The following is a 72089-nucleotide window of genomic DNA, read 5'->3' as shown; positions in this document are numbered from 1 at the left end:
AGTTTCAATAGGTTCTTTTGATTTTTACTTGGGTTTCTTTTTGAAACCCTAACTCTCTTCTGAATCTCTCATATCTATGTTATTTTTATGCTTTAAGCCTATTTCCTTCTGTGATTTTCTTATTCTCGAGCTTTCTTCTGAAAGATCTTCTACTCTAAACCATTTTTACTCCCTTTGAAAAACTAGGGTTTTTGGAGTTCTTTCTATACTTGTTTCGACTGATTTCTTTATGATTAAACCCTTTTTCTTGTCCATCTCGACCGATTCTAAGTTCTTACTGCTTTTTAACTCAACTCTATTAAAAAGCTCTAATTTTTTAAAGATTTTCTTTACTTGTTTCTGTGTGTTAGCCTGATTTTCTTTACTTGTCTCTGTGTGAATTGATACCCAATTTTTCCCTATATATTTTTCTAATATGCAAAGTATTTTTAAAATATCATATGTGTGCATATATAAGTATGTCCAAATGCTTTATTATTTTTCCTTAATTTTTAAAGATTTTTTAACCAATTTATTTCTCTATTTTGTTAATAAAAAATCCAATAATAATTCCCAAAATTATCATTTTGGTGATTCATTTATTGGATTCTCATATTTATGCTAAAATATAGCTAATATAACTTTTTCATGTTTTTACAAATTTATTTAGTATTTTTGAAGCCAAATTGCATATAATTGCAATATTAGCCTCTTTTAAGGTTTAGTTACGTTTACATTTATAAGAATTAAGTCCATTATTTTTAATTTGATAATTATGTACTATAAATCATTTTAGTACCTTTAATTTATTTATAGAAATTATTTTACTAGTTTTTATAAATCAAAAAGAAACAATTGGCTATTTAAATGTTAGCCCCATTTTATTTCAATTATAGCCCGGTTTTGAACCCCAATTGAATTCAATTTGAAGCCCAATTACTCTAACCCAATTTCCATTCAAACCGACGCACAACCCATTTAAATGATCCACCCGGACTCCTATCTAATCCCAGTCGTTGATCGTTTAGATCAACGGTTCCCATTAATCCTTTCCTAATTAAAGCCAAGACCCCCCAAACCCTTTTCATTGTTCATAATTTGCCGCCTCTGAAACCCTTCCTCTCCCAAATCCTCTCTATAACCACATCAAACCCTAGCCGCCACCACCTTAATCCGCTCTAATCCATGGTCTTCCAAGGTCATCGGAGACTTGTATCAACCTCCCACGGCCCCTACGTGTTTGTTCCTGTGGTCTCATGACTAGATCCTAAAAGGGTTTTGTCCAGTCTTTGCTCGATGACTATTCTCTAGTTATCTCTGAGCTTTCTCCGGCCAGCCATGACTATTCGAGTCAGACTTTTGACTCTCCTGCTTAAATCGATGGTTTTCAAGGCCTTTCTCATCACTTGGGGTTCTTCTGAAACCCTAACCTCTAAGGTTCTTTTGATTTCTCTTAGATCTGCTTCAGATCTATGTTTTCTTTGGATTTCTAAGCATTTTTCTCGAAGTTTCTTTTTAAAACTCTGCTTTCAAAACCCTTTATCTTTTCCGATTAGGGTTCTTGTTAAGTTATTTCAAAACTTTCCTCGGATTTTTGACATGTTTTGCTATGTTTTCTCATATCGTTCTTCTGCCTAAGTTTGCATGTTAAAAGCCCTAATTTCTTTTGACTGTTTATTAGACGAATGCTTGTTTTCTTAAGTTTTGTTCGATTTGTTTGTTTATCCTCTTTTAAAACTATACTGTTGTTGAAAATCCTATGGCTTTGAGTCTGAGACTGTTCGTTTAAGTGCATGACCCTATTTGAAGTTCTCTATTTCAAACCTTTTATTATTTTGTGTGATTCTTCTGACTCTGGTTTTCTATCATCTCTAAAACTCTATTATGCTTGAAACCCTAATTTTTAAAAGGGGATTTTCCTCACCTGCTACTGTGAGATCTTCCCATGCCTTCGATATTCTATGTTTTCTTCACTACTGGTTCAATATGACTTGACCTACTAGACTATCATGCTTCGAATGATACTATCTACTGAATTTTGTGCTACTATTGTATGCTATTTCCTTTTGCCTACAGGCTTGGCCTCGCACGTATAGTGTTTATGCACCTTATTTATATGCTGAGTTTCCTTCTTTGACTAATCTTCAAACTTGTGACTGATTTCAAACTTTTCTTTTGCGAAATTCTAATTTCACTCGCTTGTTAAGGTTAACTGATTTCTTTTCCTATTTTGCCTTACTGAATCCTTTCCAAAATTAGAGTATTTCTGTACCTAGACTCGATTGCTTACTTAATGTTTTACTTCTTCTTTTATGGCAACTGTCAGCCTGCTGACAAATTGATTTTCTTCCTTATTTTGAACATGTCACTGTCCGTTAAGCATGTGATCCCTTAATTAAAGGCAATCACTTGTATAATTGATTATGAATCATGATTGTTTCCATATTTGTAGCTTATTACCTCTCTCTTACTCATTTTCAAAAAACTATAAATACCATGTACTTCTTTTCTTTCAAGGATACAAACACAAGGCATAAACAATTGAGTTGAAACACACACTCCACTAAATCTCTTTTTTTTTCTCTGTTACTACTATATTGCTGCCTTACCTAGCCGGCTGAAAGCCAAGGCTAGGCTGTGGGAAACTTGCTTACTGCATTTGCATTTCTTACTGGTATGTTCTAATTAAGCTTCTTCACCAACAACAACATGTTTATTTACTGTTTCTTACATACTTGCTTGTCTACTGTTTGTATTTAACCTAATACCATTTGTAAGCACGTGATTTTTGCCCTATATGATAAATACTCCCAGAAAATGCAAAATAAAATAATTTTCCTTGGTGTGCAATTTTGAGTATTTTTGTGATATTTTGGATAATTATTTGTATTTGTCTATGTTTGCTTATTTGTTAAATTAATAAAAAAATATAAAAATATGTCGCATTTTGCATGTAGGATTTCATTCTACAATTGTTAGTAATTAAATTAGTTTTACAAAAATTAAAAAAAATTACAAAAAAGGCATCTTTTGCATTTTTAGCATTTAATGTCCAAATGAACAATTTTATGCTTAATTATTACCTAATTGTGCGTTAATTGTTATTGGGAGTTAATTTGCGCTTTTATAATTTAATTTAGTTCTTAATAATAATTTAAGTATTTTTATAATTTAGTTTTAGAAAATAAAAGAAGAAAAGAAAACAAAAATACAAAGAAAAATCGGATTGGGCCACTTCTTCAAAATTCAACCCCAGGCCCAAACATTTGTCCAACCTTCTCCATGACCCAGTCCATCTCAACATGGGTCGACCCGGTCCGCCCCATTAACCCAATCTATAACCCAATACCCCTATCTTGCATTTCAAAGACACAAAAAAAAAAGAAAAAAAAAGAAAAGAACAAAAACCCTAAAAAAGGGACCTAAACCATCCGCCCCCATTTTGGCTTCTTCTTCTCCAAACTCCAAGAACACCCCATCCATGGCTGCCCAAACCAGCTCCCTTCTTCTGCGTCCACCACCCATCACCTTCCCACCGCGAACACCACCACCATGGACGCAGTCCGGACTCCCTCACGTCCAAACACCACCACCCGAGCTGCCTTCCTGCGATTGACGCTGCTTCAAGCTCGAGTTTTCTGCGTGCTGCGTCGACCACCTTCCTCCTCCTCGTCAACCAGCTGTTGCTTCATCTTCTCCGAGTTTCATCTGCTCCAAGCTGCTGCTCCGCTCCGTCGAGTTCGTCATCGTTTGGTCGAGCTTCATCTTCTCCAAACTGCTTCACCATGAACGACGAAAGCAGCTCACCATGACTGCTGTTGCTCGACGTCCAGTCCCCCCAGCTGCTGCTTCTTCACCTCCAAACAGACTTCGTCGACCGTTCGTTTCCATGGCCAAACGACCTCCGTTGCTGTTTCATTCTCTTCGAGCTTGGGCATCACCATGGCCAAGCTGTCTTCACGCTATTGTTGCTGCCCTCATCTTCTTCGCGTGAACAAACCAAGCACTTCCAGCTGCTGTATCTTCAGACGAGCTGCTGCCACCTTTTCGTTCGGTCGAGTTTTAATCTAGGTCGTCGAGCGTCGTTTTGAGTTCGTTCAAGTTTATGTTGGGTACAACGTATATGTGAGATGACGTTGAGTCCGGACATATTTATTCCCATGTTTGAGGTTCATCGAAACAGTCCATACGATCGAATTCATCGTTGCTCATCTCCGGTTAGTAGATTTTTGAGTTTTATTTTGTCCGTATTTTGTTTTGATATTTTCGGATCTAAAATCGGCAAATGTTTGTTTTGTTTATCGTTTGAATTAATTTTTAGTTCATGTTCATGTGTTGTTTGTTAAATTAATTTTTCAGATTCCAAATGAAAGATTAATTAATTGTTTTTCATGTTTATTTCATGTTCGTATTGTTGTTTTAAATGAATATTTGTTAGTTTAATGCTTGTTAGATTTAAATTGAAATTTAATTAATTATTTCTTCAATTTGTTTCATGTTGTTATAAATTTTCCAGAAAATGTTAATGTTGTTTGAATCGTTAGAATCCGTCATGTTTGTCGCTTAAAACAGATTTAATTCATGTTCATCTTTGTTTGAAGTTCATGTTTAAATCCAGTGATTTAATGTGAATTCATGTTTGTTTGTGATTTGCTTGATTTAATTTGAATCATGCATATTGTTGTTTGTATCATTGTCTCTTTGTTCATCCATTAATGGTCTAAATTAACCAGGATTGGTTCCCGATATGGTTGATTTATTTCCATTAATTTGGAGTTTGTGTTGTTCATCATGTTCATGTAAATTGTTGTTGAAGATTGTTGAGAAATTGGTCATCTTGACTATATTTTGGTTGAGTTATGATTAATTGATTGTTTAGAGCAGAGGGGTAATTTGGTAAATTGCATTGCATTCGGGGATAAATTTGTAATTGCAATAAGGTCGGAGGGGTAATTTGATAATTGAATATTATTTTGATTCTTTATGTTAAGCATGGGGGACAAATATAATGGGGTGGGGTTTTTGATGTACTTGTTTAATATAATGGGGGACAAGACAAAACATAATGGGGAAGAATCTTTCACTTGTTTAATGTAGGCATGGGGGACATATTGTAATGGGTTGGTAATGTGGCATTTATTTAATGTAGGCGTGGGGGACATATGGTAATGGGTTGGGAATGTGATATTTATTTAAAGAAGACATTTAATAGTGGGACACAACATGCCATTGGGGGAATAATTTGGGGTTGGGAATTGAAGACTTGTCTTGCTATATATAGAGTCATTCTTGACATTAAAAGGGGAGAAGACTTGAGAGTTTTAAGAGGGATTTTTGGGGGAGAGAAAAAGAGTTGAATATTATTGAGAGGATTTTTAGAGAGAGTTGACAGATTCTTTTTACACTTGAGAGTCGACATACTTTTATACTTGAGAGAGTTTGTGATAGTAAAAGAGAAAGACAATTTGAACTTTCACTCGAACAATTCTGTTTGCTTTTCTTCGAGTGTTATTCAAAAGTCAGAAACTACTGCATCTCGTATCTTTTCTCTCTTCTGCTTTGACTGCGATTGTACTTTTGCACTGCTGAGTTTTCAATCTGTTACTGGGTTATTCTACTGGTTGTTACTGGTTTTGCGGTGTTGCTGAACCTGCTGTTGCCGCGTTATTACTGTTGCTGACTCCTACTTCTTTTGTTCTTGTACTGCTGTTTCCAGGTACACATTTGTACACTCTTGGCTTGAAGCGAAAAAATGAAATATTAATCAGGCTCCTGTTCCTGTTGAATTCTTTTGTTTGGATCTGTGTTTGAATATTAATCTTCCTCTCTTTGTATAAAAATGTAGTCGATTAATTAATGAGTAATGAGGTTGCATATGTATGATTTCTTCATCTAATAATGCTAGTTTAAATTACTTGAAGAATAGTTAATCGGCTTTGATATTATTGTGTATCCCTCTTATGTTCCAGCATTAGTAAATAATAGAATATAAAAATGAAAGCAGTTTTTCTTTGTACAAACTCGATCGCAATTTTCCAATCGCATTAGCCGTAAACTAATAACTAATAGGTTACGTTTTAAGCATGTAAATAATTAAGAGATTTTCTTTTATTTTTAGAGACAAACTTAATTGAAAATATAGTCACTATAGGTTTATCCTTTAAAATAAAAATGAGACGAGCCTCGCCAAATGAATCACAAATCGCCGGGGCCCTCAATAATTGATCATAATAAATACTTAGAATTTGGGATGGACTGTTTAGTGAATTTCACTGCCTTCCCCAAAGATAATAACGCGTTAGACTCTTTAGGCGCGACTTAATTAAATTACATTCTTAAATTCGGGTGCGCATTTATGTGACCCAAATTCAAATCTCAACGGAGTCGAAATGTGTTAACAACTACGGGTGCATTGATTGTGACGTGGTTCGAGATGCATTTTCACGACGTTGCAATTCTATAAAAATAAATGATAATAATAAAAGCGGTTTAAACTTAATAAAAGCACATAAGTCACAACATGTATTTAAATCAGATATTTAGCCATTATAACAATTTAAGCGACCGTGCTAGAACCACGGGATTCGAGGGTGCCTAACACCTTCCCTCGGGTCAACAGAATTCCTTACTTAGAATTTCTGGTTCGCAGACTTCATTTGGAAAAGTCGAAAATTTCCTCGATTTGGGATTCAAGATAAACCGGTGACTTGGGACACCAAAAACCAAACCTTTCCCAAGTGGCGACTCTGAATTAAATAAATAATCCCATTTCGAATATTGTCACTTAAATTGGAAAAACTCCCCTCGCGCATTTAACCCTTCGGGGTGGGGCGCGCAAAAAGGAGGTGTGACAGCTCTGGCGACTCTGCTGGGGAATTCGAACCCAGAACCTCCGGTTCAGGGTTCAAGAATTCGAGCTTAGAATAATTGTTATATTTGGCTTTATTATCTGATCTTTATTACATGTTTTTGCATAACGTGCTAAATGTTGTCTTTTACCGCTTTGATATTATCTGAACTGTATATAAACTGTGCCGAAACCCTTCTCTTCTTACCTCCGGGGAGAAGCTCGCTGGTCGAGACTCCCTATTCTGTTAGTGTCGATACCTGAAATAAGAAAGAGGTCGGACAAGTTACAAAGCCGGACGATCTCGCGGGTCCCCGGTACGTAGCCCCCTCCTCGACTCGAGTTGTCCGCTCGGGTACACAGTCTAGAACAAATACCCAGGTTGTGAACCTAGTATAACGAAACTTCATGCCGGATCCCTAGTAGGAACGCTTATTTGCATCATGTTGCATTTGACTTAGGGGACTCAACACAGGGGTTGGGTCCGTCTAGGACTAGCAACCTGAAATGAAAAGACCATCATGTTGCATCCTATTTGTTTCCGTGCATTTATTTGTCTCGGACATGCATGCTGACTGACTTTGGAGTATTTGAAAAATATAAACAAAAAAAATATAGCAGTGTATAGGGTTAATTTTCTACTTTGGAAAAAATAACAATGCCCAATTACTGTCAAAACTCTGCTGAAATTTTGAGATAATAAAAAGGAAAAATGTTTTATTTTCAGTAATTTGCTTTATTAAGAAAAAGAAAAACAAAAAGATAGAAAAATAGTCTTTTATTTTTGGAAAGTTGTTTGTTGAAAAGGAAAGAATTTTGTTCTAAAATAATTCGGTTAATTTGACCGAACTATGCGGGTCTGATTCTCACCGGATGTGAGATACGTAGGCAAACCTCATCGGTTCCGCCCCCAATTTTTAAAAAATCCAAAAAAAAAATATATTTTTATTTAGTTCTTTCTTTATAAATGTTTCTTTAGAAAATACAAAAAAAAGAAATAAAAATAATATAGAAGTTTTCTTTAAACTCAAATAAAAAAAATAAAAATAAAAATAAATAGTCTCCTTCTTTCTGAAGTCTTTCATATGAAAAATGAAATAAGAATTAAAAGCAGCAACAAAATCCAAAAAAAAATACTCTTTGCTTTTTAGTCTCTTTTTTGTAAAATGTCCAAAAAAAATATTTGAAAAATTGAATTTCAAAATATTAGGATTTTTCTTTAGAAGTGCTTTTGTAAATAAATAAAACTCAGAATTCCACATCATTTTCTTAAAAGTCCCTCTTTCAAAATTTAAGAGGCAACATCATATACATTCTTTCTTCCGTAGAAAAGGTAAAACAAAAAAAAATCAACCAAACACATTTTCTTTTTGTTTAAAAAATAATAAAGAAAAAAAACATTTCCAAAGTTCAAGTCAGAAGCAAATAAATTATTAGAAGTCTTTCTTTAAAAAAATAAAACAAAAATCAAAATAAACAAAATTTTCTTTCTTCTTTTAAAGCATTTCTTTCAAAAATTCCAAAAAAAAGGGTTAGTCTAGTTACTCCATTTTCGATGCCGAACTACGCCGGTTTGATTCTCACCAGATGTGAGATACGTAGGCAACCCTCGTCGGGTTCAACCCCACCTTTTGCTAAAATAGCCAAAAATCAATAAATAAATAAAAACGTGTCAAATTTTAAATTTTTCCATAAATAAGTTGGGTGGTGTCCAACCTTCCCTTTTGCTAAAAATAGCCAAAATATATGTCAAATTTTAAATCTGTCATAAATAAGTCGGGTGATGTTGTTTTGTCATAAATAGCCGAATGTTCCCGAAAGGGACGCCGGAAGGCTGACTTTGCATAAACAGCCACCTTTGGGTCATTTTTTAAGGTTTGGTCCAGTTGACTCACACAGCCTTAAAATCTTCGTCATCGAGGCGTTGAAAGGCCGTGTTGGCAATATTGAGTTTTCTAATTTGAAACACTATAAAAAGAGTCATAAATAAGTCAGGTGATGTTGTTTTGTCATAAATAGCCGAATGTTCCCGAAAGGGACGCCGGAAGGCTGACTTTGCATAAACAACCACCTTTGGGTCATTTTTTAAGGTTTGGTCCAGTTGACCCACACAACCTTAAAATCTTCGTCACCGAGGCGTTGAAAGGTCGTGTTGGCAATATTGAGTTTTCTAATTTGAAAAAAAAATGATAAAAAGAGTCATAAATAAGTCAGGTGATGCTGTTTTGTCATAAATAGCCGAATGTTCCCGAAAGGGACGCCGGAAGGCTGACTTTGCATAAACAGCCACCTTTGGGTCTTGTTTAGTATTTTTTATCCAGTTGACCCACACAGCCTTAAAAACCTTCGCCCCGAGGCACTGAAGGGTCGTGTTTGCAACACCAGGTTTTTATTGTAATTTGAAAAAAAAAACAAAAAAAAAACAAAGAGTCAGCGGTCGGGTGAATACCGTTTGAATTCTGTCATAATAAGCCGAGCCAGCTTCGGTCGCGTCTTAAACCGTTCTTGCCGAAGTAGCCTTAGAGTATCTTTCAGTTGTCGAAAGGTTATTTTCGTAAAAGAACGGACAAGTTTGTAAAATGATCCTCCCCGGCCTCAAAATTCATGTGAAATTTGGAAGGGGCCACGTTTGCAAAAATAACCGTTCGGTTGCATTTTGTGAGTGTTGAAACCCAATTTTTTATTATGAAGAAAAAAAATGTTTCATTGCTTTTACCTTTCATTCGGCCCGAACTACGCAAGATCTAATTCATGCGGGGTCATGATACGTAGGCAATCTCCATCGGATTCGATCATAGCTATAAAATAAATTGAAAAAAAACAAACTGAAATAAAAGGAAAAAGAAAATCGAGTGAAAAAGAAAATAGAAAGAAAAGGAAAAAAGAAAAAAAAAGAGTGCAAAAAATAAAAGAGCAGCAAAAACAAGATCAAGAGTGACTAAAGAGAGGCAAGAATAAAAGAAAAGAGGTACATAGTGAAGAGGGCAAGTTTAAGGTCGGGATGAAACATGCAACCCGTTCAAACACATGGTAAAAGCGTTTAACTGTTTAGGTGCATTGCATCCCCATCTTGCGATTTCCTATATGTTATATGCTTCAAAACTAACAAGGTTGTGTGTGTGAGTAAATTAGCCAGGTTCTGTTCAGGTGATTGGTTTTGTTGGTATGCAGTGATGAGCAGCCTTGCACGCGGCCACAACATTATACACAAAACTGAGCTCCACCTCCCAGAAACGCCCATCCTTACCAAGCTCCATATAATCCCCCAATCAAATGTTCATCAGTACAATCCTCACCCAAGAGAGTCTTTCAAAAGGAATCAGTTCACCTCTATTGGTGAATCATACTCAGGCTTGTTCCAAAAGCTAGTCAGGCGAAGTCTGCTGCAGCCAGTGGCCCCAAATCGGCCAAACACCGAGTCCCCCCTCCCCGCATCGAGCTGATACTAGATGTGAATGCCACTCTGGAGCAGTGGGGCACGGTACAAAGGACTGTTGGTCATTGGACCCTAAAAATAGCAGTTGAGGACTTGATTGAAGATGAAAGAATCGTTCACCGGGACGAAAAGGTTCCTAACATAATGAACATTCCCCTACCTACTCTCACAAATGGGCCAATAGATGGAATGATCTGTGAAGTTGAGGAATTTGATCCGGCACTGAAGGCTATTGCAGCCATTGCCGAGACAGAAGAAAAGCCAAAAAAAAAACGATTGCCATGCCTGAAAGTTCCCCATCAGACGGGAGTCTCGGTAGCCAGTCTTGCTATCCTTTCTGCATATGGATTGTCTCAGGGTGTGATCCAGATGTTTTACTTTATTGTCTTACTTTCCAATGTAAACCCTTCTATCTTCAAAAAAAAAAAAAAAAAAAAAAAAATCAAAAAAAAAAAATCAAATGAAATCGATATTTCATTTTCCCGGAATGTCTCTTTTCTTAAAATCTTTTCAGTTTTCTCATTCTCTTTTAGTTCTGTTAAATGCAGATTTCAATAATATGACATGCTTGCGGACTTCATGCCCAGATCTTAAAACTCTATCAGACCTCGAAATATGAATCAAGAATTGGGTCGCAATGAAGAATAGCTTAAGGAAACAACACAAAGAGTTAGAACAACTGAATGAAAATTGATTCCCGAAATTGGAAAGGTCCATACATTACAACAAAAGTACTGCCAAAAAGAGTGCATTGTACTTGGGACACATCGAAGGAAATGTCCTTGAAATAGCTGTCAATGCAAATGCAGTCAAAAGGTACTATGTTGGATCCTTTATATAATAAAATCTTTTCCGGTTGAGATGACGAAGGCTTTCATTCTGGCTACCCAAACACTATCAACCCTTTGCAAAACCCATTTGAGCTGGTTACTCTTCTTTGATTACCCTCTTTGGAACCTAAAAATATTATTGAAAATAAAATGAAAAAAAATTGAAATGAAAAAGAAAAATGAAAAAAGAAGAAGAAAGAATTGGAAAAATAAGAAAATATATATACAAAAAAGCAAATAAAAAAAAATCCAAAAACAAAAGTTGCCTGAACTACGTTTGACTTGATTCCGAAAGGATACGTAGGCAACCTCTCCTTGGGGTTCAGTCACACCAAAACAAAAATCCAAGAAGTCCCCCAAAAGTGAGACTGGGGCAGGAGTTATAATGGTTCGGCAATGATCCCGACCAATAGGTTCCAAAGTTGTAGTTCAATCCAAATTCCTTTTACCCCAAACCTTGTTTAAGTCATTCTGATCAATCGGCAAAGCGGTTCAAAATGGGAGGATGGAGTTATTTGGACCTGATACAACAAAATGAGAATAATAAAATGAGAGAGTCTTATTGGTGAAAACCCACACGGGCACCGTAAGACGACGGTAAGCAGAGAAAATCAAATGAGAAGTCTTGTTAGTGAACACCCACACGGGCACTATAAGGAGATGGTAAGAAACGAAATGAAAATGCCAGCTCGTGAAAACCCACAAAGGGCGCCCATGACCGAAAATGAGATCCTCACAACCACCGTCATCAACAGAGTCCTAGCAAGGTTCCTCGGTATTCAAGGCAAAGTTGTGATAAATTTTTGGGAGTCAGACGGTTTACACAGATCAGGCATCCAGTCCAAAAGGCATGTCATGTTCATTGAAGTCCGCATGTACTCCAGATAAGTCCTTCTCTCCTTTCCCCGAAAGGGACACTTCTAGTTTTAAACTCATTCTCCATTCAATTATTTGTTTCTCTTTGAATCCCTTTTGGTCTAACACTGTTCCAAAACCAAGACAAAGAAAGGATGGCAAGACTGATTTACAGGGCTTTCGTTGGATACACGCTAATGTGCAAAGGGCACCCAGCCTCAGCAGGGGGCATCAAGACGACCTCGACTGGTCATGGCAGCCTATAAAGGCAATTGAAGTTGAAAGGTTTGGGTTTCACAGAGTTAATCGCCTCCACGAAGTTAAAAAAAAAAGAAAAAAAATAAAAAAGAAATCCCCACAAAGCCTCCCCTTGTAAAAATTCCCCAGCAAGCTTGCCCCAACAAATCCCCAGCAAGTCCGTTCTGTACAAATCCCCACAGAGTCTCCCCTTGTACAATCCCCCACAGAGTCTCCCCAATATAAAAAAAAAATCCCTGTTGGAATATATATATATATATATATATATAATATAAAAAAAATCCCCCTTGGAATTTCCCCAGCACATCCCCAGCGAGTCCCTTTGTAAAAATTCCCCAACAAGCTTACCCCAACAAATCCTAGAAAGCCCGCTTTGAAACAAATCCCCAGCATGCCCCGTTGTACAAAAATCACACAAAGAATCCACTTTGTAAATATTCCCCCCACAGAGCTTCCTTTTGTACAAATCCCCACAGAGTATCCCCAATAAAATCCCTGTTGAGAATCTCCAAGCAAGATGGGACACAAAAAAAAAAAGAAAAAAAAAGAGAGCCTTACGAGGCAAATCATCACAGAATTTGGAAATACAAAGCCTGAGAAGTCAAAAGAGTTTCGCCATTTGAATTAAATCAATGGAAGGATTTCGCAACATGAATGAGGATGCAACAAAGCAACTGGGAACGATCAAGGTCACCGAACCGACCGTCATTTCCAAACTAACAATTGTTCTTTGTCTGAAAAGTTGAAACAGGTATAATCCAAGACAACCGTGCAAGAAGCAGGTGTCGCCCGAAGAAGGAGGTACATGGGTACAAGAAATATCTTGGCAATAAGGAACTCACTCGAAAGGTAAGTTTCCACGAGACTCCCTTTCATCTTCTACTAAAACAAGAAAATCCAAAAAAAGGGTAGCTAGCATTCTCGAAATTTACCCCCAACCAGTCAGCATTAGGGTTTTAAACCCTAAACTGAACTTTTTTCAGCCAGCATTAGGGTTTTAAACCCTAAACTGAGCTTTCCCATACAGTCAGCATTAGGGTTTTAAACCCTAAACTGAACTTTTCTAATTCAGTCAGCATTAGGGTTTTAAACCCTAAACTGAACTTTTTCCTTTAATCAGCATTAGGGTTTTAAACCCTAAACTGAACTTTTCCTTTTAGTCAGCATTAGGGTTTTAAACCCTAAACTGAACTTTTTCCATTCAGCCAGCATTAGGGTTTTAAACCCTAAACTGAGCTTTTCCATGCAATCAGCATTAAGGTTTTAAACCCTAAACTGAATTTTTCCTTTAGTCAGCATTAGGGTTTTAAACCCTAAACTGAACTTTTTTCCATTCAGCCAGCATTAGGGTTTTAAACCCTAAACTGAGCTTTTCCATGCAATCAGCATTAGGGTTTTAAACCCTAAACTGAATTTTTCCTTTAGTCAGCATTAGGGTTTTAAACCCTAAACTGAATTTTTTTCCATTCAGCCAGCATTAGGGTTTTAAACCCTAAACTGAGCTTTTCCATGCAATCAGCATTAGGGTTTTAAACCCTAAACTGAATTTTTCCTTTAGTTAGCATTAGGGTTTTAAACCCTAAACTGAACTTTTTTCCATTCAGCCAGCATTAGGGTTTTAAACCCTAAACTGAGCTTTTCCATGCAATCAGCATTAGGGTTTTAAACCCTAAACTGAATTTTTCCTTTAGTCAGCATTAGGGTTTTAAACCCTAAACTGAGCTTTTCCATGCAATCAGCATTAGGGTTTTAAACCCTAAACTGAATTTTTCCTTTAGTCAGCATTAGGGTTTTAAACCCTAAACTGAACTTTTTTCCATTCAGCCAGCATTAGGGTTTTAAACCCTAAACTGAGCTTTTCCATGCAATCAGCATTAGGGTTTTAAACCCTAAACTGAATTTTTCCTTTAGTCAGCATTAGGGTTTTAAACCCTAAACTGAACTTTTTTCCATTCAGCCAGCATTAGGGTTTTAAACCCTAAATTAGGGTTTTAAACCCTAAACTGAGCTTTTCCATGCAATCAGCATTAGGGTTTTAAACCCTAAACTGAATTTTTCCTTTAGTCAGCATTAGGGTTTTAAACCCTAAACTAAACTTTTTTCCATTCAGCCAGCATTAGGGTTTTAAACCCTAAACTGAGCTTTTCCATGCAATCAGCATTAGGGTTTTAAACCCTAAACTGAATTTTTCCTTCAGTCAGCATTAGGGTTTTAAACCCTAAACTGAACTTTTTTCCATTCAGCCAGCATTAGGGTTTTAAACCCTAAACTGAGCTTTTCCGTGCAATCAGCATTAGGGTTTTAAACCCTGAACTGAACTTTTTCCTTTAATCAACCTTAGGGTTTTAAACGCTAAACTGAACTTTTTCCATGCATGTCAGCATTAGGGTTTTAAACCCTAAACTGAACTCTTTCCTTTAGTCAGCATTAGGGTTTTAAACCCTAAACTGAATTTTTTCCATTCAGCCAGCATTAGGGTTTTAAACCCTAAACTGAACTCTTTCCTTTAGTCAGCATTAGCGTTTTAAACCCTGAACTGAAATTTTTCCTTTAATCAGCCTTAGGGTTTTAAACCCTAAACTGAACTTTTTCCATTCAGCTAGCATTAGGGTTTTAAACCTTAAACTGAGCTTTTCCTTCCAGTCAGCATTAGGGTTTTAAACCCTAAACTGAACTTTTCCTTTCAGTCAGCATTAGGGTCTTAAACCCTAAACTGAACTTTTCCCTTTCAGTCAGTATTAGGGTTTTAAACCCTAAACCGAACCTTTCCCTTTCACTCAGCATTAGGGTTTTAAACCCTAAACTGAACTTTTTCCTTTAATCAGCATTAGGGTTTTAAACCCTAGACTGAACTTTTTCCTTTAATCAACATTACGGTTTTAAACCCTAAACTGAATTTTTCCTTTAGTCAGCATTAGGGTTTTAAACCCTAAACTGAATTTTTCCTTTGGTCAGCATTAGGGTTTTAAACCCTAAACTGAACTTTTCCTTTAGTCAGCATTAGGGTTTTAAACCCTAAACTGAATTTTTCCTTTGGTCAGCATTAGGGTTTTAAACCCTAAACTGAACTTTTCCCAATTGGTCAGTATAAGAGTTTCAACTCTAAACTGAACCTTTCCCCAGCTAGTCGATATTAGGGCTCCAACCCTGAACTGAGCATGCATATCCTCTTTCATCAATTTTATGAACTTCCTGGCGAATAATTCACGAAATTTTCCTAGTGAAACTGGGGCACAAAATTTCGTTCATTTGTTTTTCCCGCAGGTCTAACCTCGAGACACACGGATCAAAACGACCCACAAGATGAGTCTCAACTCAGAATCTAAGAAGAAAAAGAAAAAAGATGTCCCGAGACACCGGAGAAAATGGAAGGCGGATCGCTCCAAGATTTGATCAAGGTCCCGAGTTCTACCAACCCCGTCCTATTCAGTATCGCAGAAATAAATAGGCGCCTACAACTTGCAAGCATCAAGATTCAGATCGGAGTCTACAAGCAGAATCAGCTAAGACCCAAGATCAAGTCGCAAAAGAATCATAGATAGGAATCTTGTAACTAGCAGTTGACATGCATATAAGTGTTTAGTTCAGTTTCAATTTTTCTTTGGTTGTAATAAGGCGGTCAGTAAAGCAGCGGTGACAACAGTAACAGCAGTAACAGCAAGCATTGCAATCCCATGGTAGTCCCAGCTACCAAAACTTCCCGAACTACATTAACCTGATTCCCCTTTAGCCAGGGATATGTAGGAAACCTTTGAAGCAGAGGTTCGGTTAAATCTTTTTCAAAAAAATGCTTCACACGGAGTACTCGGATAGGCAAAAATCGCTCACTTTATCTTTGCGCGAAAACCCTTCGTGTCTTCGGGCAAAGAAGGGCAGCTGTAAGCACATGATTTTTGCCCTATATGAGAAATACTCCCAGGAAATGCAAAATAAAATAATTTTCCTTGGTGTGCAATTTTGAGTATTTTTGTGATATTTTTGGATAATTATTTGTATTTGTCTGTGTTTTCTTATTTGTTAAATTAATAAAAAATATAAAAATATGTCGCATTTTGCATGTAGGATTTCATTCTACAATTGTTAGTAATTAAATTAGTTAAATTAGTTTTGCATGTAGCCTTGCACGCGGCCACAACATTATACACAAAACTGAGCTCCACCTCCCAGAAACGCCCATCCTTACCAAGCTCCATATAATCCCCCAATCAAATTTTCATCAATACAATCCTCACCCAAGAGAGTCTTTCAAAAGGAATCAGTTCACCTCTATTGGTGAATCATACTCAGGCTTGTTCCAAAAGCTAGTCAGGCGAAGTCTGCTGCAGCCAGTGGCCCCAAATCGGCCAAACACCGAGTCCCCCCCTCCCCGCATCGAGCTGATACTAGATGTGAATGTCGCTCTGGAGCAGTGGGGCACGGTACAAAGGACTGTTGGTCATTGGACCCTCAAAATAGCAGTTGAGGACTTGATTGAAGCTGAAAGAATCGTTCACCGGGACGAAAAGGTTCCTAACATAATGAACATTCCCCTGCCTACTCTCACAAATGGGCCAATGATGGAATGATCTGTGAAGATGAGGAATTTGATCCGGCACTGAAGGCTATTGCAGCCATTGCCGAAACAGAAGAAAAGCCAAAAAAAAAAGATTGCCATGCCTGAAAGTTCCCCATCAGACGGGAGTCTCGGTAGCCAGTCTTGCTATCCTTTCTGCATCTGGATTGTCTCAGGGTGTGATCCAGATGTTTTACTTTATTGTCTTACTTTCCAATGTAAACACTGCTATCTTCAAAAAATAAAAACAAAAAAAAATCAAATGAAATCGATATTTCATTTTCCCGGAATGTCTCTTTTCTTAAAATCTTGTCAGTTTTCTCATTCTCTTTTAGTTCTGTTAAATGCAGATTTCAATAATATGACATGCTTGCGGACTTCATGCCCGGATCTTAAAACTCTGTCAGACCTCGAAATATGAATCAAGAATTGGGTCGCAATGAAGAATAGCTTAAGGAAACAACACAAAGAGTTAGAACAACTGAAGGAAAATTGATTCCCGAAATTGGAAAGGTCCATACATTACAACAAAAGTACTGCCAAAAAGAGTGCGTTGTACTTGGGACACATCGAAGGAAATGTCCTTGAAATAACTGTCAATGCAAATGCAGTCAAAAGGTACTATGTTGGATCCTTTATATAATAAAATCTTTTCCGGTTGAGATGACGAAGGCTTTCATTCTCGGCTACCCAAACACTATCAACCCTTTGCAAAACCCATTTGAGCTGGTTACTCTTCTTTGATTACCCTCTTTGGAACCTAAAAATATTATTGAAAATAAAATGAAAAAAAAATTGAAATGAAAAAGAAAAATGAAAAAAGAAGAAGAAAGAATTGGAAAAATAAGAAAATATATATACAAAAAAGCAAATCAAAAAAAAAATCCAAAAACAAAAGTTGCCTGAACTACGTTTGACTTGATTCCGAAAGGATACGTAGGCAACCTCTCCTTGGGGTTCAGTCACACCAAAACAAAAATCCAAGAAGTCCCCCAAAAGTGAGACTGGGGCAGGAGTTATAATGGTTCGGCAATGATCCCGACCAAAAGGTTCCAAAGTTGTAGTTCAATCCAAATTCCTTTTACCCCAAACCTTGTTTAAGTCCTTCTGATCAATCGGCAAAGCGGTTCAAAATGGGAGGATGGAGTTATTTGGACCTGATACAACAAAATGAGAATAATAAAATGAGAGAGTCTTATTGGTGAAAACCCACACGGGCACCGTAAGACGACGGTAAGCAGAGAAAATCAAATGAGAAGTCTTGTTAGTGAACACCCACACGGGCACTATAAGGAGATGGTAAGAAACGAAATGAAAATGCCAGCTCGTGAAAACCCACAAAGGGCGCCCATGACCGAAAATGAGATCCTTACAACCACCGTCATCAACAGAGTCCTAGCAAGGTTCCTCGGTATTCAAGGCAAAGTTGTGATAAATTTTTGGGAGTCAGACGGTTTACACAGATCAGGCATCCAGTCCAAAAGGCATGTCATGTTCATTGAAGTCCGCATGTACTCCAGATAAGTCCTTCTCTCCTTTCCCCGAAAGGGACACTTCTAGTTTTAAAACTCATTCTCCATTCAATTATTTGTTTCTCTTTGAATCCCTTTTGGTCTAACACTGTTCCAAAACCAAGACAAAGAAAGGATGGCAAGACTGATTTACAGGGCTTTCGTTGGATACACGCTAATGTGCAAAGGGCACCCAGCCTCAGCAGGGGGCATCAAGACGACCTCGACTGGTCATGGCAGCCTATAAAGGCAATTGAAGTTGAAAGGTTTGGGTTTCACATAGTTAATCGCCTCCACGAAGTTAAAAAAAAAAGGAAATCCCCACAAAGCCTCCCCTTGTAAAAATTCCCCAGCAAGCTTGCCCCAACAAATCCCCAGCAAGTCCGTTCTGTACAAATCCCCACAGAGTCTCCCCTTGTACAATCCCCCACAAAGTCTCCCCAATATAAAATATATATATATATATATATAAATAAAAAATCCCCGTTGGAATTTCCCTAGCACATCCCCAGCGAGTCCCTTTGTAAAAATTCCCCAACAAGCTTACCCCAACAAATCCTAGAAAGCCCACTTTGAAACAAATCCCCAGCATGCCCCGTTGTACAAAAATCACACAAAGAATCCACTTTGTAAATATTCCCCCCACAGAGCTTCCTTTTGTACAAATCCCCACAGAGTATCCCCAATAAAATCCCTGTTGAGAATCTCCAAGCAAGATGGGACACAAAAAAATAAAAAAGAAAAAAAAGAGAGCCTTACGAGGCAAATCATCACAGAATCTGGAAATACAAAGCCTGAGAAGTCAAAAGAGTTTCGCCATTTGAATCAAATCAATGGCAGGATTTCGCAACAGGAATGAGGACGCAACAAAGCAACTGGGAACGATCAAGGTCACCGAACAGACCGTCATTTCCAAACTAACAATTGTTCTTTGTCTGAAAAGTTGAAACATGTATAATCCAAGACAACCGTGCAAGAAGCAGGTGTCTCCCGAAGAAGGAGGTACATGGGTACAAGAAATATCTTGGCAATAAAGAACTCACTCGAAAGGTAAGTTTCCACGAGACTCCCTTTCATCTTCTACTAAAACAAGAAAATCCAAAAAAAAGGGTAGCTAGCATTCTCGAACTTTACCCCCAACCAGTCAGCATTAGGGTTTTAAACCCTAAACTGAACTTTTTTCAGCCAGCATTAGGGTTTTAAACCCTAAACTGAGCTTTCCCATACAGTCAGCATTAGGGTTTTAAACCCTAAACTGAACTTTTCCAATCAGTCAACATTAGGGTTTTAAACCCTAAACTGAACTTTTATCTTTAATCAGCATTAGGGTTTTAAACCCTAAACTGAACTTTTCCTTTTAGTCAGCATTAGGGTTTTAAACCCTAAACTGAACTTTTTCCATTCAGCCAGCATTAGGGTTTTAAACCCTAAACTGAATTTTTCCTTTAGTCAGCATTAGGGTTTTAAATCCTAAACTGAACTTTTTTCCATTCAGCCAGCATTAGGGTTTTAAACCCTAAACTAAGCTTTTCCATGCAATCAGCATTAGGGTTTTAAACCCTAAACTGAATTTTTCCTTTAGTCAGCATTAGGGTTTTAAACCCTAAACTGAATTTTTTTCCATTCAGCCAGCATTAGGGTTTTAAACCCTAAACTGAGCTTTTCCATGCAATCAGCATTAGGGTTTTAAACCCTAAACTGAATTTTTCCTTTAGTCAGCATTAGGGTTTTAAACCCTAAACTGAACTTTTTTCCATTCAGCCAGCATTAGGGTTTTAAACCCTAAACTAAGCTTTTCCATGCAATCAGCATTAGGGTTTTAAACCCTAAACTGAATTTTTCCTTTAGTCAGCATTAGGGTTTTAAACCCTAAACTGAACTTTTTTCCATTCAGCCAGCATTAGGGTTTTAAACCCTAAACTGAGCTTTTCCATGCAATCAGCATTAGGGTTTTAAACCCTAAACTGAACTTTTTTCCATTCAGCCAGCATTAGGGTTTTAAACCCTAAACTGAGCTTTTCCATGCAATCAGCATTAGGGTTTTAAACCCTAAACTGAACTTTTTTCCATTCAGCCAGCATTAGGGTTTTAAACCCTAAACTGAGCTTTTCCATGCAATCAGCATTAGGGTTTTAAACCCTAAACTGAATTTTTCCTTTAGTCAACATTAGGGTTTTAAACCCTAAACTGAGCTTTTCCATGCAATCAGCATTAGGGTTTTAAACCCTAAACTGAACTTTTTTCCATTCAGCCAGCATTAGGGTTTTAAACCCTAAACTGAGCTTTTCCATGCAATCAGCATTAGGGTTTTAAACTCTAAACTGAATTTTTCCTTTAGTCAGCATTAGGGTTTTAAACCCTAAACTGAACTTTTTTCCATTCAGCCAGCATTAGGGTTTTAAACCCTAAACTGAGCTTTTCCATGCAATCAGCATTAGGGTTTTAAACCCTAAACTGAATTTTTCCTTTAGTCAGCATTAGGGTTTTAAACCCCAAACTGAACTTTTTTCCATTCAGCCAGCAATTAGCATTAGGGTTTTAAACCCTAAACTGAATTTTTCCTTTAGTCAGCATTAGGGTTTTAAACCCTAAACTGAACTTTTATCCATTCAGCCAGCATTAGGGTTTTAAACCCTAAACTGAGCTTTTCCATGCAATCAGCATTAGGGTTTTAAACCCTAAACTGAATTTTTCCTTCAGTCAGCATTAGGGTTTTAAATCCTAAACTGAACTTTTTTCCATTCAGCCAGCATTAGGGTTTTAAACCCTAAACTGAGCTTTTCCATGCAATCAGCATTAGGGTTTTAAACCCTGAACTGAACTTTTTCCTTTGATCAGCATCAGGGTTTTAAACCCTGAACTAAACTTTTCCATTTAGTCAGCATTAGGGTTTTAAACCCTAAATTGAACTCTTTCCATTCAGCCAGCATTAGTGTTTTAAACCCTAAACTGAGCTTTTTTCCATGCATGTCAGCATTAGGGTTTTAAACCCTAAACTGAACTTTTTCCTTTAATCAACATTACGGTTTTAAACTCTAAACTGAATTTTTCCTTTAATCAGCATTAGGGTTTTAAACCCTAAACTGAATTTTTCCTTTGGTCAGCATTAGGGTTTTAAACCCTAAACTGAACTTTTCCTTTAGTCAGCATTAGAGTTTTAAACCCTAAACTGAATTTTTCCTTTGGTCAGCATTAGGGTTTTAAACCCTAAACTGAACTTTTCCCCAGTTGGTCAGTATTAGAGTTTCAACTCTAAACTGAACCTTTCCCCAGCTAGTCGATATTAGGGCTCCAACCCTGAACTGAGCATGCATATCCTCTTTCATCAATTTTATGAACTTCCTGGCGAATAATTCACGAAATTTTCCTAGTGAAACTGGGGGAGAAAATTTCGTTCATTTGTTTTTCCCGTAGGTCTAACCTCGAGACACACGGATCGAAACGACCCACAAGATGAGTCTCAACTCAGAATCTAAGAAGAAAAAGAAAAAAGATGTCCCGAGACACCGGAGAAAATGGAAGGCGGATCGCTCCAAGATTTGATCAAGGTCCCGAGTTCTACCAACCCCGTCCTATTCAGTATCGCAGAAATAAATAGGCGCCTACAACTTGCAAGCATCAAGATTCAGATCGGAGTCTACAAGCAGAATCAGCTAAGACCCAAGATCAAGTCGCAAAAGAATCATAGATAGGAATCTTGTAACTAGCAGTTGACATGCATATAAGTGTTTAGTTCAGTTTCAATTTTTCTTTGGTTGTAATAAGGCGGTCAGTAAAGCAGCGGTGACAACAGCAACAGCAGTAACAACAAGCATTGCAATCCCATGGTAGTCCCAGCTACCCAAAACTTCCCGAACTACATTAACCTGATTCCCCTTTAGCCAGGGATATGTAGGAAACCTTTGAAGCAGAGGTTCGGTTAAATCTTTTTCAAAAAAATGCTTCACACGGAGTACTCGGATAGGCAAAAATCGCTCACTTTATCTTTGCGCGAAAACCCTTCGTGTCTTCGGGCAAAGAGGGGCAGCTGTAAGCACGTGATTTTTGCCCTATATGAGAAATACTCCCAGAAAATGCAAAATAAAATAATTTTCCTTGGTGTGCAATTTTGAGTATTTTTGTGATATTTTTGGATAATTATTTGTATTTGTCTGTGTTTGCTTATTTGTTAAATTAATAAAAAATATAAAAATATGTCGCATTTTGCATGTAGGATTTCATTCTACAATTGTTAGTAATTAAATTAGTTTTACAAAAATTAAAAAAATTACAAAAAAAGGCATCTTTTGCATTTTTAGCATTTAATGTCCAAATGAACAATTTTATGCTTAATTATTACTTAATTGTGCGTTAATTGTTATTGGGAGTTAATTTGCGCTTTTATAATTTAATTTAGTTCTTAATAATAATTTAAGTATTTTTATAATTTAGTTTTAGAAAATAAAAGAAGAAAAGAGAACAAAAATACAAAGAAAAATCGGATTGGGCCACTTCTTCAAAATTCAACCCCAGGCCCAAACATTTGTCCAACCTTCTCCATGACCCAGTCCATCTCAACATGGGTCGACCCGGTCCGCCCCATTAACCCAATCTATAACCCAATACCCCTATCTTGCATTTCAAAGACACAAAAAAAAAGAAAAAAAAAAGAACAAAAACCCTAAAAAAGGGACCTAAACCATCCGCCCCCATTTTGGCTTCTTCTTCTCCAAACTCCAAGAACACCCCATCCATGGCTGCCCAAACCAGCTCCCTTCTTCTGCGTCCACCACCCATCACCTTCCCACCGCGAACACCACCACCATGGACGCAGTCCGGACTCCCTCACGTCCAAACACCACCACCCGAGCTGCCTTCCCGCCATTGACGCTGCTTCAAGCTCGAGTTTTCTGCGTGCTGCGTCGACCACCTTCCTCCTCCTCGTCAACCAGCTGTTGCTTCATCTTCTCCGAGCTTCATCTGCTCCGAGCTGCTGCTCCGCTCCGTCGAGTTCGTCGTCGTTTGGTCGAGCTTCATCTTCTCCAAGCTGCTTCACCATGAACGACGAAAGCAGCTCACCATGACTGCTGTTGCTCGACGTCCAGTCCCCCCAGCTGCTGCTTCTTCACCTCCAAACAGAATTCGTCGACCGTTCGTTTCTATGGCCAAACGACCTCCGTTGCTGTTTCGTTCTCTTCGAGCTTGGGCATCACCATGGCCAAGCTGTCTTCACGCTATTGTTGCTGCCCTCATCTTCTTCGCGTGAACAAACCAAGCACTTCCAGCTACTGTATCTTCAGACGAGCTGCTGCCACCTTTTCGTTCGGTCAAGTTTTAGTCGAGGTCGTCGAGCGTCGTTTTGAGTTCGTTCAAGTTTATAAGAAAGGTGAGTTCGTCGTTGAGTTCGCCGTTGAGTCCGGACAGATTTATTCCCATGTTTGAGGTTCATCGAAACAGTCCATACGGTCGAATTCATCGTTACTCATCTCCGGTTAGTAGATTTTTGAGTTTTATTTTGTCCGTATTTTGTTTTGATATTTTCGGATCTAAAATCGGCAAATGTTTGTTTTGTTTATCGTTTGAATTAATTTTTAGTTCATATTCATGTGTTGTTTGTTAAATTAATTTTTCAGATTCCAAATGAAAGATTAATTAATTGTTTTTCATGTTTATTTCATGTTCGTATTGTTGTTTTAAATGAATATTTGTTAGTTTAATGCTTGTTAGATTCAAATTGAAATTTAATTAATTATTTCTTCAATTTGTTTCATGTTGTTATAAATTTTCCAGAAAATGTTAATGTTGTTTGAATCGTTAGAATCCGTCATGTTTGTTGCTTAAAAACAGATTTAATTCATGTTCATCTTTGTTTGAAGTTCATGTTTAAATCCAGTGATTTAATGTGAATTCATGTTTGTTTGTGATTTGCTTGATTTAATTTGAATCATGCATATTGTTGTTTGTATCATTGTCTCTTTGTTCATCCATTAATGGTCTAAATTAACCAGGATTGGTTCCCGATATGGTTGATTTATTTCCATTAATTTGGAGTTTGTGTTGTTCATCATGTTCATGTAAATTGTTGTTGAAGATTGTTGAGAAATTGGTCATCTTGACTATATTTTGGTTGAGTTATGATTAATTGATTGTTTAGAGCAGAGGGGTAATTTGGTAAATTGCATTGCATTCGGGGATAGATTTGTAATTGCAATAAGGTCGGAGGGGTAATTTGGTAATTGAACATTATTTTGATTCTTTATGTTAAGCATGGGGGACAAATATAATGGGGTGGGTTTTTTGATGTACTTGTTTAATATAATGGGGGACAAGACAAAACATAATGGGGAGGAATCTTGCACTTGTTTAATGTAGGCATGGGGGACATATTGTAATGGGTTGGTAATGTGACATTTATTTAATGTAGGCATGGGGGACATATGGTAATGTGTTGGGAATGTGATATTTATTTAAAAAAGACATTTAATAGTGGGACACAACATGCCATTGGGGGAATAATTTGGGGTTGGGAATTGAAGACTTGTCTTGCTATATATAGAGTCATTCTTGACATTAAAATGGGAGAAGACTTGAGAGTTTTAAGAGGGATTTTTGGGGGAGAGAAAAAGAGTTGAATATTATTGAGAGGATTTTTAGAGAGAGTTGACAGATTCTTTTTACACTTGAGAGTCGACATACTTTTATACTTGAGAGAGTTTGTGATAGTAAAAGAGAAAGACAATTTGAACTTTCACTCGAACAATTCTGTTTGCTTTTCTTCGAGTGTTATTCAAAAGTCAGAAACTACTGCATCTCGTATCTTTTCTCTCTTCTGCTTTGACTGCGATTGTACTTTTGCACTGCTGAGTTTTCAATCTGTTACTGGGTTATTCTACTGGTTGTTACTGGTTTTGCGGTGTTGCTGAACCTGCTGTTGCCGCGTTATTACTGTTGCTGACTCCTACTTCTTTTGTTCTTGTACTGCTGTTTCCAGGTACACATTTGTACACTCTTGGCTTGAAGCGAAAAAATGAAATATTAATCAGGCTCCTGTTCCTGTTGAATTCTTTTGTTTGGATCTGTGTTTGAATATTAATTTTCCTCTCTTTGTATAAAAATGTAGTCGATTAATTAATGAGTAATGAGGCTGCATATGTATGATTTCTTCATCTAATAATGCTAGTTTAAATTACTTGAAGAATAGTTAATCGGCTTTGATATTATTGTGTATCCCTCTCATGTTCCAGCATTAGTAAATAATAGAATATAAAAATGAAAGCAGTTTTTCTTTGTACAAACTCGATCGCAATTTTCCAATCGCATTAGCCGTAAACTAATAACTAATAGGTTACGTTTTCAGCATGTAAATAATTAAGAGATTTTCTTTTATTTTTAGAGACGAACTTAATAGAAAATATAGTCACTATAGGTTTATCCTTTAAAATAAAAATGAGACGAGCCTCGCCAAATGAATCACAAATCGCCGGGGCCCTGAATAATTGATCATAATAAATACTTAGAATTTGGGATGGAATGTTTAGTGAATTTCACTGCCTTCCCCAAAGATAATAACGCGTTAGACTCTTTAGGCGCGACTTAATTAAATTACATTCTTAAATTCGGGTGCGCATTTATGTGACCCAAATTCAAATCTCAACGGAGTCGAAATGTGTTAACAACTACGGGTGCATTGATTGTGACGTGGTTCGAGATGCATTTTCACGACGTTGCAATTCTATAAAAATAAATGATAATAATAAAAGCGGTTTAAACTTAATAAAAGCACATAAGTCACAACATGTATTTAAATCAGATATTTAGCCATTATAACAATTTAAGCGACCGTGCTAGAACCACGGGATTCGAGGGTGCCTAACACCTTCCCTCGGGTCAACAGAATTCCTTACTTAGAATTTCTGGTTCGCAGACTTCATTTGGAAAAGTCGAAAATTTCCTCGATTTGGGATTCAAGATAAACCGGTGACTTGGGACACCAAAAACCAAACCTTTCCCAAGTGGCGACTCTGAATTAAATAAATAATCCCATTTCGAATATTGTCACTTAAATTGGAAAAACTCCCCTCGCGCATTTAACCCTTCGGGGCGGGGCGCGCAAAAAGGAGGTGTGACACCATTATTTAAGCATGATGTAGCTTCCCTTCTTTCCTGTTCTGAATTAATGTATCATGACTTGTGAATCCTAAATCCCTACCCCAATGTGTTTAATACTTGTGGTTGGTTTGGGGCATGACAATATTGGACATTGCTGTGCATGACCCAAACCTAATTCCCATGGGATCATAACCTCCATGTTTATCTGATATGTTGTGATTGGGTTACAAGCATGTCAGAACTTCCCATTGTTGTGCATGCCCCCAATGCTAACCCATACCTAAATGTATAGGCTCATTGCAATGGACTCCCAATCCCCTGACCCCTTTGTATGAAATTGTTAACTCTATAAAATGCTAATGGCTATCTCCCTATCATCCGTTCCCCTCCTCTATTCCCTCAGTTATTGAAACTCTGTTTCTGCACTTTCACCATCTTCTTAGACTTAAGTTCTGCCCCCCCCCCCACCTTATGTGAGCCCTGCCTTGGGACCCATGAGCTCCCTCTGAACTTGGACACATAAGGGCTGGCATTTCCACACTGCACTCATACCTATTCTCATTATGTAACTTGGGTGTGAGCACTGCCCAGGGTCCTATTGAGACCCTTAAGGAACTCTGACACACTCAAGTTCGAGAAAGGCTTTGGATCAATGGCATATTTGAGGTGCTTTATTCCATAACTCAGAGAGGAAGTCAAGAATCAGGCTTCCTTTGGTTGTAACTTTTCTTTGTACTTTTCTGATATAATTCATTATTTCTGGTTTGTAATAATTTTTAATAAACATTTGGGGTCTAGCTAGTGAAAAAGGTTGGGTAACTATGTATGCTCAAGGGTAGAAAGCATGCTTATAGGACTGTTTTAAATTCTTTGTGTTTGATTCTGCATTTTTTAGACACCATGTCTGTAGGGTTTATCTCAATTTCTTCATGGTCAATGTCACACCTAGATAACCTGCCTATAGGACTTATTTACATATTGCATGCCACTTAGATATCATGCTTTAGGTCCTAAATGTCTATAAATAAGTGTTATGTTCATAATATCGAAATCAATAACATATAAAAATCATGCCTATAGGGATTCCCAAGTAAATTTGGTTTGTTTCCATTCACATTCAATATTAGATATCATATCCATAGGGTTTAAAATCAGCAATAGTAGATACCATCGCCTGCAGAATCTGAAACTAGTTCACTTTAAGATCAGTCTATTCTAAATCAGTTTTAAATAATCTAATTCCCTTCTTTAACGAGGTTTAGCAAGCATGCCTATAGGATTTCAAACAATTCATTTTGAGCTATTACCTTTTTGCCACATTCTAAATCAATTAGATATCATGCCTATAGGATCCCATCTAAACACTTAGGCAAGCCTTAGAGTAATAACCATAAAAAAACTAAATCCGCCTTTGTTAATTACTACAACCAGCAGGCTGGCCTGATTCGGACTTCTTATCTGAGTTATGTAATAAACAGATCTGCTTCAATAATCAAACTCCCGTCGTCTTTGGTATTTTAATCAGACCTAAAAAGTATGTGCAAGTCATGCTAGTTATGTGCTTTTCTGTTTAAGGAGGTGTATATGGGCCTTTATCTGTTTATATGCTTTCTACAACATACAGTATGTGTTTTGTATGTCGCCTTAGATTTTTACCCTTTCAAACAAATCAACCTAATATCCCTCCCCTTTAGGAATAATAGTCTTAAGCTCCTCCGGGACTGATAAAATGGGACAGGTAATAGTATGCAATAGTAATCGATACCAATCCGCGCTTTAATACCTTAATGGGGGGGGAGGGTAGATATGGATATGATGACCAGTGCGCTAATACCACGTGTATCCCTTCTTTTGAGGAGTGTCATACCGGGTATCGCATTGATGTGATCCATATTTAATATAAACCTAGGACCCCCTTTCCCTTTATTTGCAAATTCCTTTTTTAAAACTCTTCTTTTAATCGTTCTTTCTTTTTATGCGTTTAAATCCCCTAATATTTGAGTCCATACTTGCCTATTTGCTAAATTCACAATAAACTCTCTGGTCGGGAACCACACTAGTGGAACCCGAGGGGTGCCTAACACCTTCTCCTTGGGATAATTTCAAGCCCTTACCCTATCTCTGGTTATTCAAATGAAACTTAGAATTGAACCCCATTGGTTTCCTAATGCACCTTAAATCATTAGGTGGCGAATCTTCCAAATTGCAAAAACTCAGCTCCCAAAAGGAACGAGGTGTCCCATACCAAATGTCATAAACCCGATTTGGCAATAAAAAAGGGGGCGCGACAGCATGGCAACTCTACTGGGGACTTTAGGCTTTTACCATTTCAGACTATTATTGTGAATTTATACCTCTTTATGAGGCAATTACTTGTTTAATTTCTTTAAGCATTCAATTCTCTTTTCAATTGCAAAACTGACTTGTCTTCTTTGTTTCTTTCCTTTACTACCGCTTTAAATTATGAAACTAGTGTATTTACTGCTTTCTTAACGTACAAATACGTGCCAACATGCTTTTAATTATTACATAATCATGCTCAACATCATATTCCACTCGTGCCCAAACAAATACCATAGTAACGCTTATAATGAATGGTTGCGCTCTTCATATATTATTACCCCCTAACTCCGGAAAAGGCATATTTGCAGTAAAGCCAGTCGATTAATGGTGTAGTCGACGGTTCTGTGCCTTTTCCCCTTGAGTCGTCCGCTCAAGGGTACTAGTCTAAAACCCCATAAAAACCTTACTCTGTTTAAACTGTGCATGCATCATGGTCAAACTTAGCCGGATCAGTTATGTTGTCCACATAATGATCCTTTAAGATAACCTTGTCCAAAGTCCACTAGGTTTACCTAAACCGAAACGGACATCCCCACGTTCTGTGCATTTATTTAGAGAACTAAATGCTTCATGTTAATTGCTGGTATTAAATAGTCGAGTCTAATGCGGGTAAGGGCCTAACCTTATTTGTCTTGCAAAAATGAGGCACGAAGTCCCTAGATTCGGCACGGTCACTAACTTCCACCCATGACTGATAAGCTAGTGGAATGATCTTCACTCCAGTGATCAAACTCTTGTTCAAAAATATTTGGGAAATTTGCCTTCTCTCCTAGAGATCCAACCCAACAACAAGATCATAGAAGCTCCTACTTTGTTCTGGGATTGTGAGAGGGTTGTATTCCACTTCGGGGACATTGAGATGACATCCTTGCTAGAGGAGATAGGAGGATTGGCCGGTATAGCATGGGAAACTCTGGGTTTGTTAATGCCTGAGAACCGCAAGGGCAGGGGCTTCCTTAAAATGATGGGTTTGAAGAAGAACCCAGAATTGACATGTTTGAAACAATGCTACATCCCTTTTGACTATTTGTATGAGAGGTACGGGCACAACAAATCCTACCGTACCTATCCTGACGAGTTTGCCATCACATCATTAGGGCATATTCACCGAAAAATCTTTGTATTCATGTTTTGTTTCCTGGGGTTGATCGTGTTTCCAATGAAGAAAGCAAGAATCCATACTAGGCTGGCTATGGTAACTAAGACTCTAATGGAAGGAATTGGTGGGAAACCCTTCAGCATTGTGCCCATGATCATTGCAGAAATATACCGAGCCTTGGAGAAGTGTCAATGAGGAGCCAAACACTTCGAAGGCTGCAATTTGCTACTTCAACTCTGGCTCATGGAGCATCTCCAAAGGGGTGAATACCGACAAGAGATTCAGCTAAGAGACTGGGATGATCATATCGCTTTCCATCATCCGAGGAGAACGAATTACATGCCCAATATGTTCGCTTATCCAGAAGATGCCAAAGGATGGGTAGAGTTATTTGACAATCTAACTGAGGACAAGGTACAATGGATGCTCGAGAGGTTTCCTACCGAGGAATTCATCGCCCGATCTAGAGATGCACCTTTCCTGATATTGATCGGCCTAGGAGGAATTTACCCTTACGTCCCTCTCCGGGTTATGAGAAAAAGCTGGTAGGAAGCAGGTTATACCCAGGGTCGACAAGATGAGTCATTTTCGGACTGACTTCTAGAATGAGGATAGTCCTTATAAGTGCCAAGCTCAGCATATGTGGCACTGCAAGATCGTCATGGGGAGAAATACCATCGAGCCAGACAGATACCACGCTGGCTACGCTCCCTACTATTTAGGCTGGTTGGAAGATAATCATGATGGTCTAGGCCAGTCAGAGTTTGCTAGGGGCCACAGGATCATAGATGAAAGGGCCGAGGCACAGGTCAAGCACAACCAACTGCACAAGACGATCCGGGAGTGCGAAAGCGAGCACCGTGATATACAAGAAGCCAACCAGAAACTGATTGAGGAATGGAAGGATATGGCTGTCAGTGCCAACAAGCGACTGGGATACCTGGAGTGAGGCATAGTGAAATTAGAAAGAAAGTTTCTCAAGAGGGTCGAAGACTGCCAAAATGCTGAAAGAAACGAAGGCGGACATCTAGCCAGAGCCTACCTATTGTTGGGACTTCGTGAGCTGGGAAAGTTGTTCAACGGAGCTAAGGATGCCGAATCTGGGAAGGTCCTTCTGGGACAAAATAGATAGGAGTTTGTCTTTTCGCTTTATAAAATGTAATAAGGCCAATGGTCATTAGTGACATTTATTTCCTGTTTTTAGTGTCGATTTGGGATTTGTCTTATTTTTTATCAATAAAATGAGGCATTTGTCATTATAAATTCTCCAAATTAATTTATCGCTAGGCCTACCTCGGGTACAAAGAGGTTCCCAAATTAGGACACGTTTTACATTCCGCACTATATGTTTAAATATAGCAACATTTTTATGATACTCACTAACTTGTTACCTTTTTGTTTTTACTTTTGTTTTATTATTTCCCCTCCCCAAAGGTTAGTTCGTGCACTCTGGCAACATCATCTTATTCCACAAGATCCAGAGGCCCACCACCCACTCCTCCTCTTAGTCCTGTCAAAAATAGGAACAAAGGGAAGATGGAATTTGAACAATGTCAGAAAGGAGAACTCAGTTGAACGGGTAGAGGTCACTCATGGTCATGGTACTCAGGTTTCCAAAGAAAATGCATCCCAACTCGAACAAAAGCTGCTGAAATTCCAAGAAGAACTTGATTAGGTTCGGAATCTGGAAAATCTGTCATTTTCCCTCCCCACTCCAGACATCAATTTCCCAAATGCTCAGAACCCCACACCTCCACAGAATATCCCAAAGCAACAAAACCATCCCGTGCCTCACCATCACTGCAACACCTGGCATACCTCAAACAACACCCCGTTACTCATCCCAAAACTCCAAAACCCCACAAATAACCACTTTCACACCCACCATAACACCCTTATCTACGTGGAGACTATGCCACAGTCTACCCAACCCTTCTCAAGCACACCCGAGTCTGATAACAAGGATTTTCTCATCAGGAATTTGGCTGAAGAACTTAAGAAATTGACTAGCCGAATTCAAGGCGTTGAAGGAAGTAAGGGGATTGAAGGGCTGAACTACGAGTATTTTTGCATACATCCTGATGTCGAACTGCCCGAGGGGTACAAACCTCCGAAGTTCAAAATGTTTGATGGTACAGGGGATCCAAGGATCCATTTGAGAACGAACTGTGACAAGCTGGTTGGAGTAGGGAAAGACGAGAGAATCCGCATGATGCTTTTCATGAGGAGCTTGAAGGGAGATGCTTTGTCTTGGTATATTAGCCAGGATCCAAAGAAATGGTCAAACTGGGTAAGCATGGCATCCGACTTTATGGACAGGTTTAGGTTTAACATAGAAAATGCGTCGGATGTGTTCTATATTCATAATATAAAGAAGAATCCTACAGAAACATTTCGCGAGTATGCTACTCACTAGAGGTCCGAAGCTACTAAGGTCAGACCCGCCTTAGAGGAGGAACAGATGAACAAATTCTTTGTCTAGGCTCAGGACCCGCAGTATTATGAACGACTAATGATGATCGAAATTTTCTGACATTATCAGGTTGGGTGAAAGGATTGAAGAGGGCATCAAAAGCGGTATGGTTACAAACTTCGAGGCCTTGCAAGATACAAATAAGGCATTGCAGTTAGGTGGTGTGTTCAAGAAAAGGGACGTAGGAGCCGTAATGGTTGCACAGAGAACCAAATCTCCTATCAAATACCAAATTTACCCAACACCTCCACTCATATATCAACCAACTCTGAACTACCAAGCACCCTCACCCTCCTACGAAACTCCACCACCCACTTATCAATCACCTCCACCTCCCGCATATCAGCCTACTTCACCCAGATATTCCCAACCCGCACATGTTTACCAAACCTACAATGCTCAACCTACCCACTATCAATCACCTCCTACATGCCAAAACTTCCCAAGACCTCGACCAAATTTTGATCGCAGACCTCCAAAACAATATACAACCATTGTTGAACCTATTGACCAATTGTACGAGAGATCAAAGCTACTAGTTATGTCACCCCCATCCCTGTTGCAACTCCTGAGAACCCTTCTCAGTGGGTTAATCCGAACAAATCCTATGCATACCATTCCGGCATAAAGGGACACAGTGGTGATGTCGACCATGACACCATTCCATACAAAGGCTATACCATAGGACTATACAGCTGAGGCAAGGAAGAAAGGCAAGGTTAGGTTTGAAGAAACTATTGCGGTACAGAGTATGACAAGAACTGGCAGAGTTTATACCCCTGAACACTTAGCTGAGTCAAGCTAGCATGCCTCCAATCGGCCACCCATCATTGAGATAGGGCAAGGAATACTCGGTTGTCGACTAGTTGAACAAAACACCGACACAAATCTCCATCCTTACTCTGCTACAAAATTCTGAGGCACACAAGAATGCTCTGTTGAGGGTGCTGAGTGAAGCATACGTGCCAAGCAACATTATTGGCGGGGAAATGGCTAACATGGTAGGACAAGTATTGGAAAGTCATAAAATTACTTTTCATGAGGATGAGCTGCCACCTGAAGGGTTGGGTCACAACAAGGTGTGAGCATGTGATTTTTGCCCCACATATGAATTACTCCCAAAAAATTTAAAATAAAATAATTTTTAATTTGTTTGCAATTGTTGTGAATTTTCTGTTATTTCCTTTTATTATTTGCATTTTTTGTATGTCATGTTTATTTGTTAAAGTAATAAAAAATACAAAAAATATGTCGCATTTGCATTTAGGATTTAATTCTACAATTAGGAGTAATCAAGTTTGTTATACAAAAATGGAAAATCACAAAAATATGTATTTTTTGCATTTTTTTAGCATTTAATGTCCAAATTGTGTGATTTTATTTTAATTGATGTTTAATTTTGTGTTATAATTATTATTAGGAGTTAATTAGTATTTTAAGATAATTTTGGTTTTTATAATTTAATTTTAGCATTTTAGTTTTATTAATTAGTAAAAGAAAAGAGAACAAAAAATAGAAGAAAATCGGAATTGGGCCTCTTCTTCAATTCTAAATTTAGGCCCAAAACACCTCTACCCAACCCAAAACCCCTTGACCCGTCCCATTTCCACCCCATCCCTTTTGATTTTTCAGATTTTTTTCATTTTTTTCACTCAACCAAACAACCCAAACCCTAAACACACCCTAAACTCTCTAGCCGTCACACCTCACACCCCCCCCACTTCTCTTCTTCTTCTCCCTAACCACCCAACCCTAAAACCACCCAAACCTTACTGCCATGCCCGCTTACCACCCACTGCCCTCCCCTGATAGTTCTTCGTCATCGTCCCCATTCGAGCAACCGGCGACCACCCAAGCCGCCAGCTTCGTCTTCTTCTCTGTCGTGAACCAGCGGCAACCACGAACAGCCTTCGTCGACCACCACCATCGTCCATCTTCCATGCAACCAACGAACAGCCCAAACGACCTCCCCATCGCTGCTGCCTCTTCTTCATCTGCTGCCCAAGCTCTTCATCTTCTTCGTCCAAACGAACCAGTCCAAAAAACCAGTCGACCCCCGCCCCTGTCCGCCATTGACGAGCTTCGTCGAACTACCATGGCCGCTGCTTCATCTGTTTTGTCTTCATGGCTGCCTGTGTCGTCCAAACAAACCCCCATCACTGTTGCCTCTTCTTTGTCGTCTCCCTCAACTCACATCCAAACGAACCCCGTCGATGACCATAACACCATGGTTGTTGCCTTCATCGACCTCCAGCAAGGAACTCCCAAGAACCCCCCGATGCTGCTTCCACGACCACACGCACACACACGGAGGAAAAGCGAGGCAGTCCGGTTAAAGTCCGACGAAGTTCTGTCAAGGTTTCGTTTGGTTTTGTTTGAGTCCGTTGTTGTTCGTCGTTCGGTGAGGTCCAGTCTAAGTTCGTCAAGGTTAAAAAAGAAGGTGGGTTTTCATTGAAGTCGAGATCCATTAGGTCGTTGGCAGTCTTGGTTCGAGTTTGCCATTTCCGTTCGAGTTCGTCGTTGTTCATTTTCCGGTTAGTTGGTTTAAGTTTCATTTCTGTCCGTATTTTGTTTGATATTCTCGGATTTAAAATCAGTATATGTTTGATTCTTTTCTTGTTCGTTGTTATCATTTCTTGATTATTTCTTCAGTTTGTTTTATGTTCTTGTTTAGTTTTAATATAGAAGTGTTTAATTTAATCATGTTGTTAGATTTAATTTAAAGTTCAATTGATTATTGAGTTTAGTGATTTGAATCTACTTGTTTGTGATATTCAATTTGTTACTGTTATTGAATCTGAAAGTATGTTTGTTGTTAAAAATATTGTTCAGTCAAAAATATTGAGTTTCTAGCCTAAATTTGTTCATGAAATTTGATTAGGAATTGGTTATAGATGTTGTATGTTGGTTAGAATTGATTAGGTGAATTGGTTATAGCTGATGGGGGTAGAATGGTAAATTGCAGTATTTTCAGGGGTAAAATGGTAATTTCAATAATTTCAGAGGGGCATTTTTGGAATTAAAAATTTGAACAATTATTTAATCCGAGTGTTTTGTCCACTAAGCGCTAATATATTAAAATAATGCATAAAATAATACGTAGTGGGGGACAAGACATAATGTGAGGGACAAGACATGTGATAGTGGGGAATAATGCATTTGTTTAATCAATAATGGGAAACAAGACATAGTGGGATTACGGGGCTCAAGAAAAGTTGATTAAATAAAATAACAATTGCATTTTTTATGTAGTAGTGGGTTTGGTAAGAGAAAGTGGATGATTTTATTATTTGTTAAGGGGTCTGTTATGAGGCATAAATAGAGCAGACTTGGACATAATTAAGGGGGAATTTGATCATCATAAATTCAGAGCTTAAGTTGAAAAGAAAAATGATTTGTCAGAACATAAAAAATTCAGTCTTTGAGAATTAAAAATGAAAGAAAAGCCTTTCTTTACTACTGAGAATCAGAATATTGTTACTGCTTATGTGGTTTGCATTTGGTACTATTGATTATCAGATTGGTCTTCTTGGGTTTTCTTTTGGTTCTGGAGTGCTGCTTCATTGAATTCTTGGGTTTCAGCTTGGGTTTCTGGTATTGTTTGCTGTTGGGTTATTCTTGAATCTGTTACTGGTTGTGGAATCATCTCTGTTGGTTTTAAGATCTGTCCCTGGGTGTTCAATTTGCTACTGTTGTTGCTGTTGTGGCATGCTACTGCATTTCTGCTGATCTTCCTCTTCTTTTACTTCCAATATCAGGTACACAACTGACACGTTGGTTACTGTAAGCTGAAACATGAAGCATGAATATGAAATGAAGAGTTGAAGTTCTGAATTTATCTTAGTTATATTCTGAATTTTAGTTGTGTATATACATTATTTATTTTCCTCTAATCAGAATCATGTAGTAACTATGTTCAGATAGTTCGTTATTGTTTGATGATTATCATATCTCAAAAAGCATGTTAGCCGATTTAGACTATTCTTAAACATTCAACAGTTAGCTCATTAAACGAATAGACCGCTTCGGAACTTGTAGGAATATTGTTTAGCTAGATACTATTGGTTAATTTCAGCATGTAAATGGTTTAGGATTAAAATTAGATTGCCAAGTTTTTTTTTATTTGACAAACTGTGAGCATGCCTAGTATAATGTAACTAGGTAGTAACATGTGAATGAGATGGCCCAGGTCCAGTTTTGTGCCATACACGTTGGGCCTGGGTCCACGTTGGCCAACGGGTTGTCCATATTGTGCTTACATTCTGATTTAACAAATTGCGTTCGGAACCCGACTATAACAACTCGTAAGCATGTAAATAAATTAGGACCTTTTCTATTTAATTTTTTAAAGACAAATATAATAGAAAAAATGTAGGCACTTTAGGATTATCCTTTTAAAATAAATGAGATGAGCCTCACCCAATAAAACGCACAAGTTGCGGGGCCCTCAATAAATGGTTAATAATTGTATAGACTTCGGGCGAAAAAGGAGGTGTGACAGCTCTGGCGACTCCGCTGGGGATTTTTTCCAGAATCACTGGTTCAGGGTTAGAAATTCAAGCTTAGAATAATTGTTATATTTGGCTTTATTATCCGATATATATTGCATGTTTTGACATAACATACTAAATGTTGTCTTTTACCGCTTTGATATTATCTGAATTGTATATAAACTGTGCCGAAACCCTTCTCTTCTTACCTCCGGGGATGTGCTTACTGGTTGAGACTCCCTATTCTGTTAGTGTCATACCCTGAAATAAAAGAGGCTAGGAAAGTTTCGAAGCCGGCTGGCCTTTTGGTTCCCGGAAAGGAGCTCCTTCTTCAACTCGAGTTGTCCGCTCGGGTACACTGTCTAGAACATATACCCAGGTTGAATCTAGAATAACTTGACTTCATGCCGGATCCCTAGTAGGAACATTTATTTGCATCATGTTGCATTTGACTTAGGGGACTGAATATCTACTAGGGAGGTAACCCAGAATCTCTGGTTCAGGGTTCAAAAATTCGAGCTTAGAATAATTGTTATTATTTGGCTTCATTTATTATCTGATTTTATTATATGTTTTAGCCTAAATGTGCAAAATGTTACTCTTACCGCTTTGATATTATCTAAATTGTATATATAAACTGCTACAAAATCCCTCTCTTCTCTGTCTTGAGGAGTGCACGTTGGTCGTGACTTCTTTCTGTTAGTGTCATATTCCAAAATAGAACGAGGATTCGGAGGAGTTGCAAAATCGGATGATCTTTTGGTTACCGGTAAGCAGTTCCCATCCTCGGCTCGAGTTGTCCGCTCGGGTAAGCCAGATCTAGAACAAACACCCAGGATAAACCTAGTATAACAAAACCTCATGACCGGATCCCTAGTAGGAACACTTATTTGCATCATGTTGCATTTGACTTAGGGGACTCAACACAGGGGTTGGGTCCGTCTAGGACAAGCAACCTGAAATGAAAAAGATCATCCTGCTGCATCCTGTTTGTTTTGCGCATTTATTTGTCGTAGACTTGCATGCTGACCGGCTTCTAAAAAAAATAGCAGTGTAGAGAGATAATTCTGAGTTACCGGGAAACTCCGCTAAAATTTTGTGAAAAAAAATGTTTTTTAGGGTAATTTATTTAAACAAGTCTTGTTGTCAGAATTAGTTTATTGGTCGTGGCGAACTACGCCGGTTTGATTCTCACAGGATGTGAGATACGTAGGCAGTCCTCATCGGGTCCAACCTCCCCTTTTGCAAAAATAGCAACAAAAAAAAAACACATGTCAAAATTTTAATTTTTGTCAAAAATAAGTCGGGTGATGTCCAACCTCTCCTTTGCAAAAATAGCCATAAATGTCAAAAATTTTAATCTTTCATCGTAAATAAGTCGGGTGATTTCATTCTTGTAAAAAATAGCTGAATGTCCCTAAAAAGATGTCGGATGGCTGTTTTTGCGAAAATAGCCACTTTTGGTCATTTTTAATGTTTTGTCCGGTTGGTAAAACACAGCCTTTAAATCTTCTTCGAAATGCTGAAAGGCCGTATTGACAAAACCGGAGTTTTATTTTAATGTGTGTCAATTTTAGTTTATTCTTTCTTTGAGTCCAATGAGTGTTAATCACCCCAAACAAACATACAGAATGAGCCCGGGTCCAAGTTTGCCGGTAACAGTTAGGAGCAAGATCCCTTTGGAGTTGCGCTTGTGGTGGGAGGATTTGGAGAAGTCAGAGCGAGATAAGATCAAACTACATCTGGGAGGTCTCACCAGTTTGTTGAACGTCAGACCCAGATGTGACATCATAAAGGCCTTGATTACATTTTGGGACCCGGCCCACAACGTATTCCACTTCTCGGATTTTGAACTCACCCCAACCTTAGAAGAAGTAGCAGGATATATGGACATTACTGAGGGGCTAAGGCACAAATATCTGATTGCACCAAGAGCCGTCAATTCGTACAAGTTCATGGATCTGCTGAAGATAGGCAAGGAATCTCGTACTCTGAATTGGATAAGGGTTTTTCTACTTTGCAGTTCATATACCAGAGGTATGGGCATATAGGAGGGTTCGACGATCTGGAAAGCGGGGTTTGTAGCAGAGGGAATCGGACAAAATGGAATGAACATAGGCGGTTCGCCTTCATGGTAGCATTCTTGGGCATTATGGTGTTTCCTCAGAAAGACAGAAATATAGATTTAAAGGTGGCTGGAGTCGTCAAGGTCCTAATTACCAACAACAAAAGTACTTTGGCCCCTATGATAGTGTCCGAGATATATCGAGCTCTCACAGCCTGTAAAGTCGGGGCAGACTTTTTCAAAGGGTGCAACTTGTTATTGCAAATGTGGATGATCGAGCACTTGTGTCATCATCCTCAGTATATGAGTTGTAGATCTACAAATGAAGGTTGCATTGAAGGATATAACACGAGGGTTTCAGGTCTCAAATTGCCAGAAGGGTCTGAAGACTGGGTATCTTGCCTTCGCACCATCACAGCAACACAAATAGGGTGGACATTGGGTTGGCTTCCTGTTGAAGAAATTGTATACATGCCCGTCACGGGTCCTTACTTCCTCCTAATGGGACTCCGATGCATTCAGCCTTATGCGCCTTACCGGGTGATGAGACAGTTAGGGAAGTGCCAGGTGGTACACCCAGATAAAGATCTCAGTATTTATACAATCGAGGTTGGTATCAACGACCAATTTCATGAAGAAGCCGTTCGTTCTATATGGAATGAATGCCAATATTTAACGGTAAACACTTGAGTGCACGACCTATCCTGAGGTGAAGTCTCACCGGCTTATATCGCCTGGTACAGGAAGAGAGATGTTGTAAGAGATGAGCCAGAATGACTAGCCAAAAAAGCCCACATTCAAGAGTTCATTGAGGCGTCGCAAGAACCGTGGGACTGGTTGGCTAAAGAGCGGGAATACCGGGCCGAAATAGGCAAGCTGAAACAACAGATTAAGGATCTGAAATTTGAGAACAAGGTGCAGGTTGCTGCCGATGAAGGAGAAAAGAACAAATTAGCCCGAGAAAGCGAGATCCTCGAAGCTCAAATTCGGAAAATGAAAATGGATGCCGACAACCAACGGAGAAGCCAGTCCGATAAAAGGCTGATAGAAGGGTTAAGGAATCAGGTCATTGAAAGCCGAAAAGACTTGGAAAGATCCGAGGCTAGCATAGTAAGAATGCGGGCCAGATGGGCAAAAGGTGCAGCAGCATAGAAAAAGCACTTATGGCAAGTGAGAAGGGATTATGAAGGGAGCATTGCAATATTGAGAGAAACAAATTCCACTCTCAGGGATCGGGTCTTTAAACAATCCCGAGATGTTAAGACGGACAGGGAGCGCTGCTATGATTCAATAGCCCGAATGGAAGAACAAATAGAGAGGTTCCAAGATCAGCTCGTTGACAACACTCAAGTATTGGTACTAAAGAATCAACGAATAGAACAGCTGTGTATGGAAAGGGATAGAATCAGGGGTAGGATCGATGAGATTGGGCACTACATCACCACGAAGTGCTTAACATGTGAGGAAATGCCCCGCGACACCCTTTTTGCCTCAGTCATGGGTTATGTCCATCGGATTATGGAGGAATTAAAAATCTTGCAAAGAGGTTTGGCCCCAAAGCCCGCGGAAAGGCCGAACGTTGCCTCGCGGGCACCAAAATTCAAGGCTTTAATGTATCCCTAGTTCAAGTCTGCACTTGTTTGTTTTTAAGAGTCTGTTGTCTACCCCTCTGTTCTCTTTTCATATCAAACAATGTTAATAGTGTGGAGTCTATTTTTTATATAGCTTGTAATAGCATATTTTGGTAATAAAATGCAAAATTGTGTCTTTATTTTTACTATGGCAGAACTACGCCCGGTCTGATTCATGCGGGGACATGATACGTAGGCAATCCACATAAGATTCGACCACCACTAAAAGATAAAAAGGAAAGGCAAAGTGAATAAAGAAAGGACATAAGTCGGAATGATGCATGCAGTCAAAGCAAAAACATGTTAGAAATGGTTAACTGCCTAGGAACATTGCATTCCCCAATGTGAAATTGCAATATGTGTTAAACTCTAACGCTAACAAGTTTGTTGTTATTATCAGAGAAAGAGATTTCAAAATAGTTAGCTCGTTAGAACGTTCTGGCAGATTACCATTACCACACAAGATCAAAAGGGCCCATTCTGGAAAGTATGTCTGGTTCGGACAAAAGTGTTGAGGAGGAAAAAACGGAGAAGCAAATGATGAAGGAGGAAGTAGACAGGTTGAGACAAGAGATAGCTGGGATGCACCTAGCCTGGGCTAAGGGACAAATACCACCAATACTTCCCCCTACTCCTACCCTTTCACCAGCTCGGACTCCGGAACACCCTTCCACTGGTCCATCAACGAGCTTCCCCATTGCCCAATACTATCAAGGGGAAACTTCCTATAATCCCCAAGCTTCACCACCCAAACAAAACCCTCCTCCACCAGTTGTTCCTGTTTTCGTGGCACCTCCACATTGCAAAAATCATCCGATGAACCAGTGTTTCAGGTTCATGACAATCAATACTATCCCCCTTAACTCACCTTCAAAGCACCCGAGCCATACACTTACACCCCTTACCTTCAACTCCCAACAGAAACTGAGAGGCCAGTTAAGAATCCGGAGCAGGACGAAGTGCTTCGTAAAGTGAAAAGCCTGGAGCAATCCTTCAGGAATATACATGGATTGGGCAGCCAAGTCAGTGTGTCTTACAAAGACCTGTGTCCCTTCCCCGATGTTCAATTGCTGGCAGGTTTTAAGATGCCAAAATTTGATCTATATGAGGGACATGGTGATCCCATGGCGCATCTACGAGGTTTCTGTAGTAAGATGAGAGGGGGAGGTGGAAAGTATGAGCTATTGATAGCCTATTTCGGTCAAAGTTTGAGCGGGCCCGCATTGGAGTGGTACACGAGGTAGGATCCTAGCAGGTGGTACACCTGGGACGATCTAGCACAAGCATTTGCAGGTCATTTCCAGTATAACTTTGAGATCGTCCCTGAACGTCTCACACTGTTAAAACTGGAGAAAAAGCCTGGAGAAAGCTTCAAGGAATTTGGATTCTGTTGGAGAGAACAAGCAGCAAGAGTCGATCCACCAATGAGGGAAGGTGAAATGGTGGACTACTTCTTACAAACTTTGGAGCCAACTTACTTTGGTCACCTGGTGACGTCAGTTGGTAAATCTTTCAATGAAGTAGTAAAAATGGGCGGCATGGTTGAAGAGGGACTCAGGTCCAACAAGATAATGAGTTATTCGGCGATCAAGGCCACAACTCAGGCTATCCAAAGCGGCACGGGAGGTGCGCTCGGGAAAAAGAAGAGAGAGGAGGTCGTAACAGTCGAAGCAGGTACTTGGTCCAGATCAAGAGGTCCATCCCCTCGCTACCAACCCATACCCCATACCCCATTACCCAAACTATCCACACAATCCATACAACCCTCCACAACCCTATTATCCATCCCAAGAGCCACATTTCTCCGTCCATCACGCCCAAACTTACACCCAGCCTCCGGCTCGCCCGCAATGGCATGCGCCGGCTCCCCAACACACATATCCACCTCCACAAAACACATATCCACCACCGAGGGCCTACAGGAATCCTTCAGGGCCAAGCTTCCGCGGAAATCAGGCTTTCAGGAACGAAAGGATGCAGAAGCCGAGAACATTCACTCCGTTGGGAGAAACCTATACTACTCTGTTCGACAAGTTGAGACAGATAGGCCTATTAAGTCCTGTTGAACCCAAATTGCCAAATCCCCTTCCCAGAAATCTGGACCACTCATTAAGCTGTGAATATTGTTCGGGGGCTCCCGGGCATAATACTGAGAAGTGCTGGAAGTTGAAGACTGTCGTACAAGATCTTATTGACACAAATAGGATCGAGGTTCAGGCACCAGAGGCACACAACATCAACGAAAACCCGTTACCGGTACACCATGAGGCCCACATGATTGAACTAGTGCACGAAGGAGGAAAACCTAAAACACCCTCACAAACGGTAATGATGATTCATGCCAGTCCAATCGAAAAGTCGATCAGTGGAAAGGCAGTGGTACAGTTGGGAAAGGTAGATGACAAGCCATTTGTGGTAGTGGGGAAAGGTTCGTCTGTTGCTGCGAAGAAGCCAGAGTCAGTCAAGGCAGTGTTACAGGGAGTATCAAGCACACCAATGTTAGTGGTGAAGGGGGTCCACGTAGAACCAGTTGTTATCAGGCCAGTCATGCATTTGTCGATAACAAGTGAGAAAGCTGTGAGGTGGAGCTACAGTCAAGTGACAGTGATACATAAGGGGAAGGAGGTTGTGGAAGAAGTATGCGAGGCTCAAGGGTTAACTCGTTCGGGAAGGTGTTTTGTTCCTGTAGAATTGAGAAGGGCCAATCCTGTAACAATCAAGAAGCCAGTGGCGGATGAAGAAGCAGAGGAGTTCTTGAAAAAGATGAAGGCACAGGACTACTCAATTATAGAGCAGTTGAGAAAGACCCCAGCCCAGATTTCGTTGCTATCCTTGTTGATCCATTCAAGCGATTATTGTCAGGCCTTAATGAAGATTCTGAACGAAGCCCATGTCCCGGACAAGCTCTCAGTGAACCATTTGGAGAAAATAGTGCACAAGATCTTCGAGGTAAACCGAGTGACATTCTCTGACGATGAGTTACCGGTAGAGGGTACAGAACACAACAAAGCACTCTACCTGACTGTGAAATGCGAAGACTCGGTGGTCACTCGAGTACTAATTAATAATGGGTCAAGTGCCAATATTTGTCCTTTGGACACTCTTAACAAACTAAAGATTGCTGATGATAGGATCCACAAGAACAGCGTCTGCGTCCGAGGTTTTGATGGTGCCGGTACTGACACAGTGGGTGATATTGTATTGGAATTAACCATTGGTCCAGTCGAGTTCACCATGGAATTTCAAGTGATAGATGTGGAGGTGTCGTACAATCTTCTGTTGGGACAACCTTGGATCCACGCAGCCAAAGCAGTGCCTTCTACACTGCATCAGATGGTCAAATTTGAATGGGAAAGGCAATAGATTGTGGTACACGGGGATGACGGCACACATGCCGTCAGTGATGCTATTGTGCCCTTCAGAGAAACCGACGATGACAAGGGCCCATGGGTTTATCAGGTTTTTGACGCAGTCTCAGTAGATAAAATTTCTGAGGGTGGGGGCCTTCCACTTCCCAGAATCACAACTACAACCTTTATGATAGCCTCAAAGATGTTGAACAACGGGTTTGTACCAGGAAAAGGTCTGGGGATTGATCTGCAGGGAATGGTCCAACCAGTTTCTTTGCCCAAGATCCTGGAAACTTTTGGGTTGGGATTCAAGCCTACCGCAGCGGATGTAAAGCGGGTCCGCAAGTTGAAGAAAAGAGTTTGGGTCCTTCCTAAGCCAATCCCACGCATGTCCAGATCATTTGTCAAAGCAGGGTGCAGAAAGTTGCCAGTCCCAGAAGTTCTTGGACCCTTGATAGGGCCAGATGGAGATTTGAACGAGGGCTTTGAAAGGATGTTCGTTGATGTCAACATGATAGAAGCTGGAGAGGGATCCTGTAAGGCAGACATACAGTTTGTGGGGCCTAGGGCCAATGTCAACAATTGGACGGCTACTCCTCTTCCTACTCGGAGGGAGTCCTGGTAGTTGGCTCTGATTTTCCTTCTTGTTTTCTAGATTATTCCAGGGTTGTAATCCAGATTCCTTTTTATTTTTATTATTGCTCAAAAAAGTGTGAAACCTTGTTATCCCATAATTCAATAAAATGAAAAGTTTCTTCTTCATTCCTTATTTTTATTTTTAATTTTTGTTTCTTTCTTTTCTTTTTCTGAACAGTTCTTTTCATACTGGTCTTAATGACATGGCTAGCACAACGGATCTTCAACCTAGTCTAAATGATCAATCTGATTCCGAACTAATCATACAAGAGGTCGATTATGATAATGAATCGGAATACGATGAGGATGAAGACTTCGAAGAGATAAACAGAGAGTTAAGCCAGTTTGAAGAAAAACCTAGGCCCAACTTAAATGACACAGAAGCCATCAATTTAGGGGATGCAGTCGATATTAGAGAAACTAAAATAAGCATCCACATTGCACCAAATATCAGGGAAGAATTGATCAAAACACTTATTGAGTCCAAAGATGTTTTTGCATGGTCATATGATGACATGCCGGGGTTAAGCACGGATTTAGTAGTTCATAAATTTCCTACCGACTCGGCATTCCCTCCCGTCAAATAGAAGTTGAGGAAGTTCAAAACGGATATGAGTGTGAAGATTAAAGAAGAAGTAACCAAGAAGCTGCAAGCAAAGGTTATTCGTGTCACTCGATATCCTGATTGGTTGGCTAATGTGGTGCCGGTGCCGAAGAAAGATGGGAAGATCAGGGTGTGTGTCGATTACCGCAATCTGAACAAGACAAGCCCAAAGGACAACTTTCCTTTACCCAATATCCATATCTTGATCGACAATTGTGCCGGACGTGAGATCGGATCTTTTGTAGATTGCTATGTCGGGTATCATCAGATTCTGATGGATGAAGAACTTCTTGCTCAAATAATAGATTGCCTGTTCCTTTTTTCCTGTTGCATCATGTTGCCCCAGAACGCATCCAAAGGAATTATCTATCACTGATAGATATAAAAACAAAGGCCTACCAGGTTCAGGTGGGACCAGTACAGGGGGTTTTGACAGATAATCTTTGATCCTGTCAAAAGCTTTTTGTCAATCGTCCGTCCACTTGATAGAAACATCCTTTTTCAGCAACTTAAAGATGGGCTCGCATGTGGTTGTGAGCTGAGCAATGAACCTACTGATGTAGTTCAACCTCCCGAGCAAACTCATGACTTCCTTTTTGTTCTTCGGGGATGGCAGATCTCGAATGGACTTTATCTTAGATGGATCCAATTCGATGCCTCTCCAACTGACTATAAAACTGAGGAGTTTCCCAGATGGAACCCCAAATGCACACTTGGCTGGATTAAGCTTAAGGTCATAACTTCGAAGCCGTTCAAAGAACTTTTCCAAGTCAGACACATGATCAGTCTGTGTCTTTGATTTTATGATGACATCATCGACATATACTTCAATCTCTTTGTGCATCATGTCGTGAAAAATGGTGGTCATGGCCCTCATGTAAGTTGCCCCTGCATTCTTTAAACCGAATGTCATGACCCTGTAACAATAAGTACCCCATGGAGTGGTGAAAGCGGTCTTTTCTGCATCATCCTCATCCATTAAAATTTGGTGGTACCCAGCATAGCAGTCCACGAATGATTGTATCTCATGCTTTGCACAATTATCTACAAGAATGTGGATATTTGGTAAAGGAAAATTATCCTTTGGACTTGCTTTGTTCAGGTCCCTGTAGTCAACACAAACTCTGGTCTTTCCATCCTTCTTCGGCACAGGTACAACATTCGCCACCCAGGTGGTGTATCGGACAGCTCTGACCACATTGGCGCTCAGTTGCTTCATTATTTCCTCTTTGATTTTGTCACTCATATCTGTTTTAAATTTTCGTTGCTTTTGTTGGACAGGTGGAAAATCAGGATACGTAGGAAGCTTATGAACCACTAGATCAACACTTAAACCTATCATATCATTGTAAGGCCAAGCAAACACATCTCTGTATTCAAATAAAAGTTGAATCAAGGTGTCTCTGGTTTTTTGTTCAGTGTGAATGCTTATCTTCATTTATCTGACTTCTTCATGACTTCCGATATTAATCGTCTCAATTTCATTGAGGTTAGGCTTAGGCTTGTTTTCAAATTGTTCCAACTCTCTTTTTATTTCCTCAACAACCTCATCTTCATCATATTCAACCTCTTGATGCATTATTTCGATATTAGATAGCTTTTTAAGATCTGGGCGTGAATTACGCATGCATGTCATGTTATTAAAGCCGACATTAACAAAACTGAAATGGAAATGAAATGACAAGAATTAGGAAAAATCAAAGATACGAAACTTAATAGGAAACTGAATTGTATTTCATTGAATTCGAAAGGATAGAAGGGTTAACATCAAAACATAACAATCATACTGAGACGTTTGGATTACAACCCTAAAAGTAACCCAAAATACAAAAAAGAAGCTGCAAAAGCAAACTACCAAGACTCCTTCCTTGTGGGGAGAGGAGTTGCTTCCTAGTTGGTGAGCATGGTGTCTGGGTCAATTAGTTGCATATCGGCACGACTAGTGCCTTCACCAGCCTGGATCATATTTACTTCAGAAAACATCTGGCCGAGGCCATGGCAAATTTCATTAATGTTTGCATGCGCCGAGGAATTTTGACCCTCTTGGAGTAGTGGCTTGACAAAAGTGTAGAAAATGTATGGGATAGGTTGTTGCATGACCCATCTATGCTTTTTGCGGTGTTTGGCTTTGTTTTTGTCTGCTTGTGTTGGCCTGAAGCCTAAGCCAAAAGTACTCTGGTTACTGAATGGAGAAATAGGCTTCGAAATTCCTTGCAATGATTCCCCCAAGCCTTTTCCTGGCTCATAACCTTGTCTCAACATAACTGCAGCCACCATTACAGATGCGGCAGAAAGACGAGGATTTAGAATGGGCTTTCCTTCCTTAACATGGTCCATATCAACCACTTCAAAAGCATGATAGAAAATGGACTCACACCCTTCCTTGGCCTCAATACAGGGGATTAACGGGTCTTTATAAATGGAAGACTCATCTTCCCTGTGAACAATAATTTCTTGCCTGTCATGTTCAAATTTAAGCATCTGATGCAAGGTGGATGGCACAACTCGAGCCGTATGGATCCATGGCCTTCCAAGAAGAAAATTATAAGAAGTTTCCATGTCCACTACTTGGAAGACAATCTCAAAGTCAACCAGCCTAATTGTCATAGTGAGGTTGATCTCCCCAGTGTTATCTCTTGCTGAGACATCAAAGGCCCGGATGCGAACATTGCTGGGTCGGATTCTATCTGTATTGATCTTCATGCTTTGCAAGGTAGAGAGAGGGCATATATCTACACTTGAGCTTCCATCAACCATGACTTGCTTTACATAATTCCCCTCACATTTGACCATCAAGTTCAAAGCCCTATTGTGCCTGACTCCCTCCTCGGTAAGTTCATCATTAGTAAAGGAGATTCTGTTCACCTCAAAAAATCTATTGGCCATCTTCTCTAACTGATTCACTGTGGTGTCCTCTGAGATATGTGCCTCGTTCAGGACCTTGATTAGTACACGGGCATACTCTTTGGAATGTATGAGTAGAGATAGTAGAGAGATTTGGGAAGGAGTCTTTCTTAGCTGGTCAATGATTGAGTAATCCTGAACTTTCATATTTTTCAAAAGCTCTTCCGCCTCTGCTTCAGTGACTGGTTTCTTATTGGCAATTGGCCTTCTCTGATTTGGTTGGCCTTCCTCAGCTCTTCTAGAGAGTAACACCTCCCCGATCAAGTCAAACCTCCAGTTTCCCCCACTTCCCTTGCCTTTGTAGGTCATCACGGTTTTGTTGTCGTTCCAAGGAGTGGGTTTTGTGTTGGTCATAGGGGGTTGCACAGCAGGTTTGATTATGATCGGCTCTGTTATACCTTTCGTACCTCCCTGCTTCTGCGTTATGACGGGGAGGCCTCCAAGTACATATAACCTTCGGCTTGGAACACTGGAGTGATCTTCCAACCTCGAGATTTTCAGAACAAATAAAGTTACCTTATTTGAGCTTTGGGCGCCTTTCACAATCAATGACATATCTCGGCTGGGACTTACTTCCAGACTTGTTCCTTCTTGAATTGCACCCACTGTCATTTCTGCTCGACCGATCGGCTTGGATTCTTGATCTTGGCCAATCATTCCCACAAAATGAACATCATTGTGTGCTGACAACGGGTTGTTTATCACATTAGGAGGGTCCTTGCCATTCGTTACTACAATCAATTTTTCAGAAATAAGCCTCTCTACTGCTCTTTTTAGAGTCCAACAGTCATCAGTGCTATGCCCCGGGGCACCTGAATGATATTCACATCTAGCATTCGCTTGAAATCCATATGAATCAGGATGTATATGGTGGGGAGCGATGGGTCCAATCACACCCATTTGCTTCAGTTTCTGGAATAGACTAGAGTATGATTCGGCCAATGGAGTGAATTTTTCTGTTGGCCTCTGCTCTCGACCATATTCCTGCCTGGGACGAGCATTGTAGGTTGTCCGAAAATTTTGTTGCTGAGGTCAGGGGCCCCTTGGAGCTGGTGCCCGTACCTGCTGATTGGGAGGCCGAGCATATGATTGAGCATTGAACACTGTATATTGTGGTGGGCCCATAGAGTATTGAGGAATTGGCTGGGGGGGGGGGTAATAATGTTGAGGGTAGCTGGATTGCCCCTGCTGAACTTGCACATAAGGGTGAAATGCCCCTCCTTGAACTTCCCTAGATCCCGAAGTCATCATGGACCCTTCATCTCTTTTCATTCTATTTGACAAACCCCCTGACCCATTTTGGATAGCTTGGGTGGTGGCTTTGAGAGCAGCTTGACTTACAATTCTGCTAGTCTTGAGGCCATTTTTGACCATCTCTCTTATTTTGATTGCTTTTGCAAAAGGTCTACCCATCGCGAACATCATATTCTGAAAGTAATCAGGCTCTTGAGCCTCCAGAAAAACAGTGATCAACTCATGGTTATCCATGGGTGGCTTAACTCTAGCTGCTTTCTCCCTGCACTTGATGGCATACTCCCTAAAACTTTTGGTCGGCTTTTTCTTCATATTAGACAAGGAATTATGATCCGGCGCAATATCAATATTGTACTGAAATTGTTTGACGAAGGCCTAGGCCATGTCATCCCAAACATGCCAGTGAGAGATATCTTGGTCAATGAACTGTTCGGAAGCTACCCCCACAAGGCTTTCTCCAAAATAAGCCATCAACAACTCTTCTTTTCCTCTTGCACCCCTCAGCTGGTTGCAGTATCTTTTCAAGTGGGCGATAGGGTCGCCGTGTCCATCATATTTCTCAAATTTTGGGGTCTTGAACCCTCTTGGCAAATGGATGTGATGGAACATGCATAGATCACTGAATAAAACACTTTTGTGACCACCTAGTCCCTGTATATTCTTTATATTCTGTTCAAGACTTTTCATTTTCCTGGCCATCTCATCTGGCTCAACCGTCGTGGAAAGCTTTTCATTTTCCACTGGTGACTCATACTGAGGAGTCTGATTGTATGGAGCCGAGACCCCGAAAGCCATATTTGGAGGGTAGTATTGGCCATCATAAGCATGAGATGATGGCTCATTGTTTGGCCTCGTCATAGGAGGTGGTGGCGGGGTTGTATATACCGGTGCGCCAAACACAACGAGAGGGGTGTTCGTGACTGGTGCGACTGGAGGTCGCATGTTAGAGGTACCGGGGGCAGCGTGGAGGCTGTAGTTTGGCACATACCCTGGTGTTAGAATGTGATCGCTCGTTGCATGGAGCGGTGTTTTAGTAGCCTGGGGTATGGTGGAAGTTCCCTCTGAAGGACCCTGGGATGGAGGTCGACCGGAAACCCAAGCTTGATATACATCTGATAGTTGCTGTCTCAATTTTCTTATCTCCTCCGACTCTTGCTCAACTGACTGACCTTGCGGATTGTCACTGACCAACTCGGTTTCATCACTGTTATCCATTACCACTGCTCCCTTAGATCTTGTGAAGTAATGATATGTTGCCAGTTTCACCACAAACCAACCACCTTAAGTTTACTAATAAGAGGTAACAAATGTGTTAGGGTTAAGCATTTTACAGATAGGAATCACACGTAGATATGCTATGCTCCTAAAATATTACCATCTCTAACATGCTTTTGGAAGGCTTCATGTTTCATTCCGGCTTATCAGCTTGTTGCTTATTGACACTGTTATTTCCTTCTCTCTTTTTTCCATTTTTTTTCTTCGCCTTATTTTGATCCCTTACTTTAGAGTCAAAAAATTATTTGATCGAACCTTTTGTGGGTTGCCTACTTATCATGTCGCCGCATGAATAAGATCATTACGTAGTTCAGGTACATGACCATTTTGTTTTACAAAACAAACATCTTTTGGTTCATTTTAAACAAAAATCTTTTTCATTGATTTTCAATATAATTTTTTTTACAAGACTCAAAAAGCAAGAGTTACATAAAGATAAACAAGACCAAACCTGGCTTAAACAGATTTTTTAGGATAAAAGGTAAAACAACAAGACTCAAAACACCAAAAGACTCTTACAGACTCAGAAACAACAAAAGCATAATGAAAAAGGACTAATAATTAAAAGAAGACTTTGATATCTACAGTAGAATCCACCAGCATCACTATAATCAAGGCTCTTGTTCCTGCGGCTGACCGCTAACAATGCGGTATATCCTCTCCAAGTCTGCAGATATATGACGAGCAACGTTCAATGATACTTCTGCAAACCGCTCGGGCGTCATTCCCTGGCAACTCCTGCATACTCTTGAGGTATATGTGGCTACCTCGATGATCTTTCCCTTAATGTATTCCTAAGCCACATGCAACTTTTGATTTTGATGACCATAGGTCTCAGCTAGATCCAGCGCATCACGCTCGCGGTCCAAGGCTATATCTTTCTAGCGCCGAACTTCTAGCGACTCCGCTTCTAACTGATTGATCACCTTTTGGTAGTGGTGTCTTTCTATTTCAAATTCTGCGATCTGGCTCTCCTTGCTTGACTCAACTCCCCCTATCTGATCCCTCAGACCTTGGATTAATGGAGCAAAACCTCTACGCTCAAGATCACGGACTACCCTGAACTGGGATGCTTTCTCTTCTTGTTGCTGAGCGGTTGTGACTATGTTCTTCTTTCGAATTTGGGCTTTGAGTGCTTGCTTCTCTCGTGCCCACTGAGCCTTTTCTCGCTCAAAATCAGCCTGGTGTATGTCCATGGCTGTCTCCAGAATGCCCTTATCTTCTTGTAAAGTGTCAATACGAGATTGGAACTCTTGTGCCATTTCCTTTCTGGTTTCTCTAACTCTGACCTCAATCTCCTCCTCCCAATCAACTGTGTTCCGTATGGATCTTTCTGTCCTTTGATCGGGGATAGCCTGGTTGTGAAACCACTCAAGGTATGCGAGGCTTACCTCCCCACGTTCACGATCAGCTACCATCTCGTCTAAATCAGAAAATCGACTACCAAACCAAACCTTTTGTGCATATGACTCCCTTGGAGGTTCCTCTCCCTTGAATTCCCACACGAATGGGCGCATGTCCTCAATCGGGGGCCTCTTTTTCTCTCTCCCTAGCTGGCGCATGACGCGTAGGGTTGGAAACCTCTGAAACCTATGAGTATGAAGAACGAGCGATACGTCGACATATGCATGACCCTAGCAGAAGGGTACCAATAATAGTTCCAAGTGATTCTATCAGAATTCAATGAACCAAGTAATTCCCACTAGGCCCTCACCCCCTCTGGAAGATTACAACTTGCGGCCCTGTCTGGGTGACATCCAATGTAATTCAGCCAGTTTTCATTGAAATTTATTACTATTGGATGATGATAAAGGTGCTCTATGAACCACATATGCAGTAGAATGTTGCATCCCTCGAAGTAATCTTCACCCTCTTGACAACGGGTCAATGCTCGAAACATATCTCCCAAAATCATGGGAAGAATGATATGATCCTCGCTACTTTGCAAATACGAGACTACCACAACCAATCGAATTCTGATGCGCCCACCACGCTCTGGAAAGACCATGATCCCTAGAAATGATATCATGAACGCAAAGATTCTCAACTCCCTCCAAGCGTCGTAACTCAACTGGTTGACGAATTCTGTGCCGAGAAGTTCTCAAACCCTTTCTCGTCCCCAAATCTGTCATAAAGATATTCCAACGGAACCCATCCTTCGTTTAAGCAAACCATTGGAATCGACGGAGGCATAACTTCTTTAAAAAGTTGTTTACACCAACTTTTCTCGGAGCAGCAGGCTTTTTCCCACGAAGGTTTCTCCCCAATCCGGTGAACCCACCTAATTCTTCCAATGTGGGCATCATTTCACAATCTTTGAACCCGAAGACATTGTTCGCGGGGTCCCAAAAACCCACTAGAGCCTTGATTAAATCTCTGTTAGGCTTAATTCCCATGATGTTTGTGAGGAAATTGAGGTGCTTAAATACTCGATTTTGTTCCTATGTAGCAAAACTAGCCCACCAATTACAGAGACTACTCGGGGTCTTATCTCTGATCAAGAATATAGGAGGTGTCTCGTCCCTTACCCTTTTCTGACTGCTTCTTTGTGGAGAATTCATGATGATCTTAAGAATAAGGTAAAAAGGGTTAGGACATACCTAAACTATATGCAAATTATGATCATTCTTTTTTTTCTTTTTCTCTTTTTTTTTGTCAATTTAGGACTCAATCTATTTTTTTCTTATTATTATAATATATATTTTGAAATTACTAGACACAAAAGTTGATATGATAAAAGCGGGGAAAGTGGCTACTATTACAAAGACAACCCTTTGATACTTCCATAGAAGGCATAAAGGATGTTTCGACAAAAACAGCCAAATAGAGGAACAAAATGATAAAACATACACAAAATAATAAATAAATTTAAAAAAACTATTTTTACGAAAATGACCTTTGCTACTCCGAGAGGGGTTCAAAATCTGTCTCAGCAAATATAACCAGACAAAATTAGATAAAATAACTACTTTTGCTAAAATAGCCTTTCGGTACTTCCGGAAAGGTTTAAAGCTGCTTCGACAAAAATGGCCAAACATGAGGGCAAAATGGTAAAGGGTGAATAAATACGGATAAAGTAGCTACTTTTACAAAAAACGGCCATTCAGCACTTCCCGGGAAGATTTTAAGGCTGTCTTGGCAAAACAATCGGAACATGAGGGCAAGACAGTAAAAAGGTGGCCAAAATAGGCTCTCTTTTTTTTCGAGAATTTTATGCTCCTTTTTTTTTGAAAAGTGTGGGTTGAACCCGATGGAGGTTGCCTATGTATCTCACATTCGGTGAGAATCAAATCCGCGTAGTTCGATAAAACTGGGTACTTTCCACCCCCCCCCCCCTTTTATTAATGAAAATTAATCTTTACAACCCATACCAAACTACTACAAAATCTTTTTTTTAAAGGTTTATTTGCACTAAACTAGGAGAATTATTTCTCTTTTTTTTAATTACACTAATATTTTTTAAAGCCGGTCGACAATGCAAGTAATCCTTCCAAATGATGTATCAAGTAACACATAAGTGAACATGATGGCCTCAAGGAGGATACCTGTCTTATATGGACCCGGCCCCTATGCCGAGTTTCGCTAAGTCAAATGCACGTGATGCACATAAAGCGAACCTACTAGGGATATCCGGTATGAGGTTTGTTCTTCTAGGTTTAAATCCTGGTGGAGAAGGTATCTAGACTGGCTTACTCGAGCAGACAACTCAAGCCAAGGGGGGTCAGTGTACCGGTAGCATTGCTTTCCGGCTTAACTGGTGGTGCTCCCCGCCTAAAAAATGTGTGACTAAAATCCTTCACCGGGTGACAAACACCTCGGCTATCTCAAAGAAAGTGGTCTATGTCAAGCAAATGCCCAATTTTTAATTTAGAAGACTCAGAGGTGGTGCGTGAGAAGACAGTTTATATGTACAATTCAACAATATCGAAGTAGTAAAAAGAAAACAGGTAGCACATTAGGCACAAATAAATCACAATATATACAAAATTAATAAAGCCAAATAAAAGTCAACATGTACAAGCTCGAATTTTGGTTGTCCCCAGCATAGTCGCCAGAGCTGTCACACCTCCTTTTTTTACCCATCCAAAAAAGATATGTGTATGTTATATTATGGATTGTGGGTTAAAGAGTTTTTCCAATTGAAGTAACAAATTTGAGTAGGGATTATTTTATTTACAATGTCGCCACTTGGAATTGGTTTTCGGTTTTCCAAGTCACCTTTTATTTGAATCCCTAGTCAAAGGAAGGTTTGACTCTATTTTTATCGGTCTGCGAAAACAAAGTTCGGGTAAGGAATTCTGTTGACCGGGGAGAAGGTATAAGGTATTCCCCAAGTTCCGTGGTTCTAGCACGGTCGCTTTATTGACTTAAAACTTTGCTTGAACTAATTTTGGACAAACTGAGATTTATACTATTTTCATGTTTTACCTATCCGCTTTTATCTCTTGATTATTAGAAAAATTAAAGAATACTTTGAATAATAAGATACATAACCACACTACGCAAGCGAATTCGTGATCGAAGAAATTTATTATTTATTCATAACAGCGCTACACAAGCGAATCCGCGGTCATGACAAACGATTATTAGCACGCTATTTACTTTTGAAAAATTACTACAATTGTGCTTTGAGGAAAAATTAACTTTTTGGAAATTTATTAAAAGTTACTATCGCGCTACGCGAGTGAATCTGCGATTATGGGAATTAAATAAATTAAAAATAAACTAAAACTAATGAATATGATATTAGATTATTTAGTTAATTTATTCAATGTTAAACATCATGCTACGCAAGCGAGTTCGTGAATAAAAAAAGTTGAAGCACGTCTATTAATTGCCTAGCGGTTAGATTAATTATTTGGATTACTTGTTCTGATTTATTATTGTAGGAACATGACACTTTAAAGTTTGGGCTAACTTGGACAAGTAGTAGATGCTAAAACTATTGGGCCTGGCCAAATTATTTTGGTCCAATTTCTCTTTTTAAAATGTCATCATACTGCCTAATGAAATTAACAAGAAGCAAATACTGACCTACTTCGATTCTAATGTCCAGGTTATTAGACTTTCTAAAAGCTCAAAATTTCCTTCTTTAGCCAATGACCTTTTCCTTATCAAACAAACCTAGTGAATACTACACAAGGATAACCCAACATTCTTAAACATTCAACATTCTTAAACAAATGAAGATTAATAAAATATTGACATAAAATGGCTAAAATACAATGTATAAGGCCAACTCCAGTTTCCAAAGGATTAATGTTTTGACTCAGTTAATAAACAAAATTCACTTTACAACTTAAAATGAATCACTGCCTCCACTTAGTTCTTAATTATTATTCTAAAACTACTTTTCATGAAGTTAACCAAAGATTCATATGTTGAACGAAAGACTAGCATACATGGTTACACTAACAGAAACTAAACTTCACAAACTAATAAGATCTAGCACTGGAAGAGATCAACATAACTAGACACAAAACTACAAAGCAAATCTTAACGCTTATCAGTTAAACAAAGATAGAGGAGTAATGAAACTCAAACAAACTCTAAAACTGCAACCTCTTCTCATGTTTATTTAGATGTTAACCCTTTCTACCAACTGGACGTAACTTTTTTACTAATTAATCTTACTTGCAGATATAATAAAAATAAGCTATACTATCGATCTGCAGAACATGAAGATAGAAATTTTGGTACTCAATCATTCATCTCTAGACAAGTTAGATAAAAAAACATGCTTAATAAAAAAAGGACACATCAATAATAGTCAATACAAGCAACATTCCTTCATAATAACATGTCATTACCATTTATTGAAGCTGAAAATTTAACGACACGATGAAAAGTTACCTAATTAGCATAAACGCGTGACTTAGCTAGTGATGAACTCAGGTGTTCACAACTGTTTAACTCAACACTTTCTAGCCAGCAACAGCAAACAACCAGTCAGGAAAACCAGAGAAAATGAGCACCAAAACCCAGAAGAATTCCTTTTGAACCAAGAAACAACTTAGAGAACTTTTATGAAGGGATTTTCTAAGTAAGAAAGGGCTGCCAGAGATATCTTTTTTGAAGCTCTAGCTGCTCTCATTTACACTCAAAGTTGTATTCTTTTCTAAGTGTGTAAGATGTGTCCTTTTTTAGAGTAAAAGATCCTCTTTGGTGTTAGGGTGTTCAAGAAACTCTCTAATTGAAAGAAAGACCTCCCTTTTATAGGAGAGGGTGGCCATCAATTATTATTGCAAACCTATCCAAAGGATAGATTTTCTACCAAAATCTGTCCCAACAGTTCAATGGACAGATTTTTGGTGAAACATCTGTCTAAAAGACCATTTCTTTACCAACTGTGTATAGTGTTTGGAATAGTGTGCTCAAAATAGCTATTAAAATAGTAAAAGCAACCAAACATGGGCCCTACTGTTATGCCCCGCAATATTACGTCAATATTATGTCCCACAGTATTATATTACTACGATATTATGCTCTGCAGTAATATATTATGATTGATGTTACGTCCTACAGTATTAAGTTACGACAGTATTGTACCCGACAGTATTACATTACGGTAATATTACGCTTCACAGTAATAAGTTACGACGATGTTGTATCTTGTAGTATTTTATGTTGAATTTGTCGTAAGGTAATTGACATCAGTCCAAGGAAAAGATTATTTGGGGATTATAAGGATTATGCTATTTCACAAGTGATTAGTAAATTCATGAAGGTGAAATGGGGAGCAAGTCTAACAAAACAAATTTTGTCAAAGTTTGGCATTTTGGGATAAAATACGGCCCGAGCTAAAATACGGCCCGAGCTAAAATACCTGGTACTTATGGACTAGTGCCATACAAGGTACTATATGGCCATGATAGAAAGGTGTATAAGGTATGTAAAATATGAGTAATAATTTAAGTAAGTTGGAATAATTCTTAATTATAGGGGTAATTGGTTAATTATCGGGTAGCGAGATATTACCTAATTAATTAATTGATTATTGGATAAAGTTTAAATCCCCAATAAGAGGATTACGTGGCAGCCCTTCCATGCCAAGAGTGTGACTCTTAAAGTCATTATGTGACGTGGCTAGCTTAGAGATGTGCTATTATGCAACAATGTTTACAAGTTGTACACATTTCAGTTAATATATATAAAGACATTTTGTCATAATTTGCCAAGCTTTCTGGCTTGTAGTTGATTGCTATTATCATTCAAATAGATAAATACACTACTAGCACAAGTAGCTTGAGAAATGGAATTATTAACTTTGCTTTGTTTAGTATTTCTCTCAAGGGAGGAAGAGCAGTTGAGTTTGCCGGGATTCAATTCTATACAAATAAGGAAATATACAGTGATTTAATATAAGAGGTTTATATATACACATGAATTTCCGGTGACCTCTGTTCTTTAATTGAACAAGTTGCTCCATCTTGTCAATATAGCATGAGATTTTTGCAAATTTTAGGAAGTATGGTGTAATCTTTCACAAGAGAATCGGCTCAGGTATGTTAAGGCTATCCCTTCTTTCTTTTGGCATGATCCATACGATACGAACGAAACGTGCAAATGCGCAAATTCCATAAATGAATCTATTCATAGAAGTATTAGAGATATCTATGTTCCTGAATTTCCATGTGTCATAATATTTTATCAGATGTTCATGGGTCTCAGAAAAATATGAAAGTTGAGAAAACAAAAGTTTACTTTATAAGATTGCTCAAGACAAAATGGTCTTATGAAATTCTGAAAGATTTTATTAACGTACTTTTCATGTATTGCATTCATGTGCATTGAACCATGACCATATGACGTTATATATGCATATATATGTAAATATATGTATATGGGATATGGGAAAAGGTTACGGCATTATATACGCACCACCACCTGATCAGCTGGTATATGATGATGATGTTGCCCATAGTAGCTGAAATATGATTCAAACAGCGTTATATACGCATATACATATGTAAATATGATTCAAACGGTGTTATATAAGCGTATATATGTATGTATATATGTATATGGGAAATGAGAAAGGTTATGGCGTTATATACGCACCACCACCTGATCAGCTGGTATACGATGATGATTTTGCCCGCAGTGGAAAATATGATATGATGGGATGCCCTCAGAGGCTGATGATGTTATGAAATATATACCTATGCACGACATGACATTCATACGCATATGCATGATGCTAAAAGTAATTGATGATTTACAAAGTTATTCAGACTTACAGGTTGAGTCATGTACTCATATCTCTTCCATGTCTCTTATGTCTTTATTTATGTACCTTACATACTCAGTACATTATTCGTACTGACATCCCTTTTGCCTAGGGATGCTGTTATTCATGTCCGCAGGTCCCGATAGATAGGTTGAGAGCCCTCCATGTAGGCTATTAGCTCAGCAGCAGATGTTGGTGCGCTCCATTTGCTTCGGAGTTGCTGTTTTGATTAGTACGAGTTAGATGTATATTGTTTGGTATAGAGGGACTCTGTCTCGACCTTTATGATATTTATGTATTCTTAGAGGCTTGTAGACATATGTCGTATACATAAAAGATTGTACGGCATGTCGGCCTATGTATCGAGTTTATAAAGAATCATGTTGGCCTATTAGGCCCGTATGTCATGTGTATATGATGATGTAATAAGAAAGATATGTTACGTTGGTGCTCGTTTGAGTAAGGTACCGGGTGCCCGTCGCAGACCATCGTTTTGGGTCCTGACAAAAGTGGTATCAGAGCAGTTCTATCCTATAAAGTCTACAAGCCGTGTCTAGTAGATTCTTTTTTATGGGTATGCCATGTACCACACTTATATGCATGAGGCTACAGGGCATTTTAGACTGTCACTCTTTTTTCTTACTCTAGATCGTGTGGTAGAGCTCACTTATAAGAATTCGAGTCCCTAACTTCTATTCGTAATAAGACGATGCCTACATTCAGAAAGACGATCGATAAGAGATACAACTGTGGGATTATTGATTTAGAGGAACTCGATTTTGCATCTTGCTTATGATAAGTAAATGTGAAATCTTTAGCAAATCATAGATGTATTGAAAGGTGTAAGCCTCTTGGTAAGGATCTTGAGGCAAGAATACATATCCACCTTAATGGTGAAAGACAATGAGAGATTTAGAAGGTAAATACAAGTGTCAACAAGTAAAAGAAGTAAGATGAAGAAAAGTATGAGGCGCCCAGTTAATGAAGGTTAACGGTGTTTATAATTCAGGCAGAGGAATATAAGCTTTTTGAGTTATATACTATGGTAACAGAGGTATGTATAATTGGTCGTATCCATCTCAGTGATGCCCTATGGGGCTATCAGACATAGTTTAAGAAAAGGACGAGTTATCAGAATCCGACTAGGGATATAGTAACCCAAAATAGTGAATGGATTGGTAGAGTTAGTTGACGTTTCCGAAGGATAGTGCAAACGTGGTAATGGATCTCCCTGTGAGACACCTCGATGGTGCACCCTAAAATAGTACAGCTAGATATGAGTACTACAAAGACATGCACTATAAGCCTTGATGGGATAAATATTACCTTAGTGTGGCTCGCGTCCCTATTAAAGCAAGAACGTTAAGCAACTTGAAGAGCCACTGGATGGAGCAAAGGAAATCAAAAAGCGAAAGAATATCGTATTGAAATTTTCACAAGAAAAGGGATATGTAAAAATAATAGCAGAGTAATGAGAATAGAGATAAGGAAGCATTACGAATAAAGTGTGATACATAGATGAAAACGGTAGAGTGTTACAGAACCTATAATCAAATGAAGGAAGAGATAAAAGGTGATAGGCCTCAAGACAACGAAAGAGTATAGGCCATAAGGTTATGTCCTCATTTCGAGAAATAAGTTCGTGACTCCAACGCGACTACCAGAGGGGAGAGTTAATCCCAGAGTAACAGAAATCAATATGGACTGGTAAACAAGATAAACCAAATATGAATTAGGGACTGAATAATTGGAAAGTACTCGGCTTCATGGGAATTTCAGATTTCATTCCGGCGGTAATATAATGGACCACAGAAGAAGATTCACGATGAATTCAGAGAATAGTCATTCAGGGAGATGCTTCCCTAGAGCAAGCAATATGAGCAAAGTTATTAAGAGACTGTATGTGCCAGTTACGCTAAGTGTCACCCTCGCTAGTAAGGGAATTTGTCATCCTTGGTACAGGAGAATTGCTGCAAGGCGAGTAAGGATCATTGATGTTAAGAAGCAACGCCAAAGATGAATAGGAAAACATCTATAGGTAGATCCTCGTAGCTCCAACTCTTAGTACTCCCCTAAAGGGGGGAATATGGAATGATAAAAGGAAGAATGCGATAAAAATGAGAACGGGTTGAGATTGCACTTATCCAAATGCCACAGGTATGCTACGATTCCAGAACATTATGTAAACGCAATGTCAAGGAGAAGAAGTAAGGGTTCCTGCCCGAGATGTTATTGATAATTAAGGAGCCAGTGCGAGACGTAAGTTAAGACCAAAGAAATAACCCAAGAAAGATTTCACGGAATATTGACATGAGGATGGGTCAACGAATAGTGAGTAATTAATTAAGGAAGAGCCTAGTCATGGCTAGTCAAGAGGATACAGACAAGACAGTAGGTCATGCAAGATAAAGATAGTAAAACCCAATATAGTGAATTTAGCCCCACAGTTATGACATTGTAATACTTGAGAAGTATTCAAATAGGAGTTGGGGTAGTTAAAGGTACCGTATGAGTATTACAGAAATAAAAGATAGTTCCACTGGAAAGACAGTCAAAACTTCAGTTCAGAAGCAGCCGAACGAGCAGATGAGTATGGAGGTAAGTAACTAAAGATAATTACAAGTGAGCACGAACATCAAAAATTCTATCGGGAATATGGTATAATAAGCTCACAGCTTTACGAGAGTCAAGGGTTCTCCCTAAGTAATACAACGAAAGACTAGCTGAGGAGATAAGAAAGAAGGCTTCAACCTAAGCACAACGACCTAAAGAGAAAATGGTCGTGTAACAACAATCTCGCAACAACATTGTAAGCATTCCAAAGGAAAGTGGCATCTACCATGGCTAATGAACGGGGAGTAAGAATTAGAACTAATACTTGAGATCATATGAGTTGTGTGAAAACTCTGGAAAGTTTGGGCACTAAGATAAGCTAAGTAGGGACGCAACAAGGGGCAGAAAGACTAGGAAAAGTAATTACATATGTTTAAAAAAAGCTGAGATGGAACAAAAGGAATTATTTGATCAATGATCCCGAGTTACTACTTTATGGATACACTCAAGAATTTGGAGCATTATGTAGGCAACATATTGTTGATAATCATACAGCCATAGAAGAATTCGATACAAGTTAAAAGAAAGAATTGAGCCCAGGGCATAGACAAAGGATTGAATTGTTAGAAGATTGTATCATGGATATTCCATAACGCCCATGAAAGGCTAAGGTAATAACTGATACCATGAGCCACGGATCAGAAGATAGTTTAAGCCTACGTAAAGGCTGATCAGAATAAAGAGGAAACTAAAGAATTACATCACCGAAGTAAAATAGGAGTCTGATTATTGGACCTAGAAAAATTATAGAAGTTGTGCTGGAGAACATGACAGAATCACTCTTAATATTAGATGTTCAAGAGAAATAACACAACAACCATAATCTATAATGGCTCTACAAGGAAGCCAATTAGAAGAAGTACCTGCCTCATAAGAAGTCAGTATGAAGCTCCCACCAGATTGTTTATGTACCAGAGTTGCGAATATTATAATAGAGTTTCAAGTTATGGATGTGAATTACACCTAGGTGGAAGGGAGGTTATGAAAGAGATAGAAGATATGATATGAGATTTTAAGTAAGTAAGGTAAAAGTGAACAACGTACGAGGCACTAAAATGCAAAAAGTTGTGAATAATCCATACTTCGGATAGAAGGTTATAAGCAGGGGGATTCAATATCCAGGAATAATAGCGGCATCGTTAGTGTCATATCTTCCAGCCTATGGTTTCTGCATATCGAGAGGTGTAGTTAAAAGAGTATAGAAGAGTTAGAGACGATGTGACCTCTCGTTTGATATTCTGGAATAACATAAGGAAATCTATGGTGCAAGCAAGTTAAAGAAAGGTTGCAAGTAGTATAAATGGATGTGTGTAGGTTGCAAGATATAATATAGTAGGGTGACAAGGTTTTAGGAAGACAGGAGTAAGGATAAGAAAAGGCGAGTGAGAATGTGACGAGAATGGATAATTCCTCGGGATTAAGCCCATGAAAACAAGAAAAGCTAATGGTTTCTCTAAAGTTATAGAAAGATCAGTATAGCATGAATGAACTCAAATGAGTCTAAGACTAGTAGCATTTAGAAAAGATGGGATGCTGCCCTGATAGTACCATAAGGGTGTAATTATGATGGATAAAGGATGACGTTTAGGTCTTCGAGTGAGTAATGATTTGAAGAGGATTTCATGGATTGTACGAAATTAGGATACCCCCATAAGGTGAATAACATTGAGACACTATGAAATATGATTATGGAAATCACTTCAAATATTCCTCAATGCAACGTAAGCCCTAGCGATAATGTATTACGTAAAAAGTTTCAAGTCTTCAAGTAGAGGATTATAGATCAACATTGAGGCAAATCAACAATGGTCAGATACAAGTTATAAAGTTGACATGAGATTAGGCCATGATTCTTAAGACGAACGGTAATGAAGGAGCATTGAGGGACTGAGATTTATACCTAAAAGGATAGGTAACAAAAGTAACTGGGAGCTTGGTAAGCATACCTCAGTAAAGATAGATTGAAGTAAAAACAATTATGGTATAGTATAACCCATGGAAATGCAGTAAAGTCATATGAATGGATAACTAGATCTATGAAATAAGATATAGCCATATTCACAAGTTCTACAAAGCATCGAGCAAAGGACTTCAGTATACCTATAGAGGCCTAGAGAGGCATCATATTAAGCCTTGTATATACAAAGTAAGGCCTAGAGATTGACTAAAAGATAAAAGGAAAAAGGAAAGATGAATCGCATAAGTGCACCTACAAAGCCAGGGTCATACAGACTGCATGACAGGAGGTAACAGAAGTTGCAAGATTAGGAAGATTTCGACCACATGTCATGATATGAGCAAAAAGACTAAAGGGGGGAATACCCAAGACTTTGGATTTATTCACAGAGCAACTGCTTAAATGGAAAGAAGAGTATTAAGGTATTCACAAGAGCTATAAGTTACAAAAATGATAAGAGCATCAGTCCACATTCGAGGACGAATGTTCCAAGGGGGGGATGATGTTACGCCCCGCAATATTACGTCAATATTATGTCCCGCAGTATTATATTGCGACGATATTATGCTCTGCAGTAATATATTATGATTGATGTTATGTCCTACAGTATTAAGTTACGACAGTGTTGTACCCGACAGTATTACATTACGGTGATATTACGCTTCACAGTAATAAGTTACGACGATGTTGCATCCTGTAGTATTTTACGTTGAATTTGTCGTAAGGTAATTGACATCAGTCTGAAAAGATTATTTGGGGATTATAAGGATTATGCTATTTCACAAGTGATTAGTAAATTCATGAAGGTGAAATGGGGAGCAAGTCTAAGAAAACGAATTTTGTCAAAGTTTGGCATTTTGGGATAAAATATGGCCCGAGCTAAAATACCCGGTATTTATGGACTAGTGCCATACAAGGTACTATATGGCCGTGATAGAACGGTGTATAAGGTATGTGAAATGTGAGTAATATTTTAAGTAAGGGGGGATAATTCTTAATTATAGGGGTAATTGTTTAATTATCGGGTAGCGAGATATTACCTAATTAATTAATTGATTATTGGATAAAGTTTAAATCCCCAATAAAAGGATTACGTGGCAGCCCTTCCATGCCAAGAGAGTGACTCTTAAAGTCATTATGTGACGTGGCTAGCTTAGAGATGTGCTATTATGCAATAATGTTTACAAGTTGTACAAGTTTCAGTTAATATATATAAAGACATTTTGTCATAATTTGACAAGCTTTCTGGCTTGTAGTTGATTGCTATTATAATTCAAATAGATAAATACACTATTAGCACAAGTAGCTTGAGAAATGGAATTATTAACTTTGCTTTGTTTAGTATTGCTCTCAAGGGAGGAAGAGAAGTTGAGTTTGTCGGGCTTCAATTCTATACCAATAAGGAAATATACAGGGATTTAATGTAAGAGGTTTATATATACACATGAATTTCCGGTGACCTCTGTTCTTTAATTGAACAAGTTGCTCCATCTTGTCAATATAGCGTGAGATTTTTGCAAATTTTAGGAAGTACGGTGTAATCTTTCACAAAAGAATCGGCTCAGGTATGTTAAGGCTATCCCTTCTTTCTTTTGGCATGATCCATACGATACGAACAAAACGTGCAAATGTGCAAATTCCATAAATGACTCTATTCATAGAAGTATTATAGATATTTATGTCCCTGAATTTCCATGTGTCATAATATTTTATCATCTGCTCATGGGTCTCAGAAAAATATGAAAGTTGAAAAAAAAAGTTTACTTTATGAGATTGCTCAAGACAAAATGGTCTTATGAAATTCTGAAAGATTTTATTAACGTACTTTTCATGTATTGCATTCATGTGCATTAACCCATGACCAGATGGTGTTATATACGCGTATATATGTAAATATATGTATATGGGATATGGAAAAAGTTTATGGCATTATATACGCACCACCACCTGATCAACTAGTATATGATGATGATGTTGCCCACAGTGGCTGAAATATGATTCAAACGGCATTATATATGCGTATGTATATATGTATATGGGATATGGGAAATGTTATGGCGTTATATACACACCACCACCTGATCAGCTGGTATACGATAATGATTTTGCCCGCAGTGGCTAATATGATATGATGGGATGCCCTCAGAGGCTGATGATGTTATAAAATATGTACCTATGCACGACATGACATTCATACGCATACGCATGACGCTAAAAGTAATTTATGATTTACAAAGTTATTCAGACTTACAAGTTGAGTCATGTACTCTATATGTCTTCCATGTCTCTTATGTATTTATTTATGTACCTTACATACTCAGTACATTATTCGTACTGACGTCCCTTTTGCCTGGGGACGTTGTGTTTCATGTCCACAGGTCTCGATAGACAGGTCGAGAGCCCTCCATGTAGGCTATCAGCTCAGCGGAAGATGTTGGTGCGCTCTATTTGCTTCGGAGTTGTTGTTTGATTAGTATGAGTTAGATGTATATTGTTTGGTATGGCGGGACTCTGTCTCGACCTTTATGATATTTATGTATTCTTAGAGGCTTGTAGACGTATGTCGTGTACATAAAAGATTGTACGGCCTTGTTGGCCTATGTTTCGAGTTTATAAAGAATCATGTTGGCCTATTAGGCCCGTATGTCATGTGTATATGATGATGTAATAAGAAAGATATGTTACGTTGGTACCCAATTGAGTAAGCTACCGGGTGCCCGTCGCAGCCCATCAGTTTGGGTCGTGACACCTACACTCAAGTACCCTCTGACTTTATCAACAAATAGCTGAGTTCAAAACTCACACCTTCAAACTAACCAAACTATGAATTGAAACCGTAGAAACAAGACTTAAAAGATAACTGAACTAAGTATTCAAACTAAATAGATTGAAATCAATTCGATTTATACAAACTAACATGAAGCGACTGAGATAACAAATTGAAGCGCAAAACAAAAGTTAAACGAGCATCGTTAAACTAACAGAGAATGATTAACAACAACTAAACAAACAACTAATTAAACGAACGATTCAACCAATCTTGTTGGTTGATAACAATCTGATAAATAGAGATAACTAATCAACATACGCACTAATTCGACACTCTACTTAACAATAATTGACAAAAAGAGAAATCAAAGTTGCAAACTAAACCTATCACTATTAAAAATCAAAACTTAGTGAGGGAATGAAGGTTATACCCTACAAGCGCGCTTGAAACTGATTCGAGCCACTAGAGGATGCCCGGTGGTGGTTGTCTGACCCCAAGCACACGGTTCTTTTGGAAGACGCTAAAAAAAGGAATTGCAGCATCTTGCCAAGAAGAAACAAGTGCCTTTGGATCGAAAAATAGGCTAAGACGGAAGGGCAGTGGTGGTTTTGGCACGTCGCAGCAGTTGAGCAGTGGTCGCCGGAAAAAAGTTCACCGGAAAATGACTATCAAAATTCGACTCCAATACCAATGCCAAATGGTATCGAGTCGAGTTATGAACATCCATGTAAGTGGTACGGGGTGAAGTAGCCTGAAAACTTACTAATTTGGGAAAATATAAGGGGTTAGGGTTTCGGGTTTTTGCCTATTCGTGGAGATTCATGAAGTTTTGGGGGATTTGAGTTGAAGATATGGAAAGAGGAGAGAAAGATGAGCAGATGGTGAAATTTTGAGGGCATTTGGACCACTGCCCGTGGCGCCGCCGCCGTGGGGTATGGGCAGCGACGATAGGAGTAGAAGAATAGAGGAGAAGGGCTTCTAGGGTTTGGGTTATGGAGAAATGGCCAATTTTCTGATTTTAGAGGGCTTATATACCTCTTGGGAGATCAAATGAGGGCCATTGGATCAAATACCATGGATGGATGAGATTGATCTTTGTCACTTAAGTAAAACGACTTAGTTTCGATATAAAACTACGTCGTTTCAACCCTCCTATGGCAGTCCCCATTTGGACCGGATCTGGGCTCTTTGGGCTTCTAATTTTGGGCCAATTTTGGCTCAATTTCAATTGAAATATACTAGCCCAATCCCCTAACCCCTAATTATCTTATTTAGTCCTAAAGAAAATATATAAGTAGAAAGAAAAAATCTTTTTTGGAATATATAATTTAAAGATGCAAACTAAAATATACAAATAAAAGGTAAAAATATTTTTGGTATTTTTAATAAAGGAAATGCAATATAAAAAATGCACAAATAACTAAAAATCATCCAAATACTAGTATTTCTAGTAGAATTAAAAGGATGCAAAAATTAGGTATTCACAGATAGTATGAAACGAAAGATATGTTACCTAGGTACTCGGTTGAGTAAGGTACTAGGTGCCTGTTGCAGCCCATCGGTTTAGATCGTGACAAAAGCGGTATCAAGGATTTAGTGATTTGATAATAGCCGACATCATGAGAATTTTGGATTTTGTTCCGGCGATAGTAGAATGGACAACAGAAGAAGATTCAGGAGAAATTCGGAGAATGGTCATTTAGGAAGACGCTTCCCTAAAGCAAATAATGTGAGCGAAGTTAAGCTTAAGGAACTGTGTGTGCCAGTTACACTAGGTGTCACCATCGTGAGTAAGGAATTTTGTTATCCTTGGAGTAGAAGGATTACCACAAGGCGAGTTAGGGTCACCGATGATGTGAAAAGACACCAAAGATGAAGAGGTAAAATATCTATAGGTAAATTGTCATAACGCTAAATCTTTGTACTCCCCTAAAGGGGGGAATATGGAGTAATGTGGCATTAAGTCAGAATTAAGTAGTTCTAGTAATTATGGAATAGTAAAGGAAGAATGCAAAAAAATGAAAAAGGGATGAGATTGCACTTATTCAAACCCTACAGATATGCTACGATTCCAGAACATTATGCAAACACAACGTCAAGGAAAGGAAGTAAGGGTCCCTGCACGAGAGGTTATTGATAGATAAAGAGTCAGTGAAAGACGTAAGTTAAGACAAAGGAAATAACCTAAGAAAGATTACGTGGAATATTGATATGAGCATGGGCCAACGAGTAGTCAGTAATTGATTCAGGAAGAGCCTGGTTATGGATAAACAGGAGGTTACAGACAAATCAAAAGATCGTGCAAGACAAACAAAGTGAACCCCAATATGAGGAATTCAGTCTCGCAGATATGACATCGTGACCCTTGAGAATATTCAGATAGGAGTTGGGGTGGTTAAAGGTGTCGTATGAGTGTTACGGAAATAAAAGAAAGTGCCACTTTGAAGTCAGTAAAAATATCAGTTTAGAAGCATCCCTACAAGTACAAGGGCGTGGAGGTAAGTAACTATGGATAATTATAGGCGAAGAAGAACATCAAAAATTTTATTGGGTATACGATGTAATAAGCTCGCAGATTTACAAGAGTCAGAGGGTCTTCCCTAAGTACAAAAACGAAAGACTAGCTGAGAAAATAATGAAAAAATGCTTCAACCTAAGCACAATGACCTAAAGAGAAAATGGTCTTGTAACAACAGTCTCACAACAATATTATATGCACCCCATAAGAAAGTGGCACCTACCGTGGCCAATATGTGTGGGCACTAAGATAAACCAAGTATTCATGCAACAAGTGGCAGAACGGCCAGGAAAAGCAATTGCTTGCATTTAAAGAAAGTCGAGAATGAATGAAAGGAATTATTCGATCAATGATCCAGAGATAATTACATTATGAATGCACCTAAGATTTCGGGGTATTATGCAGCATATATGTTGACAATCATACAGCCGTAAAAGACTCTGGTATAATTTAAAAGAAATAATTGAGTCCAAGTTATAGACAAACGATTGAATTGTTAGATGATGGTATCACGAATATTCCATAAAGTCCATGAAAGGCTAAAGTAATAACTAATGCCATGAGCCGTAGATCAGAAGATAGCTTAAGCCTACATAAAGGTTGATCAGAGGGAAGAGAAAACTAAAGAGTTACACCAACTAAGTAAATCAAGAATTTGATTATTGGACCTAGAAAATTATGGACATCATGATTGAGAACATTGCAGGATCACTCTTAAATATTAGAGGTACAAGAGAGAGATAGTATAATAGCCATATTCTATAAGGGCGTCAGAAGAATATCAGCCTCATAAGAAGTCAGTATGAAGCTCTCACCAGATTATGTATACACTAGAGGTGCAAGTATTATAATAAACCTTCATGTTATGGATGTAAATTATACCTATGTGGAAGGGAGGTCATGAAAGAGATAGAAGATGTGATGTGAGATTTTAAGGTAAGTAAGCTAAAGGTTAACAACGTACGAGATACTCACGTGCAGAAGGTGGTGAATAATCTATACTTCAGATAGACAGCTAAAAGCGTTAGGATTCAGTATCTAGGAATAATAGCAGCGTCGTCAATGGCATATCTTCCAACCTATGGATTTTAAATATCGAGAGGTCTAGTTAAGAGAGCGAAGGAGAGTTAGAGACGATGCGATATCTCGCTTGATGTTCCAAAATAACATAAAAACCTATGGTGCACGGAAGTTGAAGGAAGGCTGCGAGTAGTATAAATGGATATGTATGGGTCACAAGCTAAAGTATGGTAGAGTGACAAAATTGTAGGAAGACGGGAGCAAGGATAAGAAAGGACGAGTGAGAAGGTGACGAAATGGATAAGTCCTCAAGATTAAGCCTATGAAAACAAGAAGATCTGATGGTTTCTCTAAGTTACACAAAGCTCATTATAGCCTGAATGAACTCAAAGGGGTCAAAGACAAATGGCATTTAGAAGAGGTGGAACCTTGCCCTGGTAAAAGAATAAGGTTGTAATTGTTGTATATAAAGAATGATGTTCGGGCCTTCGATTGAGCAATGATTTGAAGAGGATTTCACGAATTGTACGGAATTAAAATACCCACGTAAGGTGAATCACATTGGGATACTATAAAATATGATTATTGAAGTACATTATCGCCCCCAAGTGGATAAGGAAAATCACTTCAAATATTCCTCGATGCAACATAAGCCCTAGTGGCAATGTATTACGTAAGAAGTTTCAAGTTATCAATAAAAGATTGTAGATCAACATTGAGGTGAATCAACAATGAATGGATAAAAGTTACAAAGTACAAGATGAGATTAGGTCATCAAACTTAAGATGAACAGTAATGAAGAAGCGTTAAAAGACTTAGATTTATGCATATAGAATAAGCAACGAGAAAAAGATGGAGTTTGGTAGCAGACCTTAGTAACGATAAATAGAAGTAAGATTTATGGTATATTACGACCTACCTAGGTGCGGTAAAGTCATACAGATGGATAAACTGATCTATGAAATAAAGTATAGCAATATTTGTAAGTTCAACAAAGTACAAAGTGAAAAACTTCAGTATACTTATAGATGCCCAAAGAGACATCATATAAAGCTCTGTATATGTTTACCAAGTGAGGCGTAGAAGTTGGCTAAAAGATGGAGGAAAATGAAGAGAAGATTCGCATATGCGTACTTATAAAGTCAGAGTCGTACAAGGTACATGATAGAAGGTAGCAATAGCTACGAGATTGGAAGAATTTTGACCACAAGTCATGGTGTGAGAAAGAGGCCTAAAGGGGGGAATGCCCTGGACTTTGGATTTATTCACAGAACAGTTGCCTAGATGGCAAGGAGAGTACTAAAGTACTCGCAATAGCCATAGGTTATGAAAATGATAAGTGCATCAGTCAATATTCGAGGACGAATGTTCCAAAGGGGGGAATGATGTTACACCCCATCTTTTCGTACGTGAAAGTACACCATAAGTAAATTAATGAAAGCTTGGAAATGAGATGTTACATTTCACATTATTATACATTAAAGATTCGTCGTAAGTTAATCGATGTTAGTTCGGGAATGAGATGATTTTGGGATTATAAGTATTATGCTATTCCAAACAAGTGATGAGTAAATTCATGAAGGTGAGAGGGTAGACAAATCGAAGAAAAGTAATTTCGTCGAAGTTTGACATTTTGGGATAGAATACGGCCCGAGCTAAAATATTCGGTATTTATGTACTAGCGCCATACAAGGTACCACATGACCATGATAACAAGGTGTATAAAGTGTGTTAAAAAGAGTAGCATTTTAAATAATTTGAGATAATTCTTAATTATGTAGGTAATTGGTTAATTATTGGATTTGTGGATAAATATTTAAGGGATATTTGTTGGATAATTATAAGGGGGGGAGGGTGACAATCCATGTGGGTTTTAGAAAGTTTGCAGCAAGTTGACATCTAGACATATGCTTAAGGAGGTGGTGTCTTGTGTAGAGGATTTTGTTGCTTAATCACCACATAAGTGGGGCCCACACCCCCTAAGATTAAAGAACCCCTCTAAATCATTTAAGGGAGATGCATATATTTCTAATGTAAGGAACTATGTTTCAACAAACTCACATATGTGATAGCAACGTGATTTGTTATAAATTCCATAGAAGGCTACTCAATAACGTGAAAATTTTGAACCTAACGGAGCACGGTACAATCTTTCTCAAGAATATCATACGGATTTTTCCATACTTGGATCCGCCGTTACGCGTTTTATCACAATTGATGTGTGTCAGAGGGATTTTCAAAAGATCGGCTCGGGTATGTTAAGGCTATCCCTTCTTTCTTTTGGCATGATCTATACGACAAACGAAACGAGCAAATGCACAAGTTCAATAAATGACTCTATTTATAGAAATACTAGAAATGCTTATGTTCTTGATTTCCCCATGTGTCATATTATTATATCATTTATTCATGGGTCTCAGAAAAATATGTAAGTTGAAAAAGTTTATTTTATGATATTACTCAAAGGCATAATGGTCTTATGACATTCCAAGAGATTTTAT

At 38.8% G+C, this 72089-nt stretch overlaps 2 protein-coding genes across 2 annotated transcripts; both read right to left on the bottom strand.

Moving 5' to 3' along the window:
- Nucleotides 1-46937: 46937 nt before the first annotated feature.
- LOC138882950 (uncharacterized) lies at nucleotides 46938-48851 on the bottom strand. Its single transcript, XM_070163598.1, has one exon. It carries the CDS (start codon nucleotides 48849-48851, stop codon nucleotides 46938-46940), a length of 1914 nt encoding a protein of 637 aa, XP_070019699.1.
- A 132-nt stretch (nucleotides 48852-48983) lies between these two features.
- LOC104230308 (uncharacterized) lies at nucleotides 48984-50420 on the bottom strand. Its single transcript, XM_009783072.2, has 2 exons — nucleotides 49836-50420; nucleotides 48984-49580 (listed from the first exon to the last, which is right to left on the bottom strand). Exons 1-2 carry the CDS (start codon nucleotides 50418-50420, stop codon nucleotides 48984-48986), a joined length of 1182 nt encoding a protein of 393 aa, XP_009781374.2.
- Nucleotides 50421-72089: the final 21669 nt, after the last annotated feature.

Source organism: Nicotiana sylvestris, chromosome 12 (genome assembly GCF_000393655.2).
Source record: "Nicotiana sylvestris chromosome 12, ASM39365v2, whole genome shotgun sequence".
Lineage (NCBI taxonomy): Eukaryota > Viridiplantae > Streptophyta > Magnoliopsida > Solanales > Solanaceae > Nicotiana > Nicotiana sylvestris.
The sequence above is the reverse complement of the archived record's forward strand: the minus strand, read 5'-3'. Positions and strand labels throughout refer to the sequence as shown.

Coding starts and splice junctions, on each gene's coding strand:
- LOC138882950 (XM_070163598.1), bottom strand. CDS start 48,851: ATGGGTGTGATTGGACCCATCGCTCCCCACCATATACATCCTGATTCA.
- LOC104230308 (XM_009783072.2), bottom strand. CDS start 50,420: ATGGATAACAGTGATGAAACCGAGTTGGTCAGTGACAATCCGCAAGGT. Junction 49,581..49,835: donor GACTAGGTGGTCACAAAAGT/GTTTTATTCAGT, acceptor GACATGGCCTAG/GCCTTCGTCAAACAATTTCA.